The sequence below is a fragment of the Ceratotherium simum genome, chromosome 26, assembly GCF_057802395.1.
Source record: "Ceratotherium simum simum isolate JZ-2026a chromosome 26, ASM5780239v1, whole genome shotgun sequence".
Classification (NCBI taxonomy): Eukaryota; Metazoa; Chordata; class Mammalia; order Perissodactyla; family Rhinocerotidae; genus Ceratotherium; species Ceratotherium simum.
The window spans coordinates 20,725,760-20,797,848 of record NC_141925.1 but is presented as its reverse complement, the minus strand read 5'-3'; the positions used below and the strand labels follow the sequence as shown (position 1 = coordinate 20,797,848).

At 39.2% G+C, this 72,089-nt stretch overlaps 1 protein-coding gene across 5 annotated transcripts; it reads right to left on the bottom strand.

Moving 5' to 3' along the window:
* Positions 1-12,396: 12,396 nt before the first annotated feature.
* Positions 12,397-44,622, bottom strand: RBBP6 (RB binding protein 6, ubiquitin ligase). Of its 5 annotated transcripts, XM_087417145.1 has the most exons (19): positions 43,457-44,622; positions 38,336-38,435; positions 35,295-35,331; positions 31,016-31,060; positions 28,841-28,929; positions 28,630-28,726; positions 28,099-28,238; positions 26,317-26,430; positions 25,157-25,329; positions 23,816-23,919; positions 23,354-23,691; positions 22,177-22,273; positions 21,975-22,053; positions 21,810-21,864; positions 19,961-20,029; positions 17,891-18,253; positions 17,500-17,601; positions 14,892-16,649; positions 12,397-14,390 (listed from the first exon to the last, which is right to left on the bottom strand). In XM_087417145.1, the coding sequence occupies exons 1-19, from the start codon at positions 43,620-43,622 to the stop codon at positions 12,815-12,817; spliced, it is 5,502 nt and encodes a 1,833-aa protein (XP_087273271.1). In that variant the 5' UTR covers positions 43,623-44,622; the 3' UTR covers positions 12,397-12,814. The 5 variants fall into 5 exon arrangements, with proteins under 5 accessions (XP_087273271.1, XP_087273268.1, XP_087273269.1 ...); XM_087417142.1 differs by lacking the exon at positions 26,317-26,430 and having other exon boundaries at positions 28,099-28,241; positions 43,457-44,621; XM_087417143.1 differs by lacking the exon at positions 26,317-26,430 and having other exon boundaries at positions 43,457-44,619.
* Between the last annotated feature and the right edge of the window lie 27,467 nt (positions 44,623-72,089).

The following is a 72,089-nucleotide window of genomic DNA, read 5'->3' as shown; positions in this document are numbered from 1 at the left end:
AAATTCCAAGAAAGACAAAAACTCCCAAAGCGCCTCAAGAATACTGCAGAATATGAGGTCAATATATAAAAATCTATGGTGGTTCTATACACTAGTAACAAACAACCAAAAATCACATTAAAAAAGCAATTCAATTTACAATAGCACCAAAAAGAATAAAATACTCAGGAATAAATTTAAGCAAGGATGCACAAAACTTGTACACTGAAAACTACAAAACACTGTTGAAAGAAACTGAAGTATAATTAAATGGAAAGATATTCCTTGCTTATGGACTGGAAGATTTAATATTATTAAGATGGCAATACTACCAAAAGAGATCTACAGATTCAATGTAATCCCTTTCAAAATCCCAGCTTCCTTTTTTTCAGAAATGGAGCAGCTAATGCTAAAGTTCACATGGAAATACAAAGTTGGAAGACTCACACTTCCCAATTTCAAAACTTACTATAAAGATGCAGTGTGGTACTGGCTTAAGGATAAGCATATATATCAATGGAATAGAATTAAGAATCAAGATATAAACCCTTACTTTTATGGTCAATTGATTTTGGAGAAGGTGCCAAGTTTCAATGGGGAGAGTAGTCTTTCAACAAATGGTGTGAGGACAAGTGAACATCCACATGCAAAAGAATGAAGCTGGACTCTGACCTCTCGCCATACGCAAAAATTAACTCAAAATGTATCATAGACCTAAATGTAAGAGCTAAAATGATAAAATCCTTGGAAGAAAATGTAATAATAGATCTTTATGACCTTATATTAGGCAATGTTTTCTTAGATGTGACACAAAACACAACTACAAAAGAATAAAATAAATTGGACATCATCAAAGTTACAAACTTTTGTGCTTCAAAGGACACCATAGAGGAAGTAAAAAGACACCCCACAGAATGGGAGAAAATATTTGCAAATCATATATCTGATAAGGGACTTGTATCCAGACTATATAAAGAACTCTTACAAATCAACAATAAAAAGACAAATAGCCCTAATGAAAAATGAACAGAGGATTTGAAGAGACATTCTTCAAAAAATATATGCAAATGGCCAATAAGCACATAAAAAGATGCTTATTATCATTGGACATTAGGAAAATGAAAATCCAAACCACAATGAAACACCACTTCACATCCATCAGGATAGCTGTAAACAGAAAGATGGACAATAACAAGCGTTGGGGAGAATGTAGAGAAACTGGAACTCTCATACACTTTTGGTGAGAATATAAAATGATACAGCTGCTTTGGAAAACAAGTTAGCATAAGATCCAGCAATTCCAATTACAGGATTGAGAACTGAAAATACACACCCACAGAAAAACTTGTACACAGATGTACACAGAAGTATTAGTCATGAGAGCCAAAAAAGAGAAACAAGTCATATGCCCATCAACCGATGGATCAACAAAATGTGGTGTAGCCATACGATGGATTATTATTCAGTCATAGAAGGGAATGAAGCACTGATACATGATACAACATGGGTGAACCTTCAAAACATGGATGAACCTGCGTGAAAGAAGCCAGACACAAAAGGCCACATATTGTATGATTCCATTTATATGAAATGTCCGCAACAGGCAAATCCAGGAGCTGAGGCGAGGAAGGAATGGGTAGTGACTGCTAATGGATATGAAGTTTCTTTCTGGGATGATGAAAGTGTTCTAAAATTAGATAGTGGTGAAGATCGCACAACTCTGTGAACATACTTAAGACCATTGGACTGTATACTTTAAAAGAGTGAATTTTATGATATGTGAAATACATCTCAATAAAGCTGGCATTAAAAAATGGATCATCGGGCCGGCCCGGTGGCGCAAGCGGTTAAGTGCAGGCGCTCTGCTGTGGCAGCCCAGGGTTCACCGGTTCCGATCTGGGCACGCACCGACGCACCGCTTGTCAGGTCATGCTGTGGTGGCATCCCATATAAAGTGGAGGAAGCCGGGCACGGATGTTAGCCCAGAGCCAGTCTTCCTCAGCCAAAAAAAGAGGAGGATTGGCATGGATGATAGCTCAGGGCTGATCTTCCTCACCAAAAAAAAAAAAAAAAAAAGGCTGACAATACCACACGTTGGCAAGGATATGGAGCAACTTGAACTCTCATACGGTGCCAATAGAAATGTAAAATGGTCAGATACTTGAGAAAATAGTTTGGCAATTTCTTAAAGTGTTAAACAGACACCTACCATATGATCCAGTAATTTCATTCCTGGGTATTTACCCATGAAAAATGAAAGCATATATCCATAAAAAGACTTGTACATGAATGCTTATAGCAGCTTTATTTGTAATACCCCAAAACTGGATACAACCTAAATGTCCATCAATAGGTGAACGGATAAACAAAAATAAACAAAAAATCCTACTCAGCAACAACAACAAAAAAGATACCTGCTACAGCATGGATGACTCTCAGAATAATTATGCTGAGTGAAGGAAGCCAGACAAAAAAAGAGTACATACTGTATGATTCCATGTATATTAAGGTCTAGAAAATTCAAATTAATTTATAATAATAGAAAGCATGTCAGTGGTTTCTTGAGGGATGGGGATGGGGAGAATTGAGAAGGGAACTTACAAAAGGGCACCAGAAAATATTTAGAGGTGACAGATACTTTCATTATCTTGTGAATGTAGTGATGGTTCATGGTTTACAGGTATGTACATGTCAAAATTATCAAATTTAGTACAGCTTAAATATGTGCAGTTTATTATATGATAATTGAATCTCAATAAAAATGTTTAAAATAAAAATTAAAAAATAGCCTATGATGTCTGTTTGAGCATTTGAAACAATAATTAGACTAAGAGAAAAGCACTATTGAATTCAGTATTAGTGTATTTAACACTGCATGTAATGGCAAAAGTTGACTATGTAAATTATCAGTAGGTGATAAATTAAATAAATTATGCTACATCTATACACAATGGAATATTATGCAGCTAAAAAAAAGAATAGGGAAATTTTCTATGTATTGAATAAGATGTTCAAGTACATTAGGAGGTGAAAAATGCAAAGGGCAAAACAGTGTGCTTAGTACTATTTTGTTCTAAAACTATTTGTATAAAAAGGAAGGGTAATAAGAATGTTAGCATATGTATAAACTTCAGAAGGATATACAAGCACCTAATAACAGTGGTTACCTGGGGTGGGGTTGGGGTGGTTACTGATGGAAGCTATACAAAAAGATATTGAAAGGAATCTTCTTCATATACATACATATACATAAATGTATACATACATAATTTTTGAACCATGTGAATGTATTATATAGTCACCAAATAAAAATAGTAACAACTAAAAATTTTTTAAAAATCAGGATAATTACATATAAACTCAGAAAAACTAGAAGGGAATAAAATATCATTGAGTCATGGGGTTAAGGTAATTTTAATTTTTTTTTAAATAATTTTATTTATTTATTTTTCCCCCAAAGTCCCAGTAGATAGTTGTATGTCATAGGTGCACATCCTTCTAGTTGCTGTATGTGGGACGCGGCCTCAGCATGGCCAGAGAAGCGGTGCGTCGGTGCGCACCCGGGATCCAAACCTGGGCCGCCAGCAGCGGAGTGCGCACTTAACTGCTAAGCCACAGGGCCAGCCCAATTTTAATTTTCTTTTTTGTGCTTTTCTATAATTCCCAAATTGTTTAAAACAAATGTGTTACCTTTGAAACCAGAAGAGCAAAAATAGATGTTCCTTAAAGTAAACAAAGAAGAAAAAGTACAAAGAGAAAAAAAGGGTAAGACACCATTAAAAGACCAGAAATTTTTTGGTGAAAAAAAGAGTCAAATAGCTCTCTCTCCCTGTATGGGGGAATAAATGAAAAAAGATGTTGTAATTCAAAAAGTGAATCATAATTATGTGGAGACTCAGAGTTGCTTTCTCCTTAAGAAATAAATTAATTCCTCAGAAACAACAAAAAATGAGAACCTATGTCTATTTCATGTTCTCAGCAAGACTGAAGTGGATTCTATAGCTAACTTGATCAAAGTTGTCACAGAAAACGAGCAGCAAAGGATTGAATGGAGATGAGCAATCTTGGTTTTGGAGTTAAAAACCATAAAGGGGGAAGTGAATGGCAGACTGTACATGGGGATTGTTGAATTAGGGAATATAAACTATGATTTCTCCCAATAGAAAGAGGAAAAAGATAAAAAATGATTTTTTAAAAAAACCTTGTAGAAAAGGTATATGGAAGACAAATCCCTTAGCTACACACCCTACAATCAGAGTTACCAAAAGAAAGAATAAAAGAAAGAGATGCAGAAGGAGAAGAAATAAGGAAATAATGGAAGAAAACATTTCTGATCTAAAGAAAGAACTTAGGTTGATCTAGTTGACCAAGGAGCCAGAAGTCACAAATCTAGAATGGCCTTGAAAACATGAGCAGTTCAGAAATTTGCAGAATCCTGGGGAAAACTGACATTCTACAGGCCCAATTTTTGCTAATCTGGAAGACTTGGCAAGCCACCAGCTGACATTTTACAATATTATTGATGATGGGGAGTAGGATTGAGGAATTCCAGCTGAATATATTTCCCTCTGCTACTTCCCCAAAGTGCACTATAATAATAATAATATAATGATAATAAAGGAGAAAAAGGCACAAATGAACAAGAACAAGGAAAATAGGAGAGGAAATAACAGCAACACATTTTCGGAAAATGAAATTCCTATGGACAAGAGGTAGTTGACCTAGCAGACCAGGAAATCAGAGGTCTAAATCAGAAGCCCAAAGTCAGATTATTCACGACACAGAAGCCCAGAAAGAATCAGAATATGTAGGTAATAGACACTACTGAAAACAAAATGCAGACAGGGCCTGAAGGGTGAATACCAAGCAGCTCACCCTGGCAGAAGAATGGAGGCTAACCCTCTGGAGATGTTCAACTACAGCCATGTTTCTCAACCGTGGCTGCATATTGGAATCACCTGGAGAGATTCCAAAAAGCTTGATGTCCAGGCCACACCCAGATGTATTAAATCAGAAACTCCAGGAGTGGCATCCACCCAGTCTTCAGTCTTTTTTAAAGCTTCCCAGGTGCTTCCAATATGCAGCGCTTGTGAGAACCGCTGAACAGGAAGCCTCTGGATTTGAGGACATCAGGCATGGCCATAAACAAGGGTGCTGTAATAAAAATAGGGGGATCAAGTATAAGTCTATGTACCCTATGAAGCCTACTTGGCTCCAAGTTAGTTCCAAGTTTGTAATTATACTGCACCTCCTGTATCCCATCCTGAAGAGTGGAGAATTCCTCTCTGGGGAAACTAGCCCCCCCAAAATGCCTGGAAGATGTTAGCAGCTGGGGATCTCCCAAAGAAATGATCCAACTAGAACAACATAACCCACTTGCAAATCTTGCACACAGTTTCTAACACAAGTATAAGAAAATCTTAAAAAAAAAACAACCAAAAAAACCTATCATATCTCCACAAGCCCTATCACATCCATAAAAAAAAGAACAAAGTGTTATGAAAAGGGGGAACAACAAGAAAACAAAAAAGAATTCTGAGAAATTATAAATATGCTAGCAGAAATAAAAATTGGAAAATGTTGAGGAAACTTCACAACAAAAAACATAGATGGAAAATAGGAGAAAAGGGGTAAGAAAATTAGAAGGTCAGTCCAAGACATCTAACACCTAAATAAAAAGTCCCCAGGGGCCAGCCCTGTGGCGTAGTGGTTAAATTTGGTATGCTCTGCTTCAGTAGCCCAGGTTCTTGGGTTTGGATCCCGGATTCGGACCTACACCACTCGTCAGCCATGCTGTGGCAGCATCTCACATACAAAGTAAAAGAAGATTAACACAGATGTTAGCTCAGGGATAATCTTCTTCAAGAACAAAAAAAAAGAGGAAGATTGGCAACAATGTCAGCTCAGGGCGAATCTTCCTCAGTAAGTAAGTAAGTAAGTAAGTAAGTAAGTAAATAAATAAATAAATAAATAAATAAAAAGTCCCAGGAAAAAAATGGAATGGAGGACATTATCCCACATGTAATAAAAGAATGTTTTCTAGAACTAAAAGACATGAGTTTCCAGATTGAAAAGGCTCATACAGCACTCAGCAAAACAAATTTAAAAAGACTCACATCAACCCACATCATCGGATTTCTTAACGCACTCAGGATAAAAGGAAGTTCCCAAAAGTTTCCTGGGAGAGAAAAAAAATCACATATAAGTGAATTAGGAGTCAGAATGGCTTGGAATGCCTTATCAGCAACACCAGAAGGTGTATTATGAGAAATGCCTCCAAGCATGAGTGAAAATAATTTCCAACCTAGAATTCTACACCCTGTCAAATCATAAATCAGGTGTGGGGGTGAAGTAAGAACACTTTTGGTATTACAGGCTCTCAAAAAATTGACCTCTCATGCAGCCTTTCTCAAATTGACGAGACCATGTGCCCTCCACCCCAAACGAAACAACCTTATAAAGAGAAAGACACAAGACGGAAGACACAAAGATCCAGTGCAGGAGAGAGGGTGAGAATTCCTGGGATGATAGTAAAAAGGGCTTGTGGGATCATGGCCGTGCAGCAGGCCTAGAGGGCAACCCATTTTTATAAAAATATGTAGAAAAAAGGTTCTAGGAGGGCTATCACAAGAAAAAAAGATAAAACTGAAGGAACAGTTGATTTATTTGAATATACTGAGAGGAGGTTTACATTTTTGATAATCTATAGGAAATGAAACAGTTTTGTAAATAAGCCAGTTATTAATACCAGGAAAAAAAATTTTTACAAGAAAGGAATCCTAATACACCAAATGACTCGATTCTGAACTATATATATATATAGACATAATAATGTACACACCATTTTGATTTAGCCCATATGGTAAAACTTTTATTTGGAGGATGGGAAAAGATATGTATGTGGAGGTGGGGTGGGGGGTGGGGCTAAAGTCCGTACTAGCTAATACTTGAAACTGAAAAATCAAGAAATAAGAGGAGTATGATTTTTATAAATAACAAGGTTTTTGTTCTTATATTTTTTTAAAGAAAGAACTAGCATAATTGAAATTGACTGCCTCTGAAGAATTGGAATCAGTGAAGTTTTGTGTTGTAAGTCTTGAAGAAATTTATGACTTTTTAAACTATTTATGACTTTGTTAGAAATACATTAAAAAATTTTTAAAGCCTGCAGATTGAGTATCATGATCTGGGCAAACAATGAAAAAACTAACCAACATAGACAAATCCTGGTGGAAACGTTCAGGTGAGGGAGGATGGAGAATCAGGTTGGTTTTGGACTTGTAGGTAACTCTAAATGCCTGAAAGCAATAGAACTTTGTTTTATTGGCATTTTTATTACCAATGACATTTAACTTCTTCAAATGTTAATTGGCCATCGCTATTTCTGTGTAATAGTTGAGTTTGTAATTTTTAAAAGTTGTACAGGGAAAAAGAGAGCTGCTATTTTAAAGAACTGTGGCTTCTTCTGCCCTCTAATGGCATAATTCATCACAGGGGAATTGCTTCTTGGTTCAGAAAAACACCTTAATGACTAATTTCACTTTAAAAGATGAAGAACCTAGGGTATAGGACAGAAAAGAAGGGATGACGTTGTGCACAGAAAAATGAGAGGATGTGATGTGTTCTGGGAGAAATGTCACAAAACCTATGAAGATTGGCACTCTACTATAGTGAGATCAGAAGAGAAAAATCAGCACTAGGAATAGACATCAGGATTTCAAAAAGGAGCAAACCAAGATAAACCAGATGTCACAAGTATCATCAGAAATATTAGGGAAAATCCTGGGTTTCCAGTTGACTGGCCAATTTGAAAAACAAAGACCTAAACTATTAAAGAGAAGGTGATCCTAGAAGGCTGGAGGAAAACTGATCAACACTTGGATTATGTAATAAAATTTTGGATAAAAAATACTTAATCCATCTAGAATCTAAAGATGTGAAAAAAATTCACTCTAAATTGTTATCCAGTTCTCTCAAAGCTACTTACTGAAAAATCCATCCTTTTTACATTTGCTGAAACTGTTATTAAATACTTTTATATTTGGGTCAATTTCTGGAGTTTTTTCAATTCCACTGATTTGTCTGCCTATTCTAGTATCAATACTATGTCTTGAAAATTATTAATATTTGAGTGTTTTTTTCCCCTTACCTGTAAGAGCCAGGGGAGTGAGGTCCGTGTGGCCTGGCTTCCTTCCTGGCAATGAGGACAGGTATAGCAAGTCTATTTCTGCTTAGAACCTTCCTCTATTCCCATCAACATTGTAGCCTACACTTCAGGTTTCCTTTGCACAATTTCCATCATATTAAAAGTGATCTCAAAGGGAATATTCCTCATGTGCTCTATAATCTACCCTTGTCCTTCCAGGTTGTGAGGTGTTCATAATGACCAAGAGGATCTATTCATACTTCCAAAGAGGCCAAGTGTTTCCTCAAGGAAGAGACTTCTGAGTGTCTGTCTTTACTCCTCCTTTCTCTTTAAAAAAAAAAACTTTGAAAACGTGGTATTGTGATAGAAATTCCACATTTCCGGCTATGTCTGCCTCTCCCATCCTTTCCCTGTTTTTCTACCACTGATATATGGTTTCCTCCATGTTTATTTTTCATTAAATTTGTTATTACTTTTAATTTTTAGGCCAAGAATCAGTCTACCAGCTTTACATATTATTAAGCCTAGGTTAAAACATAAACAATTATCAAAATTTTAAGGTGCCAATGTCTCTACAAAAGAATATTTTGAATCCTAAATGTATGTCCACTCTTGTATTAGTATCTTTTACCACTAAAGACTTTAAAAATGGAAAACTAAATTGAAAAAGATTCATATTGGCTAAGCCAACTTCATAGCAAATTACTAAATAGGCACATTTCAAAGTGGAAAAGCAAGATTCATGCTGGTGTTGGCTTTAATATGCCATCACTATTCACTCTCCACTTAGTTTTTTAAAAAAGTGGATAACAAAACTAACAATAACTATTCTTTCAAGTCCTTTACCATGATTTTAATAATCTCAAAGACTTAGAGAAGCCTTGAAAAATTGTTTATACTTGAGATTACATTACTGAAAGAATTCACATGCAATCTTTGAATATTCCTGCTAACCCCATTTCTTTCATATTAGTGTGCTGAATTGTTATCCACATATAGAAGTTCCACATTACCCTTTATCAAGGATTTAAGTGGCTTACTTTATTCAATTCTCTTCTTTCATGATCATTCTCAATTCTTAAAATTGTTTATGAAAAATTTTAACGTCAAAAAGATGTTTGTGATACATAGAAAGAAAAAGCAGGGTACGTTATAATACATATATATGTATTAGTAATGCTTTTTTTGTTGTTATGAGACCTGCTGAAGCTTAAGTAAAGGGCAGTAGTGTAAAAGCACTTGGAGAAGACCGACCATGTTCCAAATCAGAGGTTTTGTTCTATATAGACAGGAAAAAGTGGACAAGATATAGATGGGGACACTTGCACCAATCAGGATGAATAAACCATTAACTAGCTTCTACCTCTCTGAAATCTCTGGCTTCAACATTTTGGAGAGGACTCAGCTCCCTTCATTTGATTGCTGAGACTACAAAGGACTTATTTCAGGCCCCTAACTGTAAGGCTTGGGAATACCCTTGGCACACTGAAGCAGCTAGTTATTGGAAGAATACTATCTCCCAAATCTAATAGTTGCTCCAAAGCTATTTTCGTTCCTTAAAAAGTTGACACATTGCTAGTTTTCATGAAGCTTGCGAAACATAACTTCAAAGGTAAAAAAAAGAAGTTATTGGGCCGGCCCCGTGGCTTAGCGGTTAGGTGCGTGCTCTCCGCTGCCGGCGGCCCGGGTTCGGATCCGAGTGCGCACCGAGGCACCACTCCTCCAGCCATGCTGAGGCCGCGTCCCACATACAGCAACTAGAAGGATGTGCAGCTATGACAGACAACTATGTACTGGGGCTTTGGGGGAAAAATAAATAAATAAAATCTTTAAAAAAAAAAAAAAAAAAAGAAGTTATTTCATCTTATCAATTCAAACATTATGTCCAAGGCATGGTTTGGCTTCTGGAATATAAATCAGACACATTCCTTTTGAGGAGCTCACACTCAGTTCAGTGAGGGAGACAAGCAAAGAGAGCCCATAGGAAACAATTTGGGATGTTACTACAGCCTATTCAGTGATGCTATTGCATCTCGGGTGTGTTTGGGGATGAGCAGGCAGGTAGTGAGAGAATAATTCAAACAAAGCAAGCTAAATCTCGAATAATGAGTAGGAAATTGTGAGACAGGCAAAGAAGGAAGGAAACTCCAGCCAGATGAAACAGCCAAGTGCAAAAAATATGGAGCTATAACATGGCCTTTTTGGAGACCAGCAAAAATAGGTGGGTCTTACGTGTTATCCAACTCCTCCATAGGTGAAGTCCTCAATAGGTGGGCGAGTTGGACTAGTTAGGCACTAGCTGGAGTATCCAAGGTTGGACTGAGCCTTCATAGGCAGTGGAATTCCCTGCTCCAAGTAGCACTAGACATCGTGAACCACTAGAATTTTTTAAGGATCAAATAAGTACAAGCACCTAGCACTGTGCCTGGCAGTTATTTCTTAAATTTTCTTTAAGCGTTTAATTTTGTTCAGAGTCCAGCAGTTTCAGCAGTGTTCAGCACTCGTATCTAGGTTTGGGGGTTAAGCTGTTGAGGTACGAGATGGATAAGGGGGAGCAGGTTTGGGGGGAGTTGATATTACGGGGTATAGGTAACTATAGAAAAGACGGTAGGAATAAGAGTGACTAACGGATAAGTTGAAATCTCAGGCCTAAATAAGCCCAGTAGGGGCCAGAGCAGGAAAACCAGATTGTAGATGAAATACTGGAGTTAAGAGGGGAATGGTCATAGGTGATGATTAACTCCAGAAAATAGTCATAGGAGTGGACTGTAGTTAAAGTGAAGGTCAGCTGAGCTTAAAATTAAAGAACTAGCCTAGGTAATGAAACTGACCTCATATAATGAAATTTGTGATAAAAAGTAATTTCTGGGTGCCCAAATCCTCAGTAAATGCGAGAGGTATAATCTGGATTTTGGGTCCAAAATAGTAAAAATTAAGAGTGTAGTCTAGCTGGAGTACCTGAATGTAGAAGTGGCAGTATGTGTTGTGTGTGGGGTAGGGTGGGGCTGGGAGTGGGTAGAACAGACATTCCATCCCTAGAGACAGAGATGTCTGGGAATAAACAAATGTCATTTAAAAATCACAACAAAAGCAGAACCCTTCAAAGGAAAGGTGGTTTCATTTCAAGGCAGCATTTCCCAAACTTAACTCAGTCCTGAATGGCTTTCAAGATGTTAATAGTATTCTTGTCACTTATATAATTTTTCTTTAAATATTAAATGTTGCATTAAAAACACACATTCAAGAAAGTACGTTTGGGGCCGGCCCCGTGGCTTAGCGGTTAAGTGTGCGCGCTCTGCTACTGGCGGCCCAGGTTCGGATCCCGGGCGTACACCGACGCACCGCTTCTCCGGCCATGCTGAGGCCGTGTCCCACATACAGCAACTAGAAGGATGTGCAGCTATGACATACAACTATCTACTGGGGCTTTGGGGGAAAGATAACTAAATAAAATTAAAAAAAAAAAAAGAAACTATGTTCGTGTACCCCCTAAAATTGAGTACCAACAATGGTATACAGTACTATAAACATGGCATACTCTAGAAATACTGAATCAAGGCAAGGAGAGTTAACAGAAGCAAGTTGCCGCTAATATAAATCCTTTCCTCTTTTTCCACCACAGTCCAATGCCCCCTGCCAAAATAATCTAGGAACATCACCTCAGACTAGAATGGTCTCTTTCCCTCCTTCTAGCCATTGTTTTCTTAATCCCTATTTACACTGCCATGTTTCTAAAATACTATTCTTACCCTAATTCCCCAAATCCTTTCAACAGATTTCATTGCCTACACTACACTTCTTGAACCAGTCATTAAGGAAATCCATCAGTCTTCTTACCTAGTGCTCCTGAACCTATTACTGCTTGCTTTTGTCAACTGGGTATAGATTGGGTAGGCCACAGATGCTCACTGGTGTGTGTTCTTTAGCTGATACTTTATCAAGGAATTTAATACTCATTTATCAGGGTTTCAAGAAAAATACATGGCCATAAACAAATCATAATTCCTCATCTATGAAATTCAAGTCCAAACTTCTAATTATTATATTCAAGACCCTTCTCAATTTATTCAACCAGATCTCCAATTAATCCTGATTTCTTATTTCTGGCTACCTACTACTAGCCCACCGATTAAGTGTATCTTGTATGTTTACTTTAGAATTTTTATATTCAGTTCAGCTTATATTAAAAGCTCAATAGATATTTTAAATAGGGAAAGGGAAAGGGGAAGAAACATGACACTACTTTCTTCAAATAACGCGAATATTCAACATTTGAAAAGTTTACTGAAAACTTTTATTGTAATCAAAAAGTGACATAACGGGGTTGTAATGAATTCAGCAAATCATTCTGCTGATATTTTAGAACTGATACCAGCTTTTGCCAGGCAATTAAAAAAATTCAAATGTGAAAATTTCACAGTACAGTAAACTCCACCCCAACTAATTCATGGTGGTTAAAAATAATAGGCCCTAGCAAAACCTCTCATGTTACATGGTCACAACTCACAATTCTGTACAAAAGTTCGTGTTATAAAGCTCTGATGTAAAAATCAAATAATCAAGCAGCAATATTTTAAGTGCAGCACGGGTCTTCCATATCATTATTTACAAGGCTTGAATCTCTTTACATTATAACAAAATTTAATACAGATGACTTAGTAATTAAGTCAATTTTTAAAATCTGTCCTTTTACACAGGGACAGATTTCACTTTTTGGTCATCTTTCTCCTTCTCTTTTTCTTTATCTTTGTTCTTCTTTGACTTCTTTTTCTTGTGTTTGTGTTTTTGGCTTTTTTCCAATTCTGCTTCAGTGCCTGCATGCTTCTTATGCTTCTTATGTTTTTTATGTTTCTTGTGTTTTTTCTTTTCCTTCTTCTTCTTCTTCTTCTTGCTGTCCTGACTTTCTGCAGAGCTGGCACTGCTACTGTGGCTTCGAGTTTGGCTTCCAGAAGGGCTATGACTTCTACTTGGGCTAACACTGGGACTACTTTGACTCTGGCTCCTGTTTATGCCTACTTGGCTGACTGCTGCGGCAGTGTCCACGCTCTCTTTTGTTTTCTCCATTACTTTATCTTTCAGTTCCTTAGAAATTTTTCCTGAAGTGTCCTCCTCTTTTACAGATACATTGCTTTCACTGTCACTTTCATTATAGTCTGGTTCAAAAGCAGCTTCATCCGTTTCTCTAGTCAAATCAGAAGAAAGTCGAGAGGAGTGACTTAACTGGGGTTTAGGCTTGATAGTATTCTTGTCAATCTGCCCAGCAACTTGCTCTTTTTCAATCTGTGGGTCTGGTGGGTTAAGTATATAAAGTAATTTACTGCCATTTGACTCTTTATTGTTCCTTGTTTCTAATATATGTTTCTCACGATCCTTACAAGGATTTTTATCCACAGATTTTGTCTCTTCACTTGAGCGTTTAGTATCATAAACGGCTTTGTGATCTTGAGGTGGTTTTTTGTCTCTTGGGGGACTAGAACTACTTTTTTTGGAATCTCCCGTTCCTTTTTTAGGCAAATCTCTCTCCTCCCTTGGCTTAGTTTTCTGTCCTAGTGCAGAATCTTTACTCCCAGAAGGAGAGTCTTTTCTTCTTATTAATTCATTTCTTTCATCTCTACGTTTGGAACTTGAATACTCTCTGTTGTCATAGTCATTTTTTTTGTCTCTATTGGGAGTGAAGTCTTTATTTGAGGAACCTCGAGTGGAATCATGCTTATCTGAAGTTCTGGTCTCTTTGGAAGACTGAGACAGACTTTTAAAATTTCCTTGTTCATTCAAACGGTCCAAATTACTATCTTTCTCTGGCTGAGTGCTGTTCTTCCTCTTTTCAGGGTTTTCCTTTTCCAACAGTGAATGATCTCTATCTTTGGTTTTCCCTTTTTCACTAGATGCAGAGTTTTTTGAACTTTTGACCTCATGCTGTATAATTTCATGGCTCACTTCCTTGGTGAGTTTCTGAATTTTCTCTGATGGCTCACTTTCTTTTTCAGTATACTTGACCGTATTTGATGGTTTAGTGCTGACATTTTTTATAACACTGGTAGGTTTTCCTACACTTGATATAGGCTGCGTGGATTTAACATCTTCTTCTTCAGATTCAAAGTCATCTTTATCCCATTTGGATTGAGGAACCTGAATCATAATAATAACATCTTCAGCAGGAGCTGTATTGTCATTATTATATTCTTCCATAGTTTTAACGACAGTTCGCTTTGTATCTGTTTTTTCTTCAGATTTCCGCACAGGACTGCCTCCTGTTGAGCTTGTACTAAAAAGAATAAAAATATTTTTAATTAATGAAAAATTTACTAATATTAAATATTAGTAAACATTAGTAAATAAAATAAATTAGTAAATAAAAATATTTTATTAAATATTAGTAATTAGTAATTACTAATATTAAATATTAAATATTAGTAATTAGTAATTACTAATATTAAATATTAAATATTGATAAATATAAAAAGGCTACCTTAAACATGATAAATGTCCTAACTTTCAAAAGCCAATTATTCTGCTTAATAGAGATATAAATGATTTAAGTATAGGATTGTATAAAAACAAATGTGGTTCACCCTCAAAATCTACTTTTAACCTGATATCTAACGATTCCTTTCTTTAAAGATAAGAGTAAATCAGCCTAACTCCCAACATCAGTACATTCTTAGTTACATATTCCACTTTAATAAAAAGTACAAACATGGATAAAATTAAAGGAAATTCTTTCCCAAAGCAAACATCCACACCCACCCCACCCATGATCAGATACCTGGTATAATCCACAAGAGTGGAGCTGGATCCTTCAGTTCCAGTTACTTTTCGTCTGACCTTTCCTTTGACTTTTTCTTGCTTCACTTTGCTAGATGTTGACTCCAATTTTTCAGAGGGTTCTTTTGTGTTAGATATATTTTCTGTACTTCCAAGTTTTTTACCAGTTTCTCTGTTGAGCTTGATTTTTTTGGCTGGGGCAGCTGATGATGAAATCTTGTCTTTTTCAGGGGTCCTATCCATCTTTTCAATATCAGGTTCCATTTTGCGCTTTGGTGATGGTTTCACCACTTCACTTACTTCTACTTTAGAGATTTTCATTGAAGATGATTCAAAATCTTTATCTACACCTTTTTCTTCAGTTTTTCGTTTTCTTTTTTCTCCCTTGCTATCAAGTGGCTTACTTTTCTCATTAGGCTTCTTGGCCTTTTCTTCCTTACTAGTTAGCTTTTCTGATTTGACGTCTTTGGAATAGTCCTTCTTCACTTTTTCCTCTTTGACTGGTTTTGTCTCTTGGTGTTCTTTTGCTGACTTCGAGTGAGCTTTTCTGGGGGTACCAATGACCTTTTCATCTTTTTGAGAGGAAGATGATGATTTACCACTGTCAGTCTTTGGAGTCTCCTCTTTGGCTTTTTTAAGCGGAGGTTCAGATCGAGGAGATTTTTCACGCTCTCCATCTAGTTTTTCTGGGGGTCCTTTAGTAGGTTTTACGACATTTTCTTTTTTGGACACAGCAGATCCATCATTTTTCCGTTTGGTCTTGTCACCTTTTGCTTTTGGTTTATCTTTTTCTCTCTTGTCTTTTTCAGACACTGACTTAAAAGTGATGGATTCTGCATCCATTGGTTCATCTCTAACAGGTGTAGCATCATCTCTACTTGGGAGAACAAACAATGAGTCTGTTTTACTTTCTTCACCGCTTGTAGGTTCTCTTGATTTCCTAGAAGTTTCTAATAACTCTGGGTTCAGAAAGCCTTCACTTTCTTCCCCCTTTCTTCTTTTTCTATGTTTCTTATGTTTATTTCCTTTACCATCTCCTGGAGCATTTTCACTCTCCTTCTCTTTTGACTTTGTATTATCCTTCTGATTGTGACTGTCTCTTGTTGAAAGCTTTTCTGGATAGTTACCACCTATGTTTCGACTTCTATGACTTTGTCCACCAGAATAATCTTCTCTGCGGCCTCTTGTGAAGGGAGAATTCCTGATATTAAGCGGTAAAAATCTCTCTGGAGAAAAGTTCTCTCTATTTGCTGATGGTCTAGGCTGTGCTCCAGTAGCAAAACCTTTATAATATTTTTCATACCACTCTCTGTATTTTCTCTCCCATTCTCGATAACGCTCTTTTTCAAATGGGTCTCTAAAGTCAACACTTCTCCCATAATAAGCTTTCATGTCATAAGGCGGTGGAACTTCTCTGTATCTATTAAAATATTCACGTTCTGTTTCCCCTTGAGGTACATTACGTTTATTGGGAGATTGTCCCCTAAATGCTTGAGGAGATCTTGATCGTGAATGGTATCGTCTATATGGGGGTGACCTTGACCTAGATCGATGATATCCATGAGATCTAGACCGTGAACGGTAATTTCGACTCTTGCCTCTGCCTCTTCTGGGATACGGAGGTGATCGTGAATAGGAACGAGAGTGTGAGCGGCTAAATGATCGAGAATAAGAACGTGAACGTGTTGAACCAGATCTTGATTTAGAATAAGTATATGAACTTCTTGAATATGATGAACCACTATAGGGAGATTTAGACCTAAAAACAAAAACAAAACAATAGTTGATAGTTGAGAAATATATACAAAATAAAATACAGACTCTCAGATTTTATCTTGCTCTCCTCACGGTTACTTCTTTCTTTATATCAAGTTTCATCTGAGATGATTAAAGAGGCACAGTAACCTCTATTGGGATGGAATAAAGTACACAAAGATCAGAGCAATCACTTCTTACAAAACAAAAGTAGAATCTCAACAATTAGAGTGAAGTGCGTTAACGTACCGTGAGTTGTATGAGCTAATTAACTTAACATTAAACGAAATTCCAATTAAATTTAAATTTTACTTCCTATCTGATTAAGTAGGAGTAATTTTTTTTTGTCCTATATTGGCCAATAGTCTAGCTTTAAAAGGAAGCACATTTCAAGTGTAAGCTTAAAAGTCTTTTAAACAAACTTCCAGGGAATTTTTATAATTCAGTTTTTCTATCAATAAAGCAATTTGTATTCTACCACTACTTTATAATTACACAGGTTAATGTTCCAGCAAGAAGCTGTAGCCTTGGGTAAAAGGGTCCTCAGAAATGTTCTTTGGCTATTTCCCTATTTCTTTCCTGCCACAAACATTTCCCAATTATTTCACATTATAAATAACTTCGAGGGACAAGGGCAATTTAATCCCCATAACTGCTAATTCTACACAATAGAATTTACATTGAGACATTATTTCAATAAACAGATATTGGGAAATAAGCTAGATCTCCATTTCTATAAACCTAGACCGAATCAGAAAATTCCATAAGTGCAGTGTTATTTATATCCATAGCTAATCCCTGGATATTCAAAGTCCCATTTGTAATTCTGTTGTGAAGGCTTGCAAAACACTAACCTGGAAAATGAGCGCCTACGCTCCTTTTGAATCTTTTTGTATTCCATCAATTCCTTAGCAAAATCATTTGTAAACTCATCTAGCTTGGACTTTTTCTTTTCCCTAGTAAAATAAAGTTAAAGAGTGAAAGTTAACAAAAACCATTTAAGAAGACTAACAAGACAAATGTAATTAGATCATGAATGAAATGAATGAAATTGCCATTAGTTTTCCACTTTAAAACTATAAATAACTAGGTATCCCTCAGGAAGTTGCTTGTATGGCTTTGGTTTAATTTTTAGGTGATTTTTCTTGTACTAACTGGAAACACTGGAAAACATTTCCAAAGATACCTATTTAATGTTACACCGGAAAATGAAAGTGTATGATAATTTCAAATTAAAACACTTACTCTTCTTTTAGTCGTCGTTGCTCTCTATAGAATTCTTCCCTGGACAAAGGTGGTGCTTGTGTTGTTGGGATGGTATTTGAATGAGCTGTCTGCACTCCTGATGATACCCAAGGTGTTGACAAATTGGCCGGAGCTGGAGGAAACCCTGGAGGAGGGACACTATACCCAGCAGGTGGTGGCTGGCCAGGAGGAAACTGAGGAGAAAACTGTGGTGGAGGAACACCTGGAGGGAGAGGAAGTGTATGGGGAGGAGGTGGATACAAAGGAGGGGGTGGGACAGGTACAAAAACTGGAGTTGCTGGTAGTGACGGGCCTTGAGTTCTCTGTGATCTTTCGCTGTGATGCCGTCCACGGTTTATACTTCTGGAGAAATAAATTCCAAGATATTATTCCTTCAAACTAAAATCATCTGAGACAAGTAAGCTTGTCTTTTCTAACCATAATTATTTTCAAGCTTAGAAACAGTGGAATAGAATCAACTATTCAAATAAGAACACAAAATTTATGTGTAAAAGTAACTCCAAAACAAAACTAATTTTTAAGGCCTGTTAGGGACTGAGATGATGTAAGTTTATAGGGCCTTCTCTATATGGAGATGCTATATTTTAAAGTTTTCTTTTGTGAAGTTCAGATTGAGTATCACTCCACAGTTATCTCATTACTTCCTAATCTGTTGTTTAAAGGAACTGACAGGTTAATGCCTCTGTGATCTAGTTCTTCCCAAAATGTGTTCCAAGACCAAAAGTTTACATGAAGAAAAACTACTTCCTGTAATCTCCTTTTTGAGGGAGAAAGTCAGTAAAGACCATTCAAAGTAGAATAAATACTAGTTTTAACATTTGTAATTAACAATAGAAAATCTCGATGTTTTCTCTCAAAGGGTTACATAAAATCAACAAGGTTGGCCAAGTTTCTGTTGGGCCTCATCAAAGAAAGAGTGGCTTATTTGAAAGAGTAGGTTTATTTCTGTTAAGCTCAAGGTTCTTTAAATTATAGGCAACTGGCACACAACAGCAGTAGAAGGGGTTTAGATTTAAGCTTCTTTTCAGAGAGCCTGAATTAGTAAGTACTATCTTCTATTAACACATGATCTAGTAACAAAGTAGTAGCTAACTTTCATAAGCTTAGCAATTCTCAGTGGAACACCAGAAGATACCCTTAATATTCTTGTTATAACAAAAGTTAATTTGGGGCCGGCCCCGTGGCTTAGCAGTTAAGTGCGTGCACTCCGCTACTGGCGGCCGGGGTTCGGATACCCGGCGCGCACCAACCCACCGCCTCTCCGGCCATGCTGAGGCTGCGTCCCACATACAGCAACTAGAAGGATGTGCAACTATGACTCACAACTATCTACTGGGGCTTTGGGGGAAAAAAAAGGAGGAGGACTGGCAATAGATGTTAGCTCAGAGCTGGTCTTCCTCAGCAAAAAGAGGAGGATTAGCATGAATGTTAGCTCAGGGCTGATCTTCCTCACACACACACAAAAAAAGTTAATTTGGAGGCCCTTTTACTACTCTGATGGCAAGTATAACCTAAATAGCAAGACCTATAGCTTACTTCTTAGATTAACGTGGCTTGTTAATCTTGTTGCTCTTCTAGGGCAAGAGCCACTAATAATCTCCTCATCTCTTCTTTTGGAAAAAAAGAAGGTGGGAGAAAAGCGGGACAATTGAGTCTACAAGAGAAATACATGCAATTCTTCCCACTCGGGAGCTGAACTGGTTAACTTTCATCTTAAACTGACACCTTAAATATTGTCTGGGCCTTAATGACTTCCTTCTACCCTCAAAAGAGTAAATATAAGCCAAGTTATTCTGCTGTGTGCTGACAGGGAGAAGGTAGTCATTGGGAAGGAATATTAAAGATGTAGCCTTAAAAACCATTATTTAAAATACTAAATGTTATCTATTCTTTTCTAGGCCTCTTAAGGGCAACTACTGAGGACTTAAATGAGATAAGCATAAACCAAATGACCTCCCCCCACCCCCTACCACCACTGCTGTGTTTTAATTCCTTTGCGTTATATTTTTCAGGGCGTCAGCAGTTTTTCCAAATTTTTAGCAAGCCTACCTGTAGCAGCTCCTCTCCCCTCTTCTAATTTGCTGTGGTGGAGAAACCAGATATCCAAGCTTGTTAGAACTGTGTGGAAAGAAAGATAAAATATAGTTTGAGTATAATACATGACCTTTTAATGTGCAGACTTTAAGCCACCTATTTTATTTATTTTTTTTTGTGAGGAAGATCAGCCCTGAGCTAACATCCATGCTAATCCTCCTCTTTTTGCTGAGGAAGACCGGCTCTGAGCTAACATCTATTGCCAATCCTCCTCCTTTTTTTCCCCCAAAGCCCCAGTAGATAGCTGCACATCCTTCTAGTTGCTGTATGTGGGACTCGGCCTCAGCATGGCTGGAGAAGTGGTGTGTCGGTGCGCACCTGGGATCCGAACCCAGGACGCCAGTAGCGGAGCGTGCGCACTTAACCGCTAAGCCACGGGGCCGGCCCCAAGCCACCTATTTTAACTGTTCTGAAAACCTTTTCCTACTCCCTGATCCTGATTCTTACACCTGTTCCAGGTAAAGGAGATATGAGCAAGCATTACATTTACTTGAAAGGAATTATTTTTTCTGATTAACTGTATTGTAACAATAATTAAACCTCAATATAAATTATTTTATGTAATAATATGTTTGAATTAGCTTTCTATAAGTTACTCTGTGAATTTACTGTTATAGAAAAGGAAAAGAGCTTTCATCTGCTGGGCACTATGAAGGCATTTTACATGTGAGGTAAGTAGCACCATTCCAATCTGACAGATGAGGAAATGGAGAGGCTGAGAAGTAAAACCACATGCCCACTGTCAGGCAGCTAGCAAACAGAGGAACTGGGATTCAAACCCAGCTCTACCTGTTTCCAAATCCTGTGTTCTTTCTACTGATATATTTTGCTAGTCTCTCATTTAACATACTTTTTCTATAAGAAATTTGATTTATCTTTTAAACAAAAAGATCAAAGTTTTAGAAAAGAAGCCAGTTTATACAAAAACATAAGCCCGTTTATATGTATTATATAAATAGTAATGATTGTATAAATAGAAAGATAATAAATAAATCAATCTACCAATTTTTAATGCCATCAAACATCCTATAGAGAAGATCAAAGTTCTTTGTATTTCAGGGCAGAAAATCATATCCTATAGATTTTAATATGCAATAAAATTTCATTAATACAGACTCTTCAAAATGAGAAATTTTGTGTTTGGCAGACTTTAATCTTTTTTTTTTTTTTTTTTTTTTTTTTTTTTAAAGATTTTGTTTATTCATTTTTTTCCCCCCAAAGCCCCAGCAGATAGTTGTATGTCATAGGTTCACACCCTTCTAGTTGCTGTACATGGGACTCGGCCTCACGCTGGAGGGAGAAGTGGTGCCTTGGGGCGTGCCCGGGATCCGAACCCGGGCCGCCAGCATCAGAGCGCACGCACTTAACCGCTAAGCCACGGAGCCGGCCCAGACTTTAATCTTAATATGTGTTTATTTGCTCAAATCAAATTTTGAACATCCAAATTAAGGATAGGAAAAACTTTAATCTATTACGATAAGTGATTCAGTATTTAAAATAAACTTTCAAGTAATTCTTATCCATTCATTAACTGAGATCCTGTCAAGATCACCATTTGTTAAGATGTAAAAGTAAAAAATTTATAAAATTTTATATTTTACTATTTTAGAAAAGAATCACTCATTCTTTTAGAAAATAATTCTTCATATAATCTTGAATTGGTGACATTTTACATAAAAATTATGTTAACATGGCATATAAGAGGGGTTTACAATAAAAAAGATTCAACACATTGCCTAGTTTGTAATTTCCATTATCTAGTTCGAAAGCAATCATCTGAAGATTATTTTGAACATATACTTACTGTTCCCAACCTGGTCGACCACCACCTGGACGAGCAGTATTTATTCTTACTGGACCTTGGAAACAAAAAAACACACAAAAACAGTAAGTATAAAATTCCATGTTAAATAAAGTTAAAATTATCTTCTAAAGGAAAAAAAGTGCAAACCAAAATGATTTTACTCACCAGTTGTGGGGATCAACTGTCCATGCAATAATGACTGTCCGAGCAAAGAGGGGGTTCCAAGTACAGGCACCTGGTAACCCTTTAGGAAAAAACCACAGACAAAAAGAATAGTGAAAAAAAAGTAAAAAAAAAATTGAAAACAAAACCCCAAAAAACTCTACTATAAAAAAGATCTCCAAATTTAAAAGCCAGTAAAACTTACTTTCTCTTCCATAAGAGCAGTAATTGCAATTGAAGAGGTTCCCTTTGAATGATCTGATGCAAGGGCTGCAGCTGGCAATAATTTATTATCAGAATCCCTAGAAAACAATGTAATTTATAATACATTAAAAAGTCATCAGAAATGGAGGATCAAGAGTAAAAATTACATCTTGTTACTAACTCTGTTTATCCATCACCTGCATTAAGAAGAGTTAAATCAAAGATGATGAAAACTTTCAAGGAAAGTGAGAAAGGATTGGACTTCTGGAGAATTCTTCATATTTAAGTGAAAAGTAAAAAGAAGAAACCTCTTTAAGAAGTACTATCTATGACAGATATAATAGAAATCGGTTAAGTTGTAAGAATACTAATGTTTAAAAAAAGAAGAAAATCACAGTGTGGGACAAAAAAACTACAGGATTAAGAGTAAATTCTACTTCCAACTCTACCACTAAGTCAAAGGGGTAATCTTGGATAAGCTAATGAACTCTCTGGCCTTATTCCCACTATTAACCAAACAAAAGGCTAAACTAGATCAGTGAGATTTCTTAAATAGACATGTGAAGGTCCCACTCCTAAAGATTTTGCTTCAGTACATTTGGAATAGACCCCTGGCATCTATCTTCTAAAAGCTGGCTGATTTTTTTAAGAATTTATGAGCCACTGGACTACATAGTCAAAGCTCCCTTTCACCTCTGAAGTGGTAAGATGAGTTAGTTTTCACTACTCTCCTATGTAATTATGCTCCAAAACAATTATTATTCCTGACCTCTCTACCTCTACCTATGTTTTATCCCCTCTTTTCCACCTATCCCAATTGTTCTTAGTTCTGGTTCAATCTACTCTTTTCCAATATCATCATTATGATCACAAGCAAATTCTCCCTCTGAACTGCAGAGCTGTTATAGTATATGATTCAACGTTTAACAGGGGTTGTTGGCAACTTGTATAGTTTCTGACCTTGGGATGCTTAACCATTTGCCAAATGAATCTCCTTCATTATGAATGCCTGTTCTCCAATAAGACTAAGTCATTTCTTTCAAGTCACCAATGTTACTGAGCACAGCAGTCCACAAGGATGATACATACTGCAGGTCACCAAAACAAATATTGAGCATACAACAATAAAAAACTACATCACTGACCTTGTTTTCTAACAGTGAGAAATATATACTTACCGGAAAGGTACATCCGATTTTTCTGAATGGACTGATATGGAGACCGTTGCAGTTATATCAGGTACAGGAGCTGGGGCAGAAGATGGATTTCCAGGCACAGGAGGGGCCAAGGAAGACTGACTAGAAGTTAATGAAGATAAAGAAGGAGCTGGGTGAGTTGATGAAGATGTTACTGGAATCATCAAAGGATCTTGTTGTCTTGATATTGGAGATCTCATCAGAGGTTGTAGGTTCCGCTGAATGAGTGGTCTCGGAGGTGGTATTGGGGGTGGCGGTGGGGGTAACTGTTTTCGTAGTCTTTTTGTATAACCAGTTTCATTTTTGAAATTATTAACAGCCTACAGACAGCAAACATAAAAAAGCAGAAAAATATAATGTAGTATTTTATTTACTCAAGTACAGTTAAATCAATTAAAATATTAAAAAGGTTTTTTTCCATAAAAGAGATACAAAGATAGCTACCTGTCGTAAGAATTTATTAGCAATTAAAGCATCAGGAGAGACATCATTTTGATGACATGTTGGACATGTATGTTCATCTGATTCCAGGAGCGCTGTTCTTATACCTATGTATAAGATTTTCAATATTAATAAAAGCATAGTAAAAACTCAGTGTTTAGGGAATGAACTAAAAAGACAGCTTACGTCTGTTCAGTTACATTACTGTTTTCCAAGCACACATGGCTAATCATTTCTATTCTTACATTAAGAAACTTAAAGGTAAAATCTCTTGCCTGATAACACTCCTTTCTGCTCTAATGTCTCTCTACCTTAAAAACAGAAGTCATGGACATAATTTAAACAAACATTTAAATTGAGAGAAAAAGCACTCTTTCTCAAATACTATTCTCTCTGTTTAGCTAGCAGTTGGAATATTATAGGAAAAAAATTAGAAATAGGAGATAGTTTAGAAAGAGACAAAAACTTTACAGAGCTAACATAGAGTTTTTAAAAAAGCATCACAAGAAAAGGGCATTATAAAAAATGGAAGCAGTATACAGGCAAGGAAATCAGAGACACCTATAGCACAATAGGTAGGAATAACACTAAATTATAGATTCACTGATTATACGTTAGTGTAGTAAAAAGTCCAGTAATAAGAAGTAATTTGTTAAATTCAAGGTCTTAAGTGACCTCTTCTTGACTTTGATCTTCACTGAAGAAGCCCCAAAATGATTTATATTCTAAAACTATCTTTAGAAATGAAAAAGGTCAGAGTAGGATTGAGCAATGAAATTTTCAGATGACACCATTTTCATTTGGGTAAAAAGGGACAAACTTAGGTAAGTGGCAGAAAAAACCCAAGTGCTAATATAAATAATCAGAAAAAAAGTCACAAGTAACCACGTGCTAAAGGCTGGGTAATATGTTTACAGAGAATAGTTCTCATTACATTTAATTATTGTAGAATAAGCTATTTTTCACAATCTACGAAAGGGATTTAGGTACCATTTAAACATACTTTCAGAAATCTGAGGACTGAAAGGTTTTAAAAATATTGTATATCATTCAAAACATATAGGAAACAAAAATTCTACATTTTATAAAAGCTCAGTATAGTCACCCTAATGAGGGTACAGAAGGTGGTCAATTCTAATACTCAAAAGGACAAAGAGGCTGTTGTTTAAAAAAAAAAAAAGTGTAGCAACAAAAATAGTTATTGCTATTAAATGCTCATTGATAAACTTATCAATTATCAACATTTCATATTTTATTATGAAAATACACAATGTTGCTAAGGGCCTTTCCAAGCAAATACACATATTCTAAAACATACGTCTTCGAAGGTTCAACATTTCTTACATTCATCACAATAACTGTTTCCACAGCAGGGAATGACAACAGCATCAGTCATAATATCTTTGCAGATGAGACACAACAATTCATCTGGGATAGGATCATCTTCTTCTGAAGAAGAAGATGGTTCCTCTGGTAAGAAAGGTGGTTTTTCTTTCTTCCCAATTGCATATGCTTCTCTGTAAAAGAAGGTTTTAGCGTCTTAACATTGCTAAGAAGGCAAAGTACTTCCAAGACATTTATTTTTTCCTACCATGCCATAATGAGAACTTATAATTCAGTAAAATGCCAAATTAGTTTATACAAGTGTAATGCCTTCTAGAATAAGGTAGCAGTTACGAACATCCTCCCCCTAAACAACAAGACATAAAACAAAATCCTCAACAGTATAACCAAAAGAAACAAAGAAATGCTATAGAGGTTAAAAGGATCTTAGAATCCATAACTCTAAGAACTGAGGGCCAGAGAGTTCAAGTTCAGTGCCACACATTCAGTCCCACAAAGTTTTTATTTAAGTGGCAGAGATAGGATTTGACCTTAAGACATGACAACACCCTAATCACAACATTCTCTAACCTACCATGTTTCCTGGAGGGAAGCGGGAGGGTCAAGGAGATTTCCCCTCCACAGTCTAACATTCCCCAAAAGCTGTGAAGGTATTAGAGTAAATGCCATAATATGGGAAACTAAAATTGGTACTGATATTACACTATTAAGGGAGATAGTTCAAGAGAAATATTATGTTGCCAACCACACAAATAATTAATAGCCAGAATTAGACTTCAAAACCAGTGGTCTACTTATAATTAGTATTTTCAAAGAGAGAATAATCTATTTACAGTCAATTAAGAAATATTAATGATTTAAATGATTAGAATATGTGTTACAAAAATATAAAGTAACACCTCATTAGACATTTTGGGTCCATTTTTCATAGAAAGGCATTTTGCAGAAATGTTGGATATTAAATATATTAAAAATTAAAAAACAAAATACGCTATTCTCAGACTCATCACCACTGCTTCCAACACTCCCATCGCCTCTGTAATCAGGCAAACTTGTAAAACAGGAATTCCTAGAGAAATCCTTCCTATTTCCTTCAGGAACAGAGTGTGTCTATCTCAAGGCTGAAAATGGAAGACTCTCAGCTGGACAGAGGAGGGTACCTTAGGTGTGTTATTTGTGTTGCAGTTGCTCCACAGACATCACCACGATTCCAGAAATAAGTATCAATTTGCTTATGCCCCATTGTTCCCAATTTGTGAAAGAGGAGTCTCCCACTGCCCAAAAGAGAGAAAAGGAAAAAAAAAAAAAAAAAAAAAAAAGAAGAGAACAGAGGATAGAAAAAGAAACAGAAGAAGAGTCTGAGTTGCTTATCAGTGGTGTTAGTGGAGAGGGTGAAAGTTTCATTTAAAATATTTGGGATCCCATTTTCCCCAGTATTTGCTGTGTGTTCGGCACAAAGGGGCTTTTGTATTTCAGCATTCAAAAGCAATGAAATTAATTATTAGGGTTCACAGGTGATGTTAATTTTTCCAACACAAATTTCTATTTGAATACTTTTACTTCTATATATTTTTATATTATATTAAGATGAAGCGGTCTGCTCTTAAATCGTGTCTGTAAAAATCATCAATTTCAACCTAAAGTTGTTTGGAAGCACGTATGAAATGTCTGAATTAGAAACAGCATAACAACAGACTACTCTAAGATGAACCACACAGGATGGTGACAGATAAAAAATAGATGGGGGTGAAGTTGAGAAAGTAAGCAGGGTTGGGAGTTTAGGAAACATTGTTACCTGAAAACTACAACACCGTATTTACTAAAGTACATACCACGAAACACTAGATCTTTTCAGTATCATTCCATAGCATAGCCATTTTCATGGTCCTCACTTGCTCACTACACTACATTTCAACAATATAGCATGAAGTTGAGGAAAACTGTGTTCTTATACACAATTTTTTTTTGTCATTGAGAACACTGACATCTATTCTCTAAGTTGATATTTCTCAAGGTTATGTCGTGAGGATCCCCTAATCTTGTAATCTCCTGGAGGTCTTGTTAAAAATGCAGAATCAGAGTCTTATCACATAAACTCTAAATCAAAAACCGGGGGCAGGGCACCCAGATCATTTAACACACTCTTGCAAGAGATTCTATGCACAATAAAGTTAGAGAACCATAGTCCAAAGGAACACTTAATATTGTATTGTATATTATGTGAATTCACAACTCTTGAAGGTAAGCAGAAAGGTAATTAAATATATTAATAAGAGCAGATAAAATGGGAAGTTATCTAGTTGAACTACACCACTAGGTTATGTCCATCCATGACATTAATAAATCAGCTCACAAATTAAAATCTGAAAATACATTAAAAATAAGCATTAAGGTATAGCTTGCATAGCTATAGGTGATCCAAACTAATGGTTTACAAAATAAACCATACTTTAGATCCTTAAGACTCACACAGTATATCTAAACTTATTCAAGATACCTCAGTATTTCATTTATTCTTGGCACTTAAATTTGCCCTGACATCTTGCAGAACTTTTATTCTTAAGCCTCTTGTTTCTCAAAATGATTAAGATATTTGTCTTGTTCACTTAAAAAATGCAAATAGCATATAAGACTATGTGGGAGTATGTATGTGAATGAGGAAGAAAGCAGGGAATGACAGAAAAAGAAAAAATTAGAAGACTACAAGGCAAGTGGCACTCAGTGATAACAAAAATCCCCAAATACATTTTAAATTTGCTTTAAATGGAGCAGACTGCAGCCTCATTCTTAACACAGAAATGCAACATGCGGACACTAATAGTCTCGATATACAATGTTCACAAGGAATCCAAGTAGCCATGTTACAAGCCCAAGATTAAATAAAACCCTATAAACTGGACTGACTGTAGTCTCCACGGGTCATACCTAATTTGAATACTTACGCATCTATAGTTGGTATTGCATATTTTCCAGTGTTGGTAAGCATTGCACCTTTCATGTTAGGATCTTTCACTTCCATCATAAAACTTCTGGGAATTCCAGTGCTCTTTTTAATCCTAGGACCAGATTCAAAGTTCTTATCCTGCTTGGAGGGGAAAGGAGGGCGAAGGAAGAGAAAAAGCAGTTACTTTTATTTAACATTAGCTAATACGCAGTGCTTACTAACTGGTTATATTATTTGCAGTGCTTTACATATATGATCTCATTTAATCCTCACAACAGCTGAGTGAGGTAAGTACTATTACCATCTCCATTTCACAGAGAAGAAATAACAGGCTTGGAGAAATCAAGTAACTTGCCCAAGTTCACTCCGCTATTAAGTGACACAGCCAGGCTTTGAAGCCGAGCAATTTGGCTCCAGAGGCTGTGCTCACTTGCCATTGTAATAGAGAAGGCAGTATTTACCAAGAAAAATAAGATGGCTAAGAAATAATTGTAAGAAATATAAGGTGTACTTTCTGCTTTGCACTTACCCCATTTGTTGGGCAATTCTTAATATAATGGCCAGGTTTACCACAACGAAAACAGGTATAAGATGGAGGTGGTGGACCTAGAGGTTTCTTCATGTAACTGAAAGAGAAAAAAAAAATTACATGTACACAAAGACTTGAAAAAATAATGCTTTTGACTGGGGGGGAGACCCACCCCAAAGTACCTATTAGTATAAAGTATTTATGAACTTACTTGATTGGGTCGTATTCATGGCCAGATTGCGACATCATTGCTTTAATTTTATCTTCTTCAGAAGCATTGGCTTCAGCCAGATTGGCAGTCTGTTTAACAGGTAATTATTTGACACACACATTAGAAACACATTTAAGACCACACAGCCAAAGACAACACCGTTCATCCTGTAAAGAGCAGTATCTAATCTTACATAAAAACAGTATTTACATGTATAACCTAGAAGAGGCACTAGGAGTTCCTTAGGTCATTACATGATGTTTGAGTGTCCACGGGGCTGAACAAAGTCTTTCTAGGGGCACTCAAACCTTAGACCCTGTTTGTACCTTACGTTAAGATTTCCATACTACTCCTCTAAGAGTTTAAAAACTGAGATTAAGTAAGGAGAGAAACACTTGATATTTTTAAACCTTAAAAAGTAATTCAAGTGTCACAGCATGAAGACTATAATTTATACTTATAACTTGGGGGTTATACAAGTTGGGGGTAAAACAACTAAACATATTATGCACAGATATTAGAAGCCAGAAGGTACTCTTTAGGTAGTGGGGTCAGTTTCAAATTAAGTGTAAAGCATGTGCATTGAGAGTTCATAATTTTAAATGCAACTCTCCAAAGCTTTATGACCTTCATCTTTAAGGTATTATATACAATAGTCTAGATATAAGCAGGGTCTAAGGGAGTGAATCCTAGTAACTTGAATCTCCAATCATCTAGCACTCATATCAGCCATTCATTGGGTTTTATCTTTACATTCATCCACAAAACAAGCAACCAGTTTTAACATTTTATTGTAATTTTATATACAAAGAATGCTTAACATTAACAGAGCTTAGAACAACAGCAACATTTACAGAAAACTGGATTACAGATGTTGAACAACTAATTTGTTTGAACCCAAACATTAATTTACAAATAATTAAAAAAAAAAATCCCCCAAACCTCCAAAACTCCCCAACTGCTTCCCACAAAGAAACAATGGTAGGAATAGACCAAAACTCATATATGGTCCTTACAGTACATAAGAATTAAAACAGTGAACTATAAACCACTAAAGATGTTAACTCTATGCTAAACCACTTCGCATTAGAAAATTATGAGAGGATGGTTTTAGCCCATTTTATGTTTTAATAATCATCAATTTTAATGTTTAGTTTTCCCAGAAAAGGAGCTTAAAAAAGCTGCATTTGTTACTTGGACATTTTTTGGGATACATTCTAGGGGAAAGGACACAATCTAAAACAACGCCAAGGACAAGATAGGGACAGCACTAATGGAAAACCTATCTACTCATTAATCTTGGTTGCTAAATTTGGTTTTACATTTCTGATAGTATGGAAAAAAGGATTTTTGGAAAACTAGAAAACGTCCTTCTTAGCCCTCAAAAATCTGCCTATTCTGCAATATTTGCCTTTTTTCTTTTAAAGGCATGATTTGCAAGCTAAATCTATTGTCTTAAAAAGTAATCCATCACTAGTGCTTTCCCAAACAAAAGGTACACATTGTTGAGCAGAAAATGCAAGCAATCTTATAGCAAACATGGTATATACAATAATTTCAGGAGGTAACAATTTGCCCTCTGCCAAACATACACATTGGTATATTCCTGCAAACAGCTTTATACATTTACACAATTCATGTAGTCTGTGTTCAAACAAATTAGGTTGTTTAAAACTTTTTCTAATGCAGACAGACTACAAGTCTATAGCAGAAAGAAACAATTGTATCACATTTAAAATGCTGACCTTCATAGGATCAATTCAAATATTCAAGAAATAATCACGCAATCGTCCATATAAAGGAAAGCTTCTATTTTGGCTGCTTAAAGAAAGTCCACATAATTTACAGCCAAAACCAGAGAATTCCTCCAGAACTTTTGTTACTTTTCCAATGTATAATTAAACAAAATGTATGAGGGAAAAAAACAAGTAAGTGCAGCTTCATGTGTTTCTTCTGTCTTGAAGATGAATAATACTCCAACATTATGGTGAGGCTGACAGAATACTCCCCCTATCTTCTCAAAACGACAACTACTCTTTAGATATAGTAAAAATATGCACACTGTTTTTGCAAAATATCTCCTCCCCCAACCTCTCTTAAAACAACTGTTCCACATTAAAAAAATACAATGTTAGAAAAAGATTTATATTTTCAAGAATATATATATATATATACCTTTGTAAGCTGGGCCAGAGAAATAGATGCAGAAGAGTCATCAATCTGTTCACAAAAAATTAAACACACATTCAAGTTCCACACTGAAAACATCTGAAAGTGATCATTTAGTCCCTACTGCCACTTAATGTTCAAATATTGGGCATTTTCTTAGAACTTTTCTAAAGAATGTTATTTTCTGTTTTAAAGCTGCAAGTGTAACTCACCCTACTTCATCCTTCTCTACATATTTCACATACAGTAATAAAGGATAATAGTTGAGGGAGACTCAATTACAATGAAAAAATGGGGTAAAGAAAAGTACATCCCATAGGAGATCTGTTTGGACTGGTGACTAAAACTAAATTAGAGTCCTGTGTCTATCAATGATCTCTAAATTTGATAATGTTCAAGACAATGTGCACTATAGAAGAGAGAATAAGGAATCTTTCTAACCTTCCTGGAATGCCTTTATATAACATTGTAAAAACAAGCAGTTCTTTAAAGGCTCAGATAATTGCTTTAATAAAACAGCTCCAACATAATTGCTACTTTTTAATCTTTTTTTGTACTGCTCAGTCTGAATAAATTTGTTTATTCTCCCAGATAAAGTAACAATAGCTTCTTGCCAAAGAAACCACAACTTCATCAGCGCAAAGATGTTAAAGCCAAAAATGGAGAAACAAAAAGTACCCCAGGGCAAGGGCAAACAGAGCTGTTATATATGAGGATGGACTTTACCATGTGGGGAAAAAGAAGTTTAAAAACATTAGCTTCCTATGTAGTTAAGTGGTTTGCTTATTCAACATGTTATAAATTTCTCATGCATTATTGGTCAGAACTCTTGTTTAAAATGGAAAGAATGTAAAAAGATGTCTGGATCAAAGGGAAAAAAAACAAAGAAGTGAGTCTTCATCAGGTATTTTTCAAGTATTCCAGAGAAGTAAGAATATTAAAATAAAAGCAGCATGACTTAGAGCCTCAATAAAAATGTAATTGGCTTCAATATGAAGTTCTTAGCACAATGCCCATCACGTAGGAATTCAATAAATGTAAATAAAAATAATGGCTAAATTTAAAATAAACCCTATAAATATCTTAGGGTTTTAAAAGTTAGTTTGATGGATATTATTACTGGGATGCATATTTAAACAGAAGGTTCTTAGCTCCACATTGAGGGACTGTAGAGTGCATAATGCACTAATCCCACATTCCATATAATCCACCAATGGGTTCTCACTCTTGCCCAGCTTTGAAATACTCTTTCCTTAAAGAACTAATTTCAAGGGGTAATTTAATAAATAAATAAATATCCTATTTTTATCCAGAATTAATTCTGACCTATTCAATTTTCAAGAGGGTTACATTTTACACCAACCAGGAATTACCTGAATTTAAGTAACAAGAACTGAACAAATTGCTGTCAATCATCATCTATACTGTTTCTAACCAATGAAACAAATTAATAGCCTTAAGAAATAGTCCATTACTATCTAGAAGATGAATACTGATCATGTCCTTAGAAAGAAAGCAATTGGTTATATTAACTTTCTTACCACTGGAACTATAAAAAAAAACATTTTTGGTTCTTCCCACTCCTAACACTTAAGATATAACTGTCTTTTTGTTCTTATGCTGGGCTTTCTTGTCCTTTCTTTTTAGCTTTCTGTCAACTTGTTATTAGTATCATATATTTATTGAGTTGAAAGTGGTTTCAGATATGCAATAGCATCTAAATCACTTTTTTTCAACCAAATAATCAGTATAGCACCTAAGTACCTTATAATCCAGAAGGAAGTCAAATTTACCACCAACTTACAAAGGCAACCAATTGTTTTCTACATATACCAAGGTACTAAGAAATAAGCAAAAAATGCTGACAAGGAATGGTTTAAAAATGACAAGGAATTTATATGTACTAAACACCAATCAATACAGTAACTCTCAGATACTAATGCTTAAGAAAAATCTGCCATGTTAAAAAAAAGTAGTCTTCAAAAAAACTAACTGATGCACACTGTAGACACCTTAAAATTAAGCCACCTCCCCACATCTAATTTGTGGTCTTGCATCTGGGAGCAAGAATCTGAAATCCTTTATGTCCACTATACTTGCTTGAAATTAAAGGATCCTACAAAATGTAATTCTGATGTTTAGTTAGCAGGAAGAACATCCAGCACTGGAGTACCAACATAGAAGGATGACTAAATAAAACAAATCTGAGGAATACAGACAGAAACAGCCATCCTTGACTAGAGTTGGCTTAAGTTACCAAAAATGTATATACTTTTACTGATTAGAATTTTAAAAATCTGGTTTAAGCAACTCTTATTTTGCTTTTGTGAATGTGTACAATACACGTGATTCTTAAATCTCCTAAGATGGGCACTATTATGCTTGATGAATATATTCTCTCTCATCCTAAATGTCAGCAAATGTACCCCCAGCAAATAAATGATGGGGATATTAAATTATCTAATGTCTCGAATTTAGATAATTCTACCTAAAAATTAAAGCCACTTTTAAAGTATTAAAAAAAAAAAAAAAAAGAAAGAAAGAAAAGAGAAACCTAAATAAGCATAAACCAAACTGCTTCTTATAAGTGTAATACAGACATGCCAGGGAACACACAAGGCTAAAAGAATGTTAACTTTATTTATGAACATGTGATTTGTGTTTATACACATGCTAATAAACAAAAAGGAAATAACTGTTTTCAAGAAATAAAACTTCATCTGAATTAGTTTAAATACTATATAAAATGTACTTTATACAAAATGTGTTACATTAACTACTACAGTCACCAGGATAGTCAATCTAATTCGTGCTAGCATTTGGATACATAAAAATCAGTTTTAAACCAATCACCAGCAAAACAGAAACTTGGACAGTTTTTACAGCAATATGCTTAAAAAAAAAAAAAAAAAGACCCATATACTCCAAAAGAGGGGGAAAAAAACCCAAAACACTAAGAGTTTTGATCTTTGAATCACTATATTTAGTTGCATGAGAACTGAAGGCCATATACTTTAGAGAACAAGTCCAAAGTTCAGATATTCTATGTTTTCATGTTTAAGAGCCAATGATCCAAGGTTAGTGAAATGCCTGATACACAATTAAAGATCAGTAGTATTTAAAAAGGATAAAGTGAAACAGCAAGCAATACCCTTGAATTCTAAATGAAGATTTCAGACATCATGTATTATATACAAATCAAGCCTGAGTAGTAAAATGTTTAGAGAACCATCAAGTTTATAGAACCCAATTACTACAGACCTGTGTTCTGAAACAGATGTTTTACCCCACAACTTAGGAATGCTGCTACCTTTTACTTAAGAGCTCAAAGTCAAAATGGTGTCATAATTAAAGTTGATTTGTGATAATAAAAATTAAGATGTTACCCTGGGTTAAGGGGAGTTACCTTCAATAAACTACAGCTTTCAATTAGCTTACAATTAATTAATGCAGCATTTTAATGTCTTATGAGAAAGAGGAAAATATTTTAATTTGGACAACTGAGCAGACTAGAAGTGGAAGACTTTGTATTTAAAATTTGAAAACAATGTACTCAATTGTATAAAATCATCAACAAGACATTTATATACTCATGGGGAGCCCAAATTCAAGTTTCACTTTATATATAGTATGGACATAAACAAAGAATAGGAGCTCAAAATTGTCAAATAAAGCAAAACTAAATAATTAAGCTGCATCAATGGTCTCTGGAAAGCTCTTTTCTATGATGTGTCTGAACTTGGAGAAAGCATCAAACTTTAATATAAGCTTTGCATGTTGCTAATGCATTTTTCAAAGCCATCAATTAGGCAGAAAAAAAAAACTAACAAAACTAAGTGATACAACGTGAAAATGGCAAAATATACACTCCAAACATTTTTTTATTGCAAGAAACAAAAAGCACACAACAGCCTGTACATACATACAAAATACTAACTATAGACAGACAGATGTAGAACATGTTATCATGTTCATTAGTGTAAAACCTACACGATCTAAAAAGGATCATACATTAACTGTACAACACAGCGTCATACAGGGAGAATACTATCATATTTAATATGAAACAGGGTTTTTTGGGCACAAATTACCCATTTCTACAAAATAAGTGTGCAAATTATGCCACATATATCCATATTCAACTGCGCTGTCATCAAAATACATTTTATTTACAATATGTACTATGATCAGTTGGATAGTAAGTTCTAAAACGATTTACTTCACTGCTACATTATAAAGGTAAAAGCAATGTGTAGAAAAAGTGTGAGATTGTGTTTTTACATACTGCTTTTGAAGTTCCCATCACTGGTTCAGTTCGACTTCTAAAAAATAAAAACAAAAATGACATTAGTTACCTATGAGCAGCTATGTATGAATTTTTGTGCTAAAAAATCTTATCACACATTTTTAGGAACACAATTTTCCTTTGATATAAAGATTTAAAACCAGCCAATTTCTGAGGTAATGAATACACTGCTTTGATTAATCTTTACTACCTCTGAACAGTTTAAGATGTATTCATGGTTTTAAAAAAAAAATCCATATTGGGGAATTCTAGAACAGGTGTACCTTGCCACTTATAATAAATGTTTTCTGAAACATAGTATGAGGATTTTATGTTAAGAAATTTTGTGGTTATTTAATGGACTGAATATTTATATTATTCCCCAGTTTTGTTTATTTTTCGAGGAAGATTAGCTCTGAGCTAACATCCATGCCCATTTTCCTCTACTTTATAGGGGATGCCGCCACAACATGGCTTGATAAGTGGTGTGTAGGTCCGAACCCAGGATCCAAATCTGCGGAGCCCTGGATCCAAATCTGCGAATCCTGGGCTGCTGAAGCGGAGCGTGCAAACTTAACCGCTACGCCACCAGGCCAGCTCCAATTCCTCAGTTTTTAAATAGGTACAGATGTAAATTTTCACACACCAGATTTTCTTAAAGCAAGAGCACTGTTGTAAACAGTTATAACTTGGATCCCTGAGAAATTGCTGTGCTCCAGAAACTAAATTTCAAATCCAGATAGTTGATAGTTACTTTAATTTTTTTTCCCCCCAAAGCCCCAGGAGATAGTTGTATGTCATAGCTGCATGTCCTTCTAGTTGCTGTAACTTTAATTTTTTTAAAAGTCTCAAAAAAAAATGACCAAAGATTAAACAAGAAGTCTAACTTCCAGAAAAATGCAACATAGTCTGACAGAATATTTTAGTTAAAAGAATGAGTTAAATGATTATGGAGAATTGGACAAATTGATTTTTAAAAGTAAATACAAATAAGCCCAGGCAGAAATTCTTTTAAAAGTCCACAAAGGAAAAGGGACAGGAGTTGAGTTGCTAAATATAGCATTTTTTTTTTTTTTTTAAAGATTTTATTTATTTTATTTTTTGCCCCCAAAGCCCCAGTAGATAGTTGTATGCCATAGCTGCACACCCTTCTAGTTGCTGTATGTGGAACTCGGCCTCAGGATGGACGGAGAAGTGGTGCCTCGATGCGCATCTGGGATCCGAACCCGGGCCGCCAGCATCGCAGCGCACACACTTAACCACCAAGCCACAGGGCCGGCCCTAAATATAGCCTTTAAATGCTTAGTTTTAAGTTTATGATATCCTGACTACAGAGAAATATTAGACAGCATCTGAAAGGAGTTTCTAAGTTTGTGCATATTTGGAAATCCTCAGATAAAAATGAAATTTTCATTTTCTAGTATTTGCTCAACAAACTCGGAGGCATTTTACATTACAAAGGAAATCACACACATAATGATTTAACATGCAAATCTGTATAAGAGCCAACTTATTTTGCCATGCACTTCCAATAATTCTCTCCCCAATTGTTTCTGAACATCAAAAAATCTACTGAAACTGAATGTTTGCTGTTTTAAAAAAGCACTTGGTAAAGTTGTAATTTCACACTAGAGTCTAGGAATTAATTGTTCCTTTATAATTTCTCAAAATTATATAAAGTTAAAAACACATAGTTCACTGGGTATTTACAGCCAAAAAAAAAAAGTATTCAGCTTTTTAAGTTGTTACTATACAGTAGAGAGTATACAAAAGGACCTCTAAATGTTAAGCTAGGGAATATAACTTTAAAGCAAACTAATGAGAATAATCTTAGAATGAATGCTTGCCCACATGAGGTAAAGCTCCAAGAAATCACTTTATTTTACCTCAATTCCAAGAACACATTCCACTTCCTAGGACTGGCAAATTCCAGAATTTTTCATTGACCAAAAGCAGAATTTGCCAAACTGTTTCAAATAAGGCTACCTAACTTGTAAGGGGAAATCACTACCCTTTTTAAATAGCCCAAGTTGTTACCCTTTTCACATACTATAATTCTATTACCATTAAAATTGCAAGAAAGCAGAGAAAGTTAAAGACAGTTTTTTAAAATTTTTTTAATTGATGTCTTAATAGTTTATAACATTGTGAAATTTTGGTTGTACATTATTGTTTGTCAGTCACCATATAAATGCCTCCCTTCACCCCTTGTGCTCACTCCCCACCCCCTTGCCCCTGGGAACTACCATACAGTTCTGTCTGTGTGTTGGTTTATATTCCACATATGAGTGAAATCATGTGGTGTTTGTAAAGATCTAGTTTTAATCCTGCCTCCTTAGTGAATTTCTTAAGCTCTAGACTAGTCCTAAGCTAGTGCTATGTTCTTACCCCAATAAGGGGCATTTACCATGTGCCAGGTACTGTTTAATTCTTACAACTCTCCTAAGTACTCATATCTCTATTTTATTTTGAGGAATCTGAGGCACAAACGTTAGATAATTTACCCAAAGTCACACAACTGGTGTGAAGCAGTAAATGGAGTCAAACCTAAGCCTGATTCCAGCATCTGTGCCCACAAATCCTATAAATTCAACAGCCTCCCAACAAAAGCCCCTTATTGATGAAGAGCAAATGTTAGAATTTCTGAATACTCTTGATGCTGTCCGAATACTTAGGACAGAACTCTTAAGACACACACATTTTTGTAGTGAAAAAACAGTAGGGAAAAAATAAAGTGTGTAGGCAAATAAAAACCAAAGGGTACAGAAATATTTATTCACTTATTTGAACATCATTTTCTTGTCTTTGAAAATACTGCCTATATAGAGCAAAAATTCTTCCTAATAGCTCTTACTCCTAACTACAGGCTGACTTAACTGGGGGAAGAAATCCGAAAAAAACAAACAAACCCATCCTCATAGTTTTAATGATTGAGAAAATATATTCATTAGGGTAAAGTAATGAGTTTAGTTCTAAAATACACTTGTTCTTTCTCATAATATCAAAAGTCTATTTTGAGAACTTAAGTTATAAATACTTACATAACGTATGTCTTGCTTGTAGATTTGACACCTCCAATAGGAATTCTTCTAACAATTACAGATGAATTCTTAGGAATTAGAGCATTATCATCAGTATATTCTGCAAACAAAAAAGAGAGTTGAATTTCTATTTGGGGATTTGGGTAAGTCATGGGCCTCAAGAATTAGAAAACTTCAACCAAACATAAATTTTATGGGAAATAAATATACTAAAGCATTAATGACTAGATGTTCTTTGCATCTAAATTACTGATATTGTCAGAACAAATAACCAAAGCCACAGGAGTTTCTCTTCAAAGGACATCAAGCAATGTCAGTAGGCTTTTGGTTCTGGCACCTCTACTTTTGTGGAACTCCAAATCTCAGAAAGACTAAGTCATTCTCGTTTATTTAGCTAGTAATGCTGAACATCTGAACTATGAGAAAAAGCTGTTATTTAGAAGGAAGAAATTTGGTCTCTCCTAGCCCCTAAACATGAGTATTACTGGGGAAGACTTTAATTTAAAAAATTAAATTATGACATGTTGTGAATACAGAAAAAAGGGTTTTAGAACAAAGAATTAAATGTGGGATGCAACTTTGGACAGAATGCTGATTGAAGGAAGGCCCCTCTGAGGTTTGAGTCTTAAAGACTGAGAAGTCAGCCAGATGTGCAAAAAACCTAAATAAAGAGTGTTTCAGGGCCCGCCCCGTGGCTTAGCAGTTAAGTGCGCACGTTCTGCTACTGGCGGCCCGGGTTCGGATCCCGGGCACACCCCGATGCACCGCTTCTCCAGCCATGCTGAGGCTGCGTCCTAGAAGGATGTGCAACTATGACATACACTATCTACTGGGGCTTCAGGGAAAAAAAAAAAGGAGGAGGATTGGCAATAGATGTTAGCTCAGAGCCAGTCTTCCTCAGCAAAAAGAGGAGGATTAGCATGGATGTTAGCTCAGGGCTGATCTTCCTCACACACAAAAAAAACAGTGTTTCAGACAGAGGAAAGACGTGAAAAAATACACAAAAAGGCGAGAATAGCTGAAGAAAATGAAAAGAATGATTGAAATACAGGCAGAAAGGTACAGATCATACACTGATTTTTATTTAGTTTCTAAGTACAACAGGAAGTCACTTAAGGATATTAAACAAAAATGATGACAATTTATGTTAAAAATAAAAAAAGGTAACTCTGTTATCTAAGTGGAGAATGAATCCGTAGGGGAACAAGAGTAGAAACAAGGTGATTAATAAGGAGGCTGCTGCATAGTCCAGGTAAGAGATAATAGGGTTAGGGTTAACTGCCGGGATGTGACAGATAGAGAAATGGAGTCAGAATGTTTTGAGGTACAAACAATAAGGGCTCGGGATGGACTGAATGAGGGGCGGGGTAGGTGAATGAAGGAGTAAGAGGAAGCAAGCATGAATTCCTGGATGCCTGGCTTAAGCAACTGGATGAACAGTGATGTCACTTTCTGAGAAGACAGGGAGGATGAATGGACCCTATTTTTCTACTCTTTGGACTATTACTTGCAATACTTCTGTAAGAATGAAATTAAAAAAGAACCTGGACCAATGAATTTAACTACGGTAAAAAGATTTGCTAAGGAAGGAATTTGTAAAATTACCAAAAAGGAAAATAACCCACTACAGGGAGATAGATGTAAAAAATGCACCCATCTCCCTTAATCACACAATCAGATATTAGAGTCCACTCTTAAGGTTACTGAGTTTACTTGCTTCACTTAAGCTATTCAGCACCAAGCGGCTGAATATTTCTGTTCTCCCAATTATTTCAAGTTTATCACATATGTAAGCATTTTAAGCTTTTATATATAAATCAGCCTTATTATTTTAATCATAATACTATTAGTATTCCCGGATATAAACTAAATTGTTCAGGAAAGTTCAGTATATTTCAAGTAGTCGGCTCTATCTCATAGCATCCAGTTAGAGTGATGCAATTTCCCAGGTTCAGGCATACCAATGTTAAGACTATCATCATTATCTTGGATAGTTCATAATAGTCCCAAATTCCAAGCAAGCTTTGAGTAAGAAAAATTGGGAGCAGGAGAGATGGGGCATCTTTAAAAAGTAAACTCCAGAAATAAAACCTGATGTCAGATACCTGACAGAAAGTTTCTGAATATGTAACAACTCTCAAAAGCATTCACTGGAGGAACAAAGAGCAAATGTGTTTACGGTAGCTTTCCAAGACAACTTATTAATTTGATCAGCATAGTACTGGGTCAAACTAAAAGTCAGATGCCCAACACCAGATGCTCTAATTGACCTTTTAAATATCTGAATTACCTTGATGATTTCTTATCCTTAAAATATCTCGTTAACCTCTTGTTAGCTTCAAAGGACTCTTTCTATGAGCCACTATAATTTTCGATCTAAAAACATGAAGACCACGGATGGAATGAAAAACAAGATGAATTACAGAAAATGAAGAAAGATTATAAGTCTTTTAAAAATACTTCATCCTCAGCTTCCAAATCTTTCACACTAAGTTCAGAATGAAGGTTGTTTTGTTGTTGTTGTTGGCGGTGAACGGGGGTGAGGGGTGATAAGATGCAGAAAAGTAGGAAAACAAGTTTATATAGTAAAGTTATATAGGAAAAACATAACGAGATCATTTGATTCATTTTGAACTACAGTCTAGAAATAAAGAAGCAGGATTCTTAAGTCTAAAACATGAAATTCTGAACCAAGCATTTCAGTCTACTCAAGATTTAAAGGTCTTAAACATGGACAGATTTCCAAAACTGTAAGAAACGTTTTATAGAAACATGGTAGGTTGGGTAATTTAAACACTAATTCAAACTAAAGTGATCCAGCTCAGCATTCTCTCCTAGGCAGTCTCCTACCTATGAAGCTATAAACATTTATTTTTTTACTCTTTAATTCACTGGATGGTGCTAAAACCAAGTGGCATTCTTACTCAACTGCCTTTTAACACTGGATCCTATTTCCCATAAAACTCAGTAAGTGACTACCCTCTGCGCTACTCTCTGCGCTACTATCATTGATATCTTTTTATTGCATAAAAAGCACATTTCTCCCCTGAAAGTTCCTTCTCTTAACTAATCTAATATCAAAACTCTTAAATTTGTGGACAGGAATTCCATCAACCATAATTTACTCCAGTCTAACGAAGCTGTATTATTAGGTGGAAAAGATGGACAAAGTCTAGCCCCAAATATTAAATCACATAATACTCCATTAAAATATGAAACTTGCATAGTATATGATTAAAATTGCCTTAATACCCTAATTTCATCTATGTTTTCTTTCCTCTTTCAAAAGTATCATTAATGTATCAAGATGGCCTAAATTTCTTATAAATCCATCTGTTCTGTGAAGTGTGACTATAATACTTAAGGGATGCTTTTCGTGGCTTTAATGAAAGAATATTTCCCTAAGATATATTCTTGAATAAATATTTTAAAAAGCTGTTTCTTGGCGCCGGCCCAGTGGTGTAGTGGTTAAGTTTGCACGCTCTACTTCGGCAGCCCAGGGTTCAAAAGTTCGGATCCTGGGTGCAGACCTACACACCACTCATCAAGCCATGCTGTGGCAGGGGTCCCATGTATAAAGTAGAAGATGGGCACAGATGTCAGCCCAGGGCCAATCTTCCTCAGCAAAAAGAGGAGGACTGGTAACAGATGTTAGCTCAGTGCTAATCTTCCTCACCAAAAAAAAAAAAAAAAAAAAGTTGTTTCTCAACTGTTCATGACCACCACTAACTTTAACTCTCCTGAAGTAGAGGGATGCTACACATAATTACAATTACTAAAGCCTCACATGAAGTGTCCTTAGGTATGACATGTTTAAAAAAAGAGGGAAGTGGAGAATATTCTTTCATGTGTTATCATGTGATAAATAAAGTTCTTCCTTAATGAATATTTTTGAGTCATGATACGCCAGTAGTGCTGTTCCTTAACATAAGACAATTATATTTCTGGATGTAAATGGAAAATGGCTCTCTTACACAAGATTTACTCTGTCAAACCATAAGCTAGAAGTGCTCCTTCCATTTCAACTAAAAGAACCAATATCACACCTTAAGCCAAATTTAGCGATCAATAAAATATCCTAACCTAATCAGAATTTCACTTTATTTCTTCTCATCTTATCAAAAAAACTCAAAGGGCTGACCCACTGAAAACTACACATCAGCATTACAGTTCTGAGAAAAGGAAACCAAGACAAGTTCAGTCAGAATCTAAAAAGGGTGTTTGTCACATTTTTTATCTACTGTTAAATTCTCAATATTATAAAATGCTTTTAAAAAGAAGAACTTAAAGATTCCAATCAGTGGCTTATTTGTACTCCTATGGTAGCAACCTACCATTTTTCAGTATTTTAGTATCAACATAATCATGTAAAGTCTAGCAATTACTACTTTAAAAAAAGAAAAATTTGTTTTGATCTTTATTGAATTTACTGAATTGCTAAATTTTAAGAGTAATGTGATGAACTAAGAGTTCAACTACTTAATTACTGTATTACTTAATTCTGGAATTTATGCACAAGACAAAAGTGGTCACATCAGAACATATCAAGTTCCGAAAGCAATTCCAACACTAAAGACTGGCTGGATTAAATTCTGCAAAGTATTAAAGTGAGGATCCCTTCTCCACAACACAGGCAACTCCAAAGTAAAAATAAATAAATAGCGGGAGGGTGAAGAGGAGAACATAAAATTTGCTATTAAACCCCAAAGCGTTGTTAGGTTTAGAAAATTAAAGAAGTTATCTCTGTCGCTGCTTTAACAAATAAGAAGCCTTGCATATGCTCTCCTTCCCTCCTCCTGACGAAAAACAAGTTAGCAAACGCGACAAGGCAAGCGAGCACCCAAAGAACCTGGATAACACCCCCATCCTCTCCCATCTGAGAGGCATAACCAGACTTCCGTGTTTTGGGATTAGCCTGTTACAGATGATCCAAGCACGGAGAAATCAGAACTCCAAGGCAGACGGGGGCAGCCCTTGGCTATCAATGAAAGTTGGATCAAAAGTACTAGAACGAACGATCAGTCCCACAAGAGACATAATGGCGGTTAGTCTTCTGCCAAGCATCTCACAACTAAGACCTATCTTCGACCAGCAAGTATCTGGAGCCCATGTGGCTCTTACCTTCTTTCGTCTGCGCGTTGGTGATCTGCAGGTCGCAGTCGGCAGCTTTCAGCTTCTCTCTCCCCATAATCTGCTTCTTTAAGTCGCAGAGGGAGATGTGGAGCCCATCAAAGGTGACGGTATCATAGTTGAGTTTAGAGGAAAACTTATAATGCACACAGGACATGGTGCCAAAGGATTCCTAAGGTTCAGCGAGGAGACGTGGACACTCTCAATATATGTATATTTATAAACTTAAGAGCAAAATATGTACACACACAAAACACTCAAAGACACCGAAGGACCCTAAGGCCTCAGATTAAATACCCCCCCAACCACAAGCAGGGCTTCGTAAAAACAGCAATCCAGAACCCCCCCGAGACTCAGGATCACTTCATGTGGGAGGAGGTGGACGAGGACCGGGAAGAGGAAATCGAGAATCCGCCAACGGGCACAATGTCACCCGGCTGGGTCCCCCTCGCTCATGCTAAGGGCCGGCAGGAGACGGGGGGCAGGCGGTGCAGTCAGTGAGCGGTCAGTCCACACGTTAGAGTCCAAATGACCCCGCGGGGTCAGGGGTCCATAGCGCGGCCGCACCTCCCGGCTGGTCTCTCTTTCCGTGGATGGGGGTGACCCAGGCCCCGGGAGGAGGCCGAGGGGAGAGGGTCAGGCCCGGAGTCCACGAGCGGCCTCTCGCCTCCTCCTGGCTTCCGGACGACGGGCGGCGGCTTCCCCAGGCCCAGGCCCCCGCCACACACAAACCCCTGTCGCCTGCTCCCCGGAGGCCCCGCGCGGCCCCGCGGCCTAGGCCGAAAACGCGCGGTCGGCGGAGGAGAGGCCTTCCCGCAGGCCGCCCCCGGCTCCGGCTCCGCCTCCCCCCCGCCGCCGCCGCCGCCGCCGCCGCCTCAGACACAAAGCCGGTGTAGGCCTCAACTAGGCCTCGAGGCGCTTCCTCACCACCCCGGGCCCCAGCCAGCGGCCGGGGGGCTTGGCGGACCCTGGCGCCGCCGCCGAGGCTCCCTGACGCTTCCTCTCGCCGTGTGCTCCGCGCTTCTCTCGCTTCTCGCTCCCGTCGCCTTTCGGCCCAGAACCGCGAGAATACGCCCGGAAACCGCCGGGCGACGGCAAGGGCTTCGCCGGCTCCCTTTTTGTTCTGCCCCCCCTGCCGCTCTCGGCCCTCACCAGGCGCAGGCGACACCTCCAAGCCAGGCACTATGGCGGACGCGGCCTGGCTGCGGGCGAGCGCCCACTCCGGGGTCTCTTAAGCAGCGATTGCACGGGCGGCGCGCGCGGGGCGGGGCCGGCGTGCGCGGATAGGCGGGCCGGGAGGCGGGGCCCGCGGCGTCACAAAGCGCACCGGCTCACCCACGTGACCTCACGTTCTGTGACTCCGGAGCGCGGAACCTGAACCAGCCGGGGGAGCGGAAGAAACCATCTGCCTCGAAAGGGAGGGGGAGGCTGCCGAGAGGACCGGCTCATAGTGCGGTTCCGGGAGGGGAGCTCAGCTTTCAGCTGCTACCGTGCGAGTTTCCACGGCAAAGTGGCGTGCCGAGGGGTGGCCGGCTAACTCCTCGTTCTCCACAATCCTCACATCCCCAGCAACTCCCCCAGTTTAAGTAAACATTATGGTTGCTATGCGGTACACTGGTTGCTATGCGAGCACCCCCTAGCTTCCCCTTCCGACAAACTGGCTACCCTAAGCTCTTCCTAAGTGGAAATTCTGCAGCAGCCCCTGGCTGGAACTGATAACAACAACAACCATTATAAAGATTTATTGAGCTCTTACTATGTGCTAAACACGGGGCTAAGCGCTTTATAACACTGCCAGGCTCTGGTTCCAAGTTGTCTGGGTTGGAACCCTAAATGTACTCTAGATTTAACGCCTCTGTGCCTCAGTTTCTTTGGCTGTAAAATGCTCTTAAAAATAGTACTTGTTTTATTGGATTTTTATGCATTAAATGAATGAATACGTTTCCATTGTTTAGAACCATGCCTGATACATGGTTCAATGTGTCTTAATAAATGTGACTCAATAAGTGTCAGTTTAACAAGATCAACAAAAAACCCTAAGTGATCAGCACTCCATTATCTCCAATTTATAGATGAGGGAACTGAAGCTAGTGATCATGCACTTTCTGAATTCGCAGAATCAGGGGAATGCCTACTCAGTGGCAGGTCCGAAATCCCCTTCCTAATTGTGAATGCCAGGAACTGTGCCAAGAAGCCCCTCAATGGACTGGAATATTTTTTCCTTGGGGCCTGGGGAAGTTATTATTACATCTATAAAATTCACAAGATAATAAAATTGCATTCATAAACTGTAATAATCACTATCATTTACAATGCATTTTCCTCATCGTTTCTGAATTTTATGGGCTGGGCTCAGAGAAGTTAGTCACCGAGAACAAGATCACACACCCAACATGTGGCAAAGTGTGCCAGGGACTTCCTAAATACATGCTCCAAATTCTTACTGAACTCGGTTTAAATCAATCATCATCTTGTCAAAAAAGTCTCCTCAGGCCACCTTATCTAAATAGGACAGCCATCATTCTCCATCCTTTTACCCTTTTTTTTCTTCTTCCAAGCATTCATCGCTACTTGACAGGGTATATGTTTACTTTTTAATTGTCTGTCTCTCCCCCAGCTGAGAACAGGAATTTTTATCTCGTTTGTTTATGCTGTATCCCCAGCTCCTAAAACACTGCCTGGACATAGTGGGCACTCAATAAATGCGTGTTGAACAACTAAATACGTTATGTGACCTATGGAAATACCGCGGCAATAAGATTTTGACAAATCAAGGGCAGCCTCAGAGACACAATTACAATTTAACTCAACAACATCATCAGCATCAGTGCTTTTCACATATAACAGATTTCTCCCACCTTTATCTTCTTTGGTAACTCACCAAAATTTTCTTGCTCTTGGGTCCACTTCAGAACTGCTGCTTTTCTTGAAAAACCTCTGTGTGAATGAGAAGGGGGAAATTACACCTAAAGAAAGAAAAACTGGACAAGAGAATGACAGATCATCTTGGTTTTCACACCTTCAAAGTGATGAATCTATATCCTTTCACTAGTCTTTGGCTAATCCCTTCACACCTAATTTAATGCTAATTTAATCAGTCTGATAGGATTTAAAAGAGGCCACATTCTCAGGGTAGAGTGGATTAGAACCCTGCCAGAACAGGAGTGTGTGTCCTTAGAAAGAATATAGTCAGTGTTATGATTTGGTCCAACTGTTCTCCTCAGTCAAGAGCCTTTTGCAAGGACTTGCTCACCCTGAACACTCTTATTTATGGAGATCTTACTCTATATCACATCAAAGAGGTCACGGCCCACATAAAATATACTTCTGATGAGATTTAATTGAGTTGCTTGCCTAGCTGACAAAATCTTAGATTTGGTCCATTTCATTAAATTCCTTTACTAATCTCAATTTCATAAATTTCTTTTGGTAATATGGAGCTGCTCTCCCTGCCACTCTCTACCACCCCCCCTAATGTTTGTGTAAGTCTTCGAAAAGCCGTTTGTACTGTACCTACAGTGAACGAAGCATCCCTTTCCGAGCTCCTACTATGTGGCAATTCTGGAGCTCCCACATCCTAGGATTTTAAACCTTTGTCATTCTGAAACCCACTGTACCCTCACATCTCCACCAAGCACATGCATTTAGTAGATCCCCTACCTTATTTCTTTGTGCCAAAATTTCAGCTTCAGAGAACGGAAACGGGGGACCCAAGAAGCTCCACCTGTCTGCTGCAGGGCGCTTGGCCTGCTCCCCAGGCTCAGGAAACTGGAATGAGATCTCCCTCACAGAGACTCTTAGCACACTTATAATCTAGTCCCCCCAGGTGCCCAATAGCAGTGGCGTCACCAGATCCCATATCTGGCCTCCATGCTATCAGCCCAAATTCACAAAAGGTAGATATGTCCCTTATATCACCAGTGTATCTTCCCCGGGTCGTTGATTGCCTTTATATTTTATTTATTTAATATTGCAGCCTACAAAAAGTTTTGCATTTTCATGTAATAAAACCCACCAATTTTTTTTCCTTCATGGCTTTTCCTTTATTTGTATACTTAAAAAAGTAGTTCCTAGCCACTCAGTACTCACCTTAGGTATTTATTTGCTTATGTTTTCTGCTAGCTTAGGTATGGGTTTCATGATTTTAAATTAAACTCTGTAATCTATTTTGAATTTTTTTGTGTATAGGATATAATATAGAGCAAAGATCATTTTATCCCCTTTTAAATTGTGAAATACATTGTTAAAGAAAAAGCATAAAATACATATTATGGTTCGATGCAAACTGATATATAGGTTTTATATAAAGGGACTTTCTATCTTTTGCTTTTTAACAATTTATATTTTTGGAGATTTATAAAAGACGGAATGATTTCAGTTTTTAGAAGATTGTTGCAACATTGTAGTTGACTCCTTTTCATTTTGTCTTCTTAGCAGCATTTTAAGGCACATTCAATTTGTTGAAAGCTAAAGGTCATAGATTATGTGTCATCATATTAACTGATTTTTTGAAAATTGATAAGAACAACCTGTTGTTTTCCCACTATTCACTCATTTAATCATTCAACATTCATTCAATTGGTAAAATTAAAATTTTGACAACACCTTGCTTGGGAGATGGGGATCAGTGAGATCTCGTATGATCGTTGGTGGGCTATACATTGAAAGAGTAATTTTGGGAAACCATTTGCCATTCTCTTGCAAATTTGAGCATTCCTATCCTCTATGAATCAGTAATACCATTCTTGGTTATACCCAAGGCAAAAAAAATTTTTTTTTTTTGAGGAGATCAGCCCTGTGCTAACATCTGCCAATTCTCCTCTTTTTTTGCTGAGGAAGACTGGCCCTGGGCTAACATCCGTGCCCATCTTCCTCCACTTTATATGGGACGCCGCCACAGCTTGGCTTGCCAAGCGGTTCGTCGGTGCGCGCCTGGGATCTGAACCAGCGAACCCCGGGCCTACGCAGCGGAGCACATGCACCCAACCACTTGTGTCACCGGGCCAGCCCCCCGAGGCAAAATTTAACTCATGTACTTGCACAAGAATTTCATGGAAGCTCTCTTTTTAATAGCAAAAAAGCTGAAACAACCCAAATGCCCATGACAGGAGAATGAAAAAATACATCATAGTTTATTCAGACAGTGGAATGTTATACAGCAGTGAAAATAAGTAAAATAGAGCTATGTGCAACAACATGGTGATGGGATCTTTTTAGCTATTCTTGAGTCAAAAAAGTGTCTCAGAAGGTGACATATTGTATAATAACCTTTCTATGAATTTCAAAAACAAGTAAAACTAAACAATAGATATTTAGCTAGGCATACAAATTTAAAACATCTGAAAAAAGACGACCAGAAAACACAAAATTCAGAATAATGATTCCCTCTGGGATGGAAGGATGAGATAGATGAGGAGCCCAGAGGAGATGTGAATTATTGGTAATGATCTTATTCTTGGATGGGTTCACAGGTATGTATTCATCATTTTACTGAAAATAAAAACAAATGAAAGAATAATTAAACTAAAAGGAGCCATGCACAGAACAATGGTGACAAGAAGTCATGAGATCAGGATTATGATTAATCTATTCATGTGTCCCTAAGGTTCTATCTCTCCCTTCTTCCGACAGCCAGCAAAGAATCTCACAAACACTCAGACAGAAGAATGAAGTCCCTTTCAAAGAAAAAAAATTAGGACAGCTCCCTAAACTCTTTGCAGCACTTCATGCCATAACTGTAAATAAAACTCACGTCTTGGTCATACTTTAACGATTTGGTTCTAGTTTTCTTGTGTTGAGATCAGCGAGGCAACTTAGCCATCAGACTCTGGGTGACCTGGGGACATGGAACCAGGGACATGCCACCAGTGACCTCACATTATCCAGTGTCTTCTAACTTCACTCCACCCCATAAAAGTGGGACTCAAAACCAGCAATGTTCTGAAGAGGTGGGGCCTCATAAAAGTGCCAGGGGATAGTATATACAGACAAGAGCACACGCCATGCTGCCCTCTGCTATGAATTCAAGGGCTGTAGGTAAACACAAAGGAAGAGCAGGAATGGGAATGCTACTATGCCAGAGCCGAGGCAAAACACAGAACCTTGGAGAAGCCTCTTCTCTCTTGGGCGAATGCGACCTGTTCATTCATTTCCCCAGATATGAAATATCTAATGCATGCCACTGTGGGCCAGGCACTGTGCTGGGCGCTGGGGAATCAAAGGCCCTGTCTGCAGGGAGTTTACAATAAGTAAAGGAGGTAATGTAATTTTAGAGGCTCCCAAACTTGCTGTGTGACCTTGGGAAAGTAACTTAGCTTCTCTGGTCCTTTCCTGCAGTGCCTGTTTCATGGGCCCCATGTGATTGCACTCAGAAAGGCCCCGTGCTTGGTTTAATGCTCTGCTGTTGCCATCTTGATGTTCCTCATAATTTTAGTTTTGCACTGAGCCCTGCAAATTATACAGCTAGTCTTGGTTTCTTGACTTGTGAAACAGGGTTAAAATAGTACCTTCTTAGAAACAGAAAGTAGGGGTTGGGGGAGGGGGAGATGGGAGATGAGTTTCAGTTTTGCAAGGTGAAAAAGTTCTAGAGATCTGTTGCACAACAATGTGCACAAGAACATGAATGTTGTGTAACAATGTGAATACACTTAACAATACTGAACACTTAAAACTGGTTATGAGGGCAAATTTTATGTTGTGTGTGAAAAAAAAAAAAGGGCAGATAAAAAAAATAGTACCTTCCTCATAGGGTTGTTAAGACAATTCCATGACAGTGCCTGGCACAGAAGCACCATATAAGTGTTGTTTGGGAAATAAATTCAAGTGGCAAATGCTAGAGATGTTTCTTTGAAGTGCTTCCAACTTGGATAAATATAATAACACAACAACTATGGCTGGCATTTACCACCCATTTCCTATTCACCATGTTTTGTGCCAGTACTTTTAATGTAATCGTCCCTAAATCCCCCCAAGAACCCTATGAATGGGTCCCAATATTATCTTCATTTTATAAATAAGGCAATGAGGTTCAGAGAGGTGAGGTCACGTGCTTGAGGTCACACAGGAGCCACAATTTAAAACGGGGTGTGCCTGGCTGGGAAGGGCAGTCTCTTAACTACTGACTCTATTTTACGGCCGAGGCGACCTATGGAAGGGCCCATGGGAAGGGGTGCCCTCTCTCCGGGTACCAGGAACAAAGTTGGTCCACAGCCAACAGACTGGCCCCCGGCTTTCCTCCCTCTGTTATCTTTGGTCTTGTGTTTTTATCTTGTCTCTGCTCCTAGATTAAGTTCTCAGAGGGCACAGACCTCACCTGCCTCACCTATGTCTCCCCTAAGGCACCTGGCAGGTGCTGGGTAATTATTTGTGGAGCCCAAAAATGACTCTTGATAAGTGGTTCTGTCTGGCTTCGCCAACGGTAACAAGCTTGGTCGATTAAAGCAGGGCAGTGGCCTTGAATCTCCCCTCATATTCCCAAACGTCCCTTGAGGAAGTGCAAATGGGGACACCCGTGTGTACGTAGGCCATCCCTCAGGCTTTTGCCTGCCCTCCCCCACTCTGCACTCAGGCTTGCTGATCCGATAGGCCTGGCACTGTGTACCTGCTTGATGTGTCCTAGTTCACTTATCCGTACCATGACCCTGTGAGGTAGCTGTGATTCTCTTCGGGTTTTACACAGGAGGCAAACTGAGGCTCAGAGACAGGATCCCAAAGTCACACACCCCAGAGGTGAGTCCCAGATCACAGGCAGTAGTGATGGGGCCAGGATTCAAACCCAGTGGTGAGCTTACTCCTCCTGTCAGGTGTTCCTGGTGGTGTCTGTCAAACCCCTGCCAATCTCAGGCATGCACCTTACCTTCGGTTTGCTGGCTTTTCTCCTGGAGAACACTGGATGAACGGGGTAGGGGAAAGGAGAAAGGGGCCCATTCATCTTATAGATCCTTATTGATTGACGGCTTGCTCCTGGCGTGGTTCTAGGCACTCGGGATACGGCAGCGAACACGATGGGCAAGGCTTTTACTCTCTGGAGTTTCCGTTCGAGTGTGGGAGAAACACAGTAAGCAGCTGGACAAGCAAAGAGAGAATAACTGTAGAAGGTGATAAGCGCTGTGAAGAAAATAAAACAAGGTAGTGAGATGGAGAGTGGGTGAGAGCGACAACACTGGAGGGTTAAGAAAAGCCTCTGTGAGGAGGTGATATTGAGTTGGCATTTGAATGACAAGAATTAGCCATGTGAGGCTCCGGGGGAAGAAGTTTCTAGGAGGGTGAACGGCAAGTGAAAGAGCCCTGAGGTGTGATCTAGGGACGGTCAAAAGGCTGGGGTGGCTGAAGTGCAGATGATGATAGGGAGTGGCAGGGCTCAAGCCAGAGAGATAAGCCGGGGCCAGATCATGCAGGACCATAAGAGCCATTTAAACAAATTTTGATTTGAGAGACGAATGTCCTAGAGGAGTATGAGAACTCAGGACCCCCCTATGTTAACGTTCAGGGCAGTTTGAGTCTGGCTGGTACCATGGGTTCCTAAGACCCAAGTCACAGCTGAACTATAATTCCCTTCAGGAGCATCCTGGGAGGTTCCAGGAACTTGAAGGGGCCCAGGATGGTGTGAGGTTGTCAGGTGTGGTTTATTTAAAAGGCAGAGGTTGGGTGACACATACACCATGGCTCATAGCATCTTCCCAGTAGTCACAGGACCAGGTTACAGCTTCAGACACGTGGGGAAGGATGATCCCAAGGACAGCTGTTTCTTCCTGCAGCTCCGGGAGCCTGTTCCACCTGCCGTACAGGATGGCGACATAGAGCCGTCAGAAATGGGTCAAAGGTAACTCTAATAACATAGGCCTGTGACATGGTCGAGGGCCCGGAAGGCACTGGCAGTAGAAATCCTCCTCAGTGAAGCAGGAAAAGGGAGACAGGGAGGAGAAGGATTGCCCATATTTCAGCGCTCTGTGCCAAGGCATGGAGCTTGTTCCAAATGCAGAGGCTGGAGAGTCTGAATCAGAGGGCTTTGCAGGATATGCCGATGATTCTGATGCACATCCACGATTAAGAATCACCAACTTCGAGGTTGCACGTGGTTAAGGGCACAGGTGCAGGCACTACATAGCCTGATTCAAATCCCAGCTCTGCCACGTACTGCTTGAGGGGCACTGAGCAAGTCACATCAGCTCACTGTGCCACAGTCTCCTCACTGTCAAATGGAGCTAATAATAACAGTACCTCATTCGTAGGCTGTTGCAAGGGATAAAGCACTTGAGAGCAGTACCAGCACAGAGTAAGTGCCACGTAAACAATGGCCATCATTATGCTGTTTCATTGACCTTCAGGACCACCCTGTAAGGAAAGTATCATTATTATTCAGATTTACAAACGAGAACTGAGGTTAAGCGACATTTCCAAGGTCATACTGAAAGTATTTTATTTGCCAAAACAAGAAGACAAAAAAACGAATTCCATCCCAAAATGCTCAAATGATCTGGAGTCCAATGAGTCCGTATTGCCCATTGCTCTGAAGGCAGGAGGCAATAATAATACCTTTCTTGCAGGGTTATCCTGAAGGCAAAATGTGGCAGTTAAAAAGGAGGAGGCAAAATTCCGCTCCCAGTCATAGCCGAGTGACTCCTCCCAGATCAATCCTGTGCAGATAACTATAAACCCCGGACAAAATGTAAAAAACTAACCACCTGAAGACACTGAGGAGGTGCTGGAGGGGTGTCGTCACCTGGAAGAAGGGGACAGCACTGGGTAAGTGTCCATTTTCGAAGGCAGGGCAAGTCTGTACCAAGGGCGGATGGCTGAAACTTTGCTGGAATATACCTGGTTTTCCTGGCCTGAAGAACCAGAGGACAGGGCACGAACAAACACCACCTCTGGAAATGGAGGGAGCAGTCCCGCAAAGGGAGATCCCGAGAAAGGAGTCCCAAATGCTGTACATGAACTCTGCCCAAATCTCTAGCAGAATTCTTGCATACAGGGCCACTCCAGCGAAGGCTCAAGAAAGCCGACCAATGCTTTAGCTGCCGCTCACCCCAGGGGAGGCGGTCTGCAGTTTGAGTTCAGCCAAGTGAACTGACTGCCTTAAAAAAAAAGGAAATGAGACAGCCTGCTATGTGCTGATACGGTGAGGTATTCAAAATATATAGTTAGGTGCAAAGCACAGTAAAAACCAGTGTATAGTATGCTATCAAAATTATATATGTATATGAGACTATTTGTATACATATGTATACACACACTTATACATGCAAATATACATACACACTTGTATATATCTAGAGTATTTCTGAAAAACTGAAAGGATACACAAACTGGTAACAGTGATTGCCTTCTGGGAAGGGAAAATGCAATTGGGTGGCGGGTCGAACAATACGAGAGGAAGAACCACTTTTTTTCCCCTTTGGGTTTTTTTTTTTTTTAGTCAGATTCATTGAGGTATAATTTTCATGCAGAAAAGTTCACCCTTTTTAGTGTAGTTTCCCGAGTTTTGGCAAACACATGCAATCAGGTGACAACAACCACAGTCACAATATAGAATATTTCTGTCACCCGCTGAGATTCCCATGTGCTCCTTTGCAATCAACCTCTCCCTCTACTGCCAGCCCCTGGCAGCCATTGACCTGTTTTCTGTTCCCACAATTTTGCCTTTTCCAGATCGTCGTATAAATGGAACCATAGAGTATGCTGCCGTTTGAGGCTGGCTTCTTTCACTTAGCATATTGCATTTGAAATTCATGCATGTTGTTGCAGCAGCAGTTCATTCCTGTTAGTTGCTGACTAATCTTCCACTGCATATTGATGCACCGCAGTCAGTGTATACATCTGTTGAATATTTGGTTTGTTTCCTGTTCTGGTAATTATGAATAACACTGCTATAAAATTCATGTATAGGTTTATTTATGAACATAAGTTTTCATTTCTCCTTGGTAAATAGCTAGGAAGGGGTTACTGGGAAATATTATAAGTATATGTTTAACTCCAAAAATTTGCCAAACTGTTTTCCAAAGTGGCTTCATTTTACATTCCTACCAGCAATGTATGAGACTTCCAGGTGGTCTGCAGCCTTGTCAGCACTTCGTATTGTCAATTTTTTTTCTTTTTTTGTCTTTTTTTTTTTTTTACAGTTCTAACAGATATGTAGGAGTATCTCATTTTGGTTTTAATATAAAATTCTCTAATAGTTAATAATGTTGAACATCTTTTCATGTGCTTATTTGCCACCCCACATATCTTCTTTTCTTTATAAAAGCATTATTGAGATGTAATTCAGATATCATGAAATTTACCTTTTTAACATATACAATTCGGTGGTTTTAAGTATACTCAGGTTTTACATATACTCACAGAGCTATGCAACCGTTACCATTATCTAATTTCAGAACATTTTTATCACCCCCAAGAGAACCCCTGTACCCATTAGCAGTTGCTCCCCATTCATGTCCACCCCCACCGCTTATCCTCCACCCCTACCCTTTCCCAACCCCAGATAACCAATAATCTACTTTGTTTCTATGGATTTGCCTATTCTGGCTATTACATACAGATGAAATCATACAATATGTGGTCTTTGGTGTCTGGCATCTTTCACTGAGTATAATGTTTTCAATATTCACCTATGTTTTCAAGGTTCATCCAGATTGTGGCGTGTATTAGTACTTTATGCTGAGTAATAGTGTAGCTTTTTATGGTGAATGATATTCCATTGTATAGAGTTTTGTTTATCTATTCGTCAATTGATGAATGTTCAGATTGTTTCCACTTTTTGGCTATTATGAATAAAGCTGCTATGAACGTTCATGTACAAGTGTTTGTACGGACATATCTTTCAACTCTCTTGGGTATATATCAATGAGTGGAACTGGAGGATCGTATGATAATTCTATGTTTAACTTCTGAATGAGAAATCACCAAACTGTTTTCCACAGCAGCTAGACCATTTTACATTCCCATAAGCAGCATATGAGGGTTCCCATTTCTCCACATCTTCACCAATACTTGTTATTGTCCTTCTTCTTGATTACAGCCGTCTGGTGGGTATAAAGTGGTAACTTACTATGGTTTTGATTTGCATTACCTTAATGACTAGTGATGTTGAGCATCTTTTTGTGTACTTAATGGCCATTTATATATCTTCTTTAGAGAAATATGTGTTCAAATCCTTTGAACATTTACAAATTGGGTTGTCTTTTTGTTGTTGACTTGTAGGAGTTCTTTATATAGTCTGGATACAAGTCCCTTATCAGACATATAATTTCATGATGTCTTCTTCAGTTTCTTACGTCCTTTGAAGCACAAAATTTTTAATTTCGTTGAAGTGCAATGTATCTATTTTTTCTTTTGGTGTCATAACTAAGAAATCATTGCCTGGTCTATAATCACAAAGATTTATTCTTATGTTTTCTTCTAGAGTTTTATAGTTTTAGCTTTTATAATAAGTTAGGTTTATGATTTATTTTCAGGTAAGTTTGCACATGGTGTGAGGTAGGGGTCCAATTTCACTCTTTTGCTTGTGGGATAACCAATTGTCCCAGGATCATTTGTTGAAAAGACTATTCTTTCCCCAATTGATAGTCTTGGCACCCTTGCTGAAAATCAATTAGCCATAAATATGAGTTTATTTCTGAACTCTCAAATCCATGCCATTGAGCTATAAGTCTATCCTTAAGCCAGTACCACACTGTTTTGATTACTGTAGTTTTATAGTAAGTTTTGAAATCAGCAACTGTGCATCCTTCAACTTTGTTCTTCTTTTTCAAGATTGTTTTGGATATTCAGGGCCCCTTGCATTTCAATATGAATTTTAGAATCAGCTTATCAATTTCTGCAAAAGATCCAGCTGGAATTTTAATACAAATTGCCTTGAATTTGTCAATCAGTTTGGGGAGTATTAGAAGTATAACTGTATTAAGTCTTCTGATCCATGAATATAGGATGTCTTTCTATTCATTTAGGATTCTGTAATTACTTACAACAATGTTTTATAGTAGTCACTGTACAAGTCTTTCTCTTCTATTGTTAAATTTATTTCTAAGTATTTTATTCTTTTTGATGCTATTATAAATGGAATTTTTTTCTTAATTTCATTTTCAAATTGTTCACTGATAGTTTGTGTATATTCTTTGGTGAATTGTCTGTTCAAATATTCTGTCCATTTTTTAACTGAGTTGTTCATTTTCTTATTATTGAGTTTTAAGAGTTTTTTTTTGTATAATACAATATTTATTCTATTATAATAGAACATATGTTTTGTAAATATTGTCTCCTAGTCTGTGGCTTGTTTTTTCCTTTCTTTAACAGTATCTTTCAAACAGCAGTTTAAAATTTTGATGACATTCAATACATCAAATTTTTCCCCTGTGGATCATACTTTTTCTGTCTTATCTAAGAAACTTTTGCCTAACTCAAGGTAACAAAGATTTTCTCCTACATTTTCTTCTAGATGTTTTATAATTTTAGGTTTTACATTTCTGCTTATCCTCCATTTTCAGTTAATTTTTGATTATGGGTCGAGGCTTATTTTTGTTTGCATATGGATTTGCAATTGTTACAGTACTGTTTGCTCAATAGGCTGTCCTTTCTCCCTTAAAAGCCTTTTCACTTTTGTTGAGAGCAATCCATTTTATATACGTATTTTCCTTTGTTTTTATTTTGAAATATATATACTGAAAAGTGCGTAAAACATATACGTTCAGTTTAAAGAGTAATTATATAGAGTACCATCTAGGTCAATCTCCAACTACAACCCCTACAAGAACACTGACCATCTTGGTTTTGTAATAATGATTCTCTTGCTCTTATTTAAAGATTTACTATGTATGTATGCATCCTTAAACAATGTAGTTTAGTTTTCTTTTGTTTTTTTTTGTGAGGAAGATAAGCCCTGAGCTAACATCCAGTACCAATCCTCCTCTTTTTGCTGAGGAAGATTGGCCCTGGGCTAACATCTGTGCCCATCCTCCTCTACTTTATATGTGGGATGCTGCCACAGCATGGCTGGATAAGTGGTGCGTAGGTCCAAGCCCGGGATCTGAACCTGTGAACCTCGGGCCACCAAAGCACAGTGCTCGAACTTAACCACTACGCCACCAGGCTGGCACCTGTAGTTTAGTTTTGACTGTTTTTGAACATTATTATATGAATGGAATCATACTGTGTGTATTCTTTTTTAACTGTGGCAAAATACACAGCATACAATTTACTATCTTAACCATTTTCTAGTGTACATTTCAGTGGTATTAAGTACATTCACAATGTTGTGCAACCATCACCACCATCCATCTCCAGAACTCTTTCCATCTTGCAAAACTGAAACTCTGTACCCATTAAACAATAACTCCCATTAACCCTGAATGTATTCTTTTGTATCTTGCTTCTTCTTTTTCAGTATGATGTTGTGAGAGGTCTCTATGACATCACATACAATGATATAGCTCATTTATTTTTATATAATGGTGTTTCTCAAAATCAGAGCATTGAAGAGGTCAAAACTATTTTTGTGGAACTGACTATACATACATAGTAGACAGTACTAACAAGTTGTTGCCTTTTTTATCTTTATTCTCTCATGAGTGTACTGTAGAACTTTCCAGAAACTACATGATGTGTGATATTGTAACAGACTGAATGTAGAATCAGATATGAGAATGCAGCTGTCTTCTATGAAGGCAGACATTAAAGAGATTTGCAAAAATGTAAAATAATGCTGCCATTCTTGCTAGGTTTTAATTGTTTTTTGGAAAATAAGTTATTTTTCATAACAATATTGTTTATGCTATGTTACATATTTATTATTTTAAAAGTGAATTAATAAATAAATATTTTTAAAGTTTCTCAGTTTAAATTTCCTATATAGTAAATACCTATAGATATTAACCCATATAAACAGAAGCTCTTTGACATAGTCAATAGTTTTTAAGAATGTAAGGGAATCCTGAGATCGAAAAGGTTGAGAATTATTGCTGTATAATATCCATTGTGTGAATATATCACAATTTATTTATGCATTCTACTATAAATGGACATACGGGATGTTTCCAACAGCATTATGAACGATGCTCCTATGAATAATCTTAAATGTATCTCCTGCTGCACGTATGCATGAGGAGAGGAATTGCAGATCTTCAACTTTAATAATGTCACACTGTTTTCCAAAGTGGTTCTACCCCTTTATATTCCCACCACAGTAAATGAGTGCCTATGGCTCTACATTTGAACCAACACGTGGAATTACAATGCTTTTTATTTTTTTGCCAATTTTATGGATGTATGATAGAGATCTACTTTCCATTGGGTATTATTTTGTGTATTTTAAATTTTGTTTCATGTGCATGTTTAATTATAAAAATTTATACTATATGTTTTAAAAAAGCAAATTTGTCTTTATAAAACCACTTTAAAATCTTTCCCTACAAATATGTTGAAGGTGCTTACATATTTTTTTCTCCGAAAAATTTCCTCATAAAAATAGAATGTGCTATTCATCTGCATGTCTTATTTTTTGGGCAAATACGGATAAATGGCAGGGCTGGAATTTTAACCTGTGTGTCTCTCTTACTCTAGGCTCTTCCACTTCTGTTTAGAAAAGCATAGTGACAGGCTGCAGATCTTTTCTTGTTTTTTTTTGATTTGATTTTAACCAACCTGCTCAAGTGGATACTGCTGATGGCTGCCCCCTAGTGGACTCCTGCGACACTGCTCCCACTGGATTGGAGGAGGCTCCCTCTGCCTTGCCTTGCTCTTTCCCGCTGGAGGGCAAGGCCTCTGTTCTGTATTAGCATACTGCTTCCAGCAGAGAGTAAACAGATCCATAATCCCCAGTGTGGCCAGGGTGTAAAGAAGTGACATTCTTACCCCTGCAGAATGAGGACACTTTTGGGGACCAAGATCAAGGTCAGCCCGTAGCATCAGAGCTTTGGTTTCAAGTTTGGTTGGGTATCAGACTGAAGAGGCACAGCAGTCTTTAACCTAATACACTTTCTCAACCTCAGCACTATTGACATTTTGGGCTGGATAATTCTTTGTTGTGGGGGCTGTCTTGTGCATTGTAGGATGTTTAACAGCATCCTTGGCCTCTACTTACTAGATGCCAGTAGGATCCTTCCTCTAGTTGTGACAACCAAAAATGTCTCCAGACATTGCCTAACGTCCCTTGGGGGCCAAAATAGGCCCCAGTTGAGAAACACTGTTATAGAGGGACACAAAGCAGGAGATTCAGCTCGCATGGTTCTTTATCTCATGGGAAGGGCCCAAAGACCCATAGCGTCTCTTGCCCCCTCACGCACACAGCGTGTGAGCTGCCCTGATCAGATCCAAGGTGTGCGTAAGTCACCTTTATACAGAGAAGCCTCCCCCTTGATTTGTCACCAATCTTTTACGCCATATTAGTCACATGAGCCTAAGGCTCCCACTCAGATTCAGAGAGCCTCCAATACAGGTGCTTTCCCACACAGCAGAAGAAACTGTCACAACATTCCACACTTATCCTCTTTGTTTTCCAAGGAAACTGCCCTGTGAGAACTCAGAGACCTGAGGTCGTTCCCAGGTAGGCCTGCCCCAGCCCAGGCCTGGAGTGAATTAGCCCTTTACTTACACTGCCACAAAACCCCACCCAGCAAATTAGAGTTGGTTTATTAAGTGCTTCCCCTCCCCGCAGAGACGCTGTCTCCCCACCACCCCACTCCACCAAAAAAAGACAAAATTGCAGGCCTCCGTGTCTGCCAGCACTGCATAACTTCCAAGCAGCCTCCAAGTCTGCTCTCAGCTCCCCCCATCCCTACATCCCAGATGAAATGGGCCATCAAAAATCTAGGCTTCTGGGGTGGCTTGCAATGCCTTACTTTGCTCCTCCACTTAAACTACTCCCCTTTATATCATGTATATTGTCCTAGTTAAATACATTTTCTATATCTAGAAACATTTGTCAGCATTCTAGAGACATCTTGAAATGTTCCCCTAAAAGAAAAGTTTGGGGAAATTTCATAGGCCATGATTCTACTCCAGTGGGACACCAAGATTCTTTCAAGACACTGGTGGCTTCTTATATGGCAAGGTAGTCTAGGGAACATTGGCTGCTGTTGGAAATGTGCTGGGGGCCAAGAAAATTCTGGAAAATCAAAGAGTTGCCCCTCCTCCTTGTAAATGCCTTGTGCCCTCAGAGATCCTTACTTTACTCCCCTCCCAGGGCCATAAAGGAATTCAGGAGAAACAATCAACACCCCTCCCCACCCCCCAACACCCACCCCAGTTAGGTTGCTGAAAGGATAACATGTAAACTTGAATTTACTGATGGCCATTGGGGAGACCCTGCCTGGAATGGAGTTGTCTCCAGTGGAGCTCCCCTTGAAGCAGTTCCTGCGACAAGGATGTGGGTGCAAGTAGTTTATTTGGCAGTTGATCCCAGGGAGGACCAGTAGGGATTAGAGTCACGAGACAGGGACAGGAAGGAAGCCAATTAAGAGTGTTTATGGAACAGGTTACTGCTGTGGGCAACTGGGAGGCAAACCCCATTGGGGAACCCTGGGAGATAGTATAGAACAGGCGTCATAGAGTCATCCCAACCACAAGAGAGAGAGATGGGGTACTGATCCATCCATTCTTATCAGCATTTGTTAAGGGCACTCCCAGCCTCCCTTGCAGGTGGACCACATGGGCTCCAGGGGCCAGAGGGAGCCCTCAGGTAAAGAGTTGCCTCTGCTTGCAGATGGGAGCTGTTGTGAAAGCTATGCACTTAGATTCCCTCGTGCTTCACATTAGGTTCTTCACTCTGTCCTGTCACTGACCCTTCCAGCTGGCGGCCCATTATTACAATTTCTTTGAAAAGGTTGCGAAAAGGAAGGTTAGCGGGATAAGCTACATCTCTGCTGTTCCATTGGGTCCCGAGGCCATAATTTATCTTCAATCACCATTCTCAAGCCTCCTTGACTTTTGCCAGCAATTATTCTTCTTATAAATTCTTTTTATTGAGATATAATTCACAAACCATAAAATTCACTCTTTTAAAATGTACAATGCAATGGTTTTTAGTCTGCTCACACAGTTCTACAATCATCACCCCACCACCTGGTAGCAATCACCCCCACTCCCTTCCCCCACCCCACCACCCAACCCCTGGCGACTGCTAATCTACTTTCTGTCTCTGTGCACTTGCCTATTCTGGACATTTCATGTGAGTGGGATCATACAATGTGTGGTCTTTTGCAACTGGCCTTTTTCACTTAACATAATATTCTCAAGGTTCCTCCATGTAGGAGCACATATCAGTACTTCATTCCTTTTGTGGCTGAATAATATTCTATTGTATGAGTACACTACTTTGTTTATCCATTGAAGTGGACATTTGGGTTGTTTCGACTTTTTGGCCATGATGAACAATGCAGCTATGAACATTCCTGTACAAGTTTTTGTGTGGACATGTGTTTTCATTTCTCCTGGGTATGTACCTAAGAGTGAAATTTCTTGGTCGTATGATAACGCATAGTTTAACTTTTTGAGAAACTGCCAAAGTCTTTTCCAAAGCAGCTGCACTGTTTTACATTCCCACCAGCAGTGTAGGAAGGTTCCGATTTTTTCACATCCTCACCAGCACTTGTTCTTCTTTTTGATTATGGCCATCCTGGTGGGTGTGAAGTGATAGCTCCTTGTGGTTTTGATTTGCATTTCCCTAATGACTGATGATGCTGAGCATCTTTTCATGCGCCTATTTTGGCCACCAATATTGCTTGTCTGATGGTTTAGCCTAGATCTTCATCCCTGAGGGCTCTGAGCCCCTGGTTTTCACGCCTGAAGGAGGCTGAGGTTGCTGTAATTGCCTATTTACAGTTAAAATTGGGCATGGGAACAACAAGGGGCACCCCTGTAAATCCTCTGAGTTTCAGAATTCTCTTCTCTGTGCTCATTAGGTAGCAGCACTCCTATGTCTTTGTGACAGTAAGAGTCAATTAACTCTGCTAATATAGTAACTGCTGTTTTTGCCTGCTGGGCTCTGGCATAAGGAGTCCAAAATGACCAGGTAACAGCTTAGCTTTAGGTTAGCGGAATGGTTACTGGGTCACCTGGTAGCAGCGTCCCTCCACTAGGAACCAGGGCCTTTAATTCAGCAGAGCTTACCGTTGCAGGGAGAGGAAACACAGATTCCCTAAGTGGGTCACTGGGAGTGATGGTGGATGGGTAGTGATGCTGTCCCTTGGTTCTCAGATCCATGCATTATAACTTTTAGGGACACATGCCATATAATGCTGTTGGTTCAAAGAATATATTGCATCTTGAGAGACAGCACCCTAACCCCCAAGGTGTCATCTCCAAGCTGGTATCTTACCTGTGCTTTTAAGAGACGGTTTCAGTATTCTATCAGACAGGCAGCTTCTGACTGATATGGAATACCATGTCCATGGTCATCTCTTCATCATAAAATGAGTCCCTTGGCCTAAGACTTTGTTACCCAGACTCCCGTGATGGAAAATCAGACACTTTGTGAGTCTTCAGATAGTAGTGCTGGCGAAGTAAACAGACCCATTTTTGGAATCCACGTGAACCCCAATAGGGACAAATCACTGCCCCTTCCAGGGTAGAAATGGTCTAATGCAATCAACTTGCCACCTGTGGGCTAGTTGGGTTCTTCCAGGGATGGCGCCATATGGAGGGTTTAGTGTCAATAGATGATGCTGAGAGGCCAAATGTCCAGCAGCAGCAGTGGCTAGATCAGCCTTGGTGGGAGGGAGCCCATGCTACTGGGCCCTTGCCCAGTCTCTGTCTCTGTTATATGGTTATTCCGTTAGGGACTCTCTGAATACAGAGGCTGGCTGATCTCCACTGGACAAGTCACCACCCTGTCCACCGGTTGTTCACTTGCTTTCTTCTGCTGGATGCTCTCTGATGGTCGTTGACATGAGGCACAAGGATCCACACACTTTGTGTTTCCCACAGATCCATCTATGTTCTAATCTTGCTCCTTCAAGGCTCCTGACCAATCATTTAAGCCATTCACCACTGCTAAGAAGTCAGCATACATCCTTAACTCAGGCCACTTCTGTCTTCTCACAAAGTTGATGACCAGATATACTGCCCAAAGCTCTGCCCAGTCTTTGAAAGCTGCTGTGAGTGGGGAGGTAGCGCAGGAGCAGTACATTTCCAGCTCACACCAATATATTGTGCCAACCCATCCATGAACTTGGCTTGGATTTTCTCTTTCTCCATCAGGTAGGTAGGACATAGATAGGAGCTGAGGAAAAGTATCAGAACAATAGAGGTAGATAACAGGGAGGTCTGGGCTACAGGTTGGTGTAACTTAATTGAACCCTCTGGACCTGCTCAGGACTGATTCCAAATATGCCAGTTCCACTGTACTATGGATTTCTGCTGCACTTGCTCAGTCTTATGGTGGGTCCAACAAGAGCCAGCTCGTGATGGGTATCCCATGATTAGGTACTCAGTCTCTGCTGGAGCCCAGCAGCATGTCAGGAGCTGCCTTTTCAAATATTGAAGAGTTCTCTGCTGCAGATGGCATGGCCTTTGTCCAGAACCCTAGGGGTCTGCATTGCAACCCACCTATTGGGGCTCATTAGAGATTCCACATGGTGTCATTTTCTACCACGGATACCTTTATGCCATGGGATCTGCCATGTTATGTGGCTCAAGTTGCAGGACCACTTGTACTGTGCAAACTCTACTGCAAAGCCCTTTTTTGCTCTGGGCCTAATTTGAAACCAATAGCTCTCTGAGATAGTAAGAAGCAGCATCCCCAAGTATGTATGGGTTGTCTCTAAAACCCCAAGAGAGGTACATTGTGCTATGTCTTCTTAGTGATATGAAGTGCCAAGTGCAGTATCCTTTCCTTTATGAGGAGAGGATGTCTTGCTATGCCCCAGATCACCAGGCTGGAAGGAAAACCTCACCAGTGGGGCAGGCTCCTGAATCTTTGTAGAGTTTATCCAGAATGTCCAGAGACTTTCCACTTCCTGCTCACCAGGTCTGATTAGCATGGTGTCATCAGTATAGTAGACTAGAGTGATATTCTCTGGGATGTCCGGGAGATCAAGGTCCTTTGGCACTACATTGTGACACAGAGCAGGAGGGTTGGGACAGCTCTGGACAAGACCACGGATGTGTACAAGTGAACTGAACTGCTCCGGACCGTCCTTTCTGACGGGGATTGAAAAGAACTCATCTGCCAGATCCACAGATGACTCAGTGCAGAGGCTGCATTCATCTGCGCTGGTGGAGATTTCCAAAGAGCAAGAGGCAGCCACTGAAGGGTTTTGATCAGGGGAGCAATGTAATTATATTTGCATTGTAAAGGGTCACTTGGGATTCTGTGTGGGGAATAGATTGGAGGAGAGGGCAAGAACAGATGCAGTAAGAGCTCATATTTTGTGTCCTTTACATATTTGGAGTTGTTGCCTGGTGGGCTTGGCTCTATTCACTGAATAGCTAAGTGAAACAGCAAAGCCCAGCCCAGCTCTGGACCCCGGCTGCTGTCCTTACCGTTGAGCCAGTTTTTCTGTTACTAGAGCCAAAAGCATCCGAACTTGTATAGGCACCGGTAGAATGTTCACCTGGAGCTGCTCGCGGTCCCCTGTGCCACTACACAGAGAGAGCCTGCCGTCAAAAGAGGCCAACACAGAAAAACTGAGCCAAGAGGTTTAGAAAGACAAATTCCCAAAGCCTGATCCAGCAGTGCTGGTATAATCAGTTACAGGAGCCTATAAACCCACCCCTTCCCCCTTTATCTTGAAGCCAATCTGAATGGCGGTTCTGCCATTTGCAATTAAAGAGTTCTGACTCTTACAAGGTTGAACCAGAAGGTGTGAAAGTGAAATTGCTCCTGCTATGGAGGGGGAACAGCAGCAAAAATGGGAAACTGAGCCGGCTCTGATGGAAGTGCTCTGACTTTCCTGTGTCATTTGTTAACACATGCAATTGGGAGAAAGATCATTTTAGGATCAGCTGTTGAAACCAACTAGAGTTGGGTTGGAGCCAGGTCCCATAACATAAGAATCCGGTGGACTTAGCTGAGGGGATGGTACAGCAGACGTTCAGTGCCCACCCATATGTCCTTAGCACTCACCATTCCATTACATGCTGACTGCATCCTACTACGAGCATCTGCATCTCAGCCTGAGCACTTCCTCTTGGGCTAGGAGCGCTGGGTAGTTACTGCCTGGGAGCAGCCAATAACAATAATGAATGGGATAACTGAGAGTGCTTCACACTACCTCCCAGATGCCCCCAGTGGGGTCAGAGCCCCAGATGCCCATAGCTGTAACCTGCTCAGTAAAGCACCCCTCATTTGCTCCTTTCCTTCTCCCTGTCTTACTTCCTGTTATGGATTGACTTGTGCCTACCCCACCCAAATTCCTACGTTGAAGCCCTAACCCCAGTACTTTAGAATGTGACTGTATTTGGAGACAGGGCCTTTAAAGAGGTGATTAAGTTAAAATGAGGCCATTGGGGGGGCCCTAATCCAATCTGATGGTGTCCTTATAAGAAGAGATTAGGATGCACAGAGAGATACCAGGGGTGTGTGCACAGTGGGACAATCATGAAGAGGCAGCCAGAGGATGGCCATCTGCAAGCCAACCCTGCCAGCACCTTGATCTTGGACTTCCAGCCTCCAGAACTGCGAGAAAATAAATTTCTGTTGTTTAAGCCACTGGTGTGTGGTATTTTGCTACAGCAGCCTTAGGAGACTAATACACTTCCCCAAACCCCTCCCTTCTGAAGGGAGAGGTGCCTCCTGAGATCACCTCCCAAATAAACTATTTACACTCAAATCCTTTTCTCAGGAACCCAATCCTCAGACCAATGACGAGTAGGGAATGGGGCACACGGAACCTTACAGATGGAGCTACAACGCCCAGAAGGCAGGGACAAGGTGACAGAGTGCACCACCGAAAGGTATGGGATTTGGGGACAGAACTGGACCCAAGTCCTGGCTCAACCATGTCTTGGGCGAGTTGTTTAACTTCTTTAAGCCTCAGCTTCCTCTTCTGTGAAATGATAACACCATAGACCCTGCCTCACGGGGGTGCTGTGAGGATGAACTGAGAGAATGCATGTAAAATGCTTAGTGCAGTGCCGGCCAGAGTCCACGTTTAACAAGCGGTAGCTAATCCGGGTGGTAGTGTGTTCATGAAACCTAAGTCCCCTCCAACCGCATGGTCCCATATGAGGCCCCATTGATGGATAAGGAAATAAAACAGTGGCGTCCCTGTCTTTGCTGTTTCTAGTCCAGGAGGCGAGACCATGGCAGCATTTCCTAGCGTCCTAGAGAAAAGAGCATTTGGGTGGGAGCAGGGGACCTCCGTTCAGGTACTAACTCATTGGTCTCTAAGTTCCTGAGGGCAGGGATCCTGTGTGCTTTGCTTTCCATTTATCGCCAGAGTCTAGCATAGTGCCCAACACTGATGGAGAAATATGCGTTGAATGACGGTCTGAGAATGACTTTGGAGAGACCCTTTAGAACTGCAGCTTCTAGGTGTGAAAAATGGGTGTAAAAACCTTTCTCACAGGATGCTTGTGTTGGTCCAGTGACGTAATGAAGGGCCTTATAAATGGGATTATCTCTCTGAATCTGAGATGATGGCTCTTTCCAGCCAGGCACTGTGCCTCGTGGATGAAAAAGAGTGTCCTGAAGCCAGTGAGAATTGGGTTAAAACTCCCTCCCTGCCATTTATAAGCTGTGTGGACCTCATCAGGGGGCGTAACTTCTGCGGATTAGCACGATTCAGCATTTAGTAAGCTCTCAATGAAAGCTGCCCAATCAAGCACCTTGCTGGGGCCCACCCTTAGCTTTTCCACATTTGAGCCCTTCCCACCAGCTTTCTGCTCAGTTTTCTGTTTGACCACTAGAGGTCAGCCTAACCCCAGCGTTCAAAGCTCCTCACCCAGGGCAAGAAACCATTTCTGCAGTGTCCAGAGGTAAAAGCCGACTTGTTCTGTGAAACTGGACACATGCGCCTTCCAAATGCGTCTCTGACCTTCCCAACCGGCACTCAGATTTTATCACCAGGCTAAGAGGGTGGACACTCCCATAGAGGGCAACTACGTTGAGTGATTTCTGAGAAATCAACAGGGGAGAAAAGGAGATGAAAGAAAGAGAAGTGGAAGTAACAATTTCTGAGTGTTAGCTATGTGTTGGGAACTTTTAAAAAGAATTTTGCACATATTAACTGGTTTAATGCTTATAAAACTATGGGGTAGGTATTACTAGTTTCATTTTATGATGAAAAGCTGGCATAGGGACATAAGTGATTGAGGTTAGCCTGGGCCCAGGCCTGACTGCTGCTAAGAACCAGCTGATTTATTTCAGGCCTGGAATCTAAAAATCGCTAAAGGCTCTGAACACTTCCCAGGTGCTGATTCTTCCGTCTTTGGGCCACATCTTTTGGGTGTGTTGGAGGAGGGAGGGCACTGGATCCCTCCTCCTTCTTTCCTGTCCGTGGCTCTTTGGGGGGGGGGGTCTCACAGACATGGGTTCAAACCCTTGCCGGCCGCGTGGCCTTGCTGTGCCTCAGTTTCCCCTTCTGTAAAATGTAGAACCTTCCTCACAGGTCACCCTCCAACCTCTCTGACTCCTCTTCTGTCTCCTCTGGAATGTGAGTTTCTGGAGGGAAGACTCTTCCTGGTTTAGCACATTCTTGCTAAAGCTTAGACCAGTGCCTGGCCCATAGCAGGTACTCAGGAAATATTTGCTGAGGGTTGCCTGACTCTTCCCACTGAATGTCGCTTAACATGTAAGCATCCCCCCCTTTCTATATTCCCACTGAGAGTGCATGACTTCAATAATTTCCTGATAATTGTTAAGCCATTCCTTCATTCCTTCATTCATTCCCAAACACTGTGCTTCTGATAAGTTCTGGGACTAGGAAGAGGCATGAGGTGGCTACTCTTGGAAGCTTCAAGTCCAGGCTGAGACAAGCTGGCGCTTATGAGTGCAGGTCTCAGCAGTCCCATCCCCCACTGGCTCCACCGTCCACGGACGTTTCCTGTGTACTTCACCTTTGCCCACTTAGAGGCAGAACTCACCGTGGCCTCTTCGGTTAAGGGAAGAGTAGCACTGGGCAAGGCAGTCTCATCAGGTGCCACAGAAGAGGCAAGAACTGGGAGCATCTCTGAGGCTGCCCTGAGAGATGGCCCTGGGCAGGCTGGGTCAAGTCTGAGCTCTTTTTTGAATGGACAAGCAAGGAGGAGCCAGGCTTCCTTGGTCCAAGTATCCTGCTAATCCTCCTAAAATCGATTGCTGAAAAGCCAGCTGCACTTGGACATTTCAATAGCCTTACATCTTAAAATGCAAATGGATGCATTATAACCGGGTTGGTCACACTTGCTTGTTTGAAGGCCTGCAGGCTTCAGCTAATTAGGGGGAATCTGGTGACTGAAGGGAGAAAGTCTCATTACAAAGGGGCACTTCCCAGGCCCCAGAGGAGATAGCCTCCCCCCACCCCCCCACTAGGAATCCAGAGCCCTTCCATCCTTTGAGAGCGTTCCGCATGTTCTGACTCATTGAGAGATGAGCAGGTTTGACACTGTGGGGTAGACCAGATGGACCTTGAGCAACGTTCGGGGCACACACAGGCATCACTCCTTGTGATAATCCATCAGCAACGTGGCAGCTACTGCCGTCCTGATTGGACCAGGCATGTGGTCTTTCAGCCCTGCTGCTGTGCAGGGCCTACTCACAGGGAGCAGCAAACATTTCAGCCATACTTGCTAGGGGTCAGTCATTGTTCCAAGTCCTTGTATAAAGTAACCCCCACAGCGGCCTTGTGAGGTGGACGCTGTTATCATCAGCCCCATTTACAGAAGAGGAAACTGAAGTACGCAAATCTGAGTCATTGGGCGAAGGTCACACAGTTGGTAAGTGGCAGAGCTGGGATTTGAATCTGGTAGTTTGACTCCAAGTCAGGGCCCTATCTTCCACGCTATCTTACCTTCCACTGGAGTCACGGGGCTCCATTTTTGCCAGACACTGGTTCCCAGCCCAACTCTGTCCCTCATGGATGTTGTAAATAGCTAAAGGCTGTGGTGGCTTTATCTAGTCTGGAGGATGACTTTTTCTTTGGCTTTTGGTCTTAAAAACTGAGAATTTGCATCTATTGTTCTCTGGTTTTACGTGACAACCTTCTCCCTAAGGCAATGGATGGGTGACTCATGTTCAGTTGCCTGGGGGATTGGGGTGGGGAAGAGCCTCAGAGAACACTAGACAGAATGTATCACATCTATTTCTATCCTGCTCCCCATCTCCTCTAGCTCCACTTCATTCTACTTCCTGTCAGCCTCAGTCTCGGGGATGGGATTTAAGACTGTGTGGCTGGCCTAGGCCTGTCCTTCTGGGGTGCCCTCTCCCTCCTGGGCAGTGCTGGCCAATAGAAATATAACGCGAGCCACACGTGTAATTTCAAACTTCCTAGTAGCCACCTTAAAAAGACACCCGTGAAATTAATTTTAATGATGTTTTATTTAACCAGGGTGTCTAAACTATTATTACATCAATATATTATCAGTATAATAATTCATTACTTTCTTTTTTCATACTAAATCTTTGAAAATATTGCTGTGTATTTTATACTGTAACCATCACATCTCAATTCAGACCAACCACATTTCAAGTGCTCAATAGCCACGTGGGCCCAGTGGCTACTGTGTTGGATGGCACAGTTCTAGAGCCCTGGACTTCTATGTTCTGGAGTGATGTCACTTCAGTCGCTAATGTCAGAAGATGGTTTAAGTCCCAGCAGATGGCTGTGTTTATTTCCAAGTTAATTTCTCCTGAGAGGTGAGCTTTGTTGTCTTTTAGTGGAGAATCTGGCCTGGGTTTGCCAATTGTGGGATGTTTTCTAGAAGGCAAATGCTAAGCCTTGAACCAAGTTTGCTTAACATGTGGAGAGCAGGACAATATTTATTCCTTCAACAACTACTTATTGGAGACTTCACAGGTTCAAGATGCTATTCAACGTCCTGGGGAAATGGGATCAAATGCTCTCTACAGAAGAGAGGACCCTGGAGATCTGCAGAGGGTTCCCCTCAAGTCTTCAGCTGAGTGCTGATCAGAGCAAACTTCCTGAGGCCAAGGAGAGACCACCGAGAAGAATCAGGAGGAGCTTACACAGGGTTGGGAATTATTTGTGTTCTCACCAACCAGAAAGGGAAGAAGGCCTCACCTGTGGGATATCGAGCAGAATCCTGGGAAAGATATTGCTCAGTAGTGCCCAAATTAACCCTAGACTAAAGGCGGTTCCAGACTTGCCCGGCAGTCTTAAAAGCAGGCCTTGAAAGGTTCAACTTGTTTCCAGGTAACTTAACTGCGTCCTAAAACAAAACCCAAAATATTTAAAGGAAAACAAAAAATTTCAGCACTCAACAATGTAAAATTCATAATGTCTGGCATCCAATAAAAAATTACCAAGCATGCAAAGAAGCAGGAAAATATGAGCTATAATGGGGAGAAAAAGCAATCAATAGAAGCAGATCCAGAAATGTCACAGATGACAGAATTAGTAGACAAGGACGTGAAAACAGCCATTAGAAATACGCTCCCTATGCTCAAGAAGGGAGAGGAAAGCACGAGCTTGTTAATGAGACACACGGGAGATATAAAAAAAGACCCAAGTCTACCTTCAAGATCTGAGAATCTCAAGGAAACCCAAGCAAATCTTGGCTCCAACACTTGCTGCCCATCCATGGACAAGTTAACACATCTGTCTGAGCCCAGGTTTCCTCGTCTGTTGCATAATAATAGCTAACACATACCGAGCATTTGTTCTGCACCAGGTGCTGTTCTAAGAGCTTTCCACAGTGAAACTATGTAGGTGCTGTTATGGTCACCTCCATTTTATTTTATTTATTCATTCATTCATTCATTCATTCATTCATTCATTATGTGAGGAAGATTGTCCCTAAGCTAACATCTGTGCCCATCTTCCTCTGTTTTGTATGTGGAATGCCACCACAGCATGGCTTGATGAGCGGTGTGTTGGTCCGCACCTGGGATCCAAACTCGCAAACCCCAGGCCACTGAACTTAACCACTATGCCACTGGGTGGGCCCTCGCCTCCATTTTACAGATGAGGAAGCGGAAGGATGAGGCATGGAAAGCTAAAGTAACTTGCTGAAGCTTACATCATGCAGAAGCCTGGTGGATCCAGAAATCAAACCAGAGCCCAGCCTCTTAGCCTCTATACTCTTCTGCCTCTCTCAGCGCCAGAAGATTGGAAAAATGATAGTGTTGGCCACATAGGCTTTTTTTTTTTTTTTTTTTTTGCAAGGAAGATCAGCTCTGAGCTAACATTGGATGCCAATCCTCCTCTTTTTTGCTGAGGAAGATGGGCCCTGGGCTAACATCTGTGCCCATCGTCCTCTACTTTATATGGGATGCCACCACAGCATGGCTTGACAAGCGATGCGTAGGTGTGCACCCCAGGCCGCCGAAGCAGAGCATGCACACTTAACCACTGCACCACTGGGCCAGCCCCAACATAGCCTTTTAAAAAAAATTTTATTTTTTAATTTCAGCTTTATTGAGGTATAATTGACAAATAAAATTGTAAGATATTTGAATTTTATTTTTTAATTTCAGCTTTATTGAGGTATAATTGACAAAATTGTAAGATATTCGAATTTTATTTTTTAATTT

Excerpts from the sequence above, each read along its gene's own strand:
- RBBP6 (XM_087417145.1), bottom strand. The coding sequence starts at position 43,622 with ATGTCCTGTGTGCATTATAAGTTTTCCTCTAAACTCAACTATGATACC. Across the intron at positions 38,436-43,456 it reads CAACGCGCAGACGAAAGAAG|AATATACTGATGATAATGCT; the intron begins GTAAGAGCCACA and ends TTTTGTTTGCAG. Across the intron at positions 22,274-23,353 it reads AAATCGGATGTACCTTTCCG|GGATTCTGATAATAAATTAT; the intron begins GTAAGTATATAT and ends ATTGTTTTCTAG.